Consider the following 72,089-nt stretch of genomic DNA (forward strand, 5'->3'; position numbering starts at 1 on the left):
GTTCAAAGCGAATGTATTGAAGGGAAACACAAAATGCTTTAAAGACTAGCTCATTGATTAATTATGCTATTGAGCACTGAGAAATAAACACAAAAAAATCATCCATGTTTGCCTAATAGATTGTTCGCTGCAGAGCTCAATGGTAGCACTTAAGCAGTTACTTTATGTTGACTGAAAGCTGACTAGTCATGAAAGGCTGTGGGACATTAATCACATTTTGACTCAAGATTCATAAAACTTAAAAAAAAAAAAAAAAAAAAAAAGAATTATCATTAACTGGAGATAACTGAAGTAGAGCCGCAACAATCATTTTCATTATCGATTACTTATTTGGTCCATAAAATGTTATAGATGTACATTTTCTTACTCTTGTGATGTCCTCGGGTCAATTTTGACCCCGGAGGAATTCCATTATTCAGCTCCTTTTAGTTCTGTTTTGGCCCTGAGAGAAATATCTGTTGCTTTAGTCTCTAAATGCTTCACTGTCTTTACAAGCTAGTCATTAACTTTTCCTGTATTCAGTCTGCTGCCCGGTTAGTGTCCTACAGTCTGATTTAGAGATGTTACGCTAGACATAGCTGCAGCCGAAAACAACACTATGAGAGTGATGAGAGTGAACCGAAACAGAAAAGTGGACCAGGAAACTGAAACATTGAGCTTAAAGACACTACAATGGGGGACTGCAGAGTTGGTGATAATCCTCTGTAGGTTCATTACCACCAGCCTTTATAAGTAGTCCTGTGATCCAATCTTAATAGAAAAACATTGGCAATGCTGCTTTAAATTATTTTGCTATATCAGATCACATTCTGTGTTAGATTTTATACACATCTTAAAAATCTCCATTAAAAAAGACAAGACTTGATTTAGCTTTAGAACTGCAACTTGTTCTCATCTTCTCTCTAATTTGCTCTCAGCACTATCTCACTATCTTTAACACAGGACCTGCCCCGGGGCACGGGTTCTACCAGGGATGTAGGAAGATTTTGATGTCTACAATCAAGACATGTTGAACATCAAGAGACACATTTTTCTTTGGAGGGAAATCTTATGCAAATCTCATAACATAAAAAAGATAAATGACAGCTTATTGAAATGATTAAATCTATTCTCTAAAGTCTTCTGAGACTAAAGGTCACCCAGCAAAGGCCAGTATATTATTAACATTTTACATCCTCAGATATCATGCGGTTACTCAACATTCCGTAAAAACAAACTAGTACCCTCACCTGACCCTTTAGTGACGGTAACTCTACCCATAAAGGTTACCCATGCATTTTGACACTTTACATGGATCGCATCCATACACATCCAGTTCCTTCTTCTTTTTTTTCACTTCGTACACTTTCAGCAAGTAAATCCACTAGACATCTTAGTGTTAACCGGTATGATGCTGTGTTGCTCTAATCTTTGCATTTCCTTGCATCCGTCCCCCTGAGCACATGCTGCAGATGCTGCATGGTAGAGCTACGCAGAGGCCGCGACACTGTCAGCTCAGATTCGTCTTCGTTTGGGAGGGCGCTTGTTCATTAAGCCCAACATGGCTCAACAGGAGGCAGGCTTCCATAACACGCTCACGTACAGCATCATAAATCCACATTAGAGAAGAGGAGGCATCTCCTGTGGAGGTATATTGCCGAGGTGGTGAGGTGGGGTGATAATAAGTAACCGAGCCCGTCAATGCCCCAATAACATTCAGATAAAGAACTTACAAGCTCATGGGCAATGCTGGCAAATGAGGCAGATTCTGTTACTTTGTTAAACTCTTTATCGTAATTTCAGTCTGCGCCCCATATGACTGCAATTTACATAGCCTGATTTTTTTCCAAGGGAAAGGTCAGTAGTTGGGGCAACTTGCCAGGTGTTTGTGGAGCAGCAGACCAGTGCGGTGTGGTGAATGTAATTACAGCACTCTGGCAATCTGATAACCTGCCAGTCTGTCTCTCAACGCTAGGAAAGTGCACTGGCATATTAAATACGGCTCAACAAACATGGCCGTGAGCAGAGGAAGGTTGTCTTTGTGTGCACCCATATGGGTAAGGGGCAGTGGGTGGGGCCCAATTTGGCTCAAGTTTTGAAAGCCAGTATGCTTTTCAGCTGCAGCTGCGCTATTATTCTCTACCCTTAAATTTGACAATTTCAGACCGCCAAATGTCTCCATTAAAAGGATTCAGTCCATCTTAATATCCATACACACGACATGACTCCAATATAAAACACCACAGTCATCATTCTGCTGGAGCCACTGAAGTCTTGGTAGATGCGTGTACGCTTTTCAACCTGGCTTCAACCTAGCTTGTAGCTGTCAGTGTCATCATTGTCAGTACTGTCTGTTAAATAATGCGGTTTAGCAAGATGAGTTTCAACTATACTCATCCATTTCATAACCCTCCACACAGCTTGTTGGTTATGAAACGACAGCAACGGAAGAGACTTTTGTTCATTTAGTTTATCCTGAAGGGTCTCCCCAGGGGTGGTACACTATGATTGTCTGCAGACATCCTCTCCAAGCTGGACAGTGATATGTATCTGGCCGGAGCTAATATGAGGCTTCATCAGTCTGCGTTAGCCGAATCAAAGATCTTTTTTAGTACTGATTTCCCTCTTTGTGTTTCCCTGCTGAGCTGTGCTAGAGAGATTACAACACAAATAGGACATTTCGTAATTTTGGAAGATAACTACCTGACTCAGACAGCTGAAGTGTCATATTAGCTTTGGCTGAACCTAAAAAATGCATTTTTTCTCTCAACAAGGGCTGTGGATTTTGTGGCTCACATTTCAATTGTGTTCTTTTTATGGCCAGTGTGAACAGGAGGAATGAATGTAGGCATATGGGTGAAACATGCCACACAATTGAGTAATAGTAATAACGCACATTTATGCATATTGTGTACAATCACATTTTTAAAGTCACCTTCGATTATTACGGCCATATTTGCCTTGTAACGTCATATCCATCTTCCCAGAAGTAAATGACACCAATTAAACTGTATCCGTATAAATCTGAACATATCTGCAAAGGCATGCTTCTACAGAGCTGAGGGACTGCTCAGACAAAGGCAACAGCAGTGGAATAAGAACAATGTTTGTGGCAATAATCATCTAATAGTCAGTAGGTCAAATAAAACAACAGTGCGGAGGAGACAGAGCAGTGTTGACTCTCTGATTCCCAGAGCTCCCAGTATGTGCAGCAAAGCCGCTGTTTAGTGACGAGAACAAACATCAGTTCTGCTCCTGTCTGGAAATGAGCTTGAGGCGACGGCCAACACAGACAGCTGAGAGAGTCCAGGGAGCTGCCCGAGAAACACTGCCGCTAAGTCAATGACCGCCTATTTAGACGTCGAAGCTGTTTAGAGACCAGTGTTAACAGGCACAAAGGGGCCACTAAGCGAGCCGGAGAAAGGGTCATTGTGCTTACAGAACAGAAAACATTCCCTGCCCTCATCTGTTTCACTCTTCTTCAGCCGTTCATGCTCTCTCGCTTGCCTTTTTCTTTTTCTTTTTTCGCTGTAATTACACCTGCTCTGTCAAGCGAAACTTGAGGCGTGGCTGGGCAAAATCACTCGTTAATATGAATCTCCACAGTGTGTGTGTGTGTGTGTGTGTGTGTGTGAAGAGGAGGACTACTCACTGGCTGGTCTCTGTGGAAACACTAGGTTATAAGCAGCCTGCACCTGTATGTTCCTCCTGGGACAAACAAGGTGAGGAAGCCTTAGTTTGGGGAATTGTGAGTGCGAGTGTGATATGAGAGCGTCTATTTTCAAGATGAACCTGCAACAATTACAAATCCATAGCGAGGAAACAAGTGCTTAACCATGCTGAACTGAACCCATAAAACAATTGTTCAAAAGCGCCGGAGCTGATCATGAGAAACCTGAGCAACACACCTTCAAACCGATGAGAATATATTTAAAAAATATGCAGACAAGTTCCTTCTTATCGCCGAGATTGGCAATGCTGCTTGTGAACAAACATTTCCCAAAGAGATTTCCAGAAAGGGAAGTGAGAAACCAAAGGTGCGACAACACGTCTACAGCCAACAGAAGCAGTGAGTGGCTGCTGTGTTTGTCAGGAGACATACAGAGCATCAACACCAGCCAGAGCACCAGACCAGACAGAAAGTGTTACACATCGCTTCTCTTCCTCATGTCAAACGACCGTATCAGACACATCCAGAGAGACGATCGCACTTACGGCAGCCGCTGGAGTTAACTTGACAGAAATTAATTAAAGGCTTTTTTCACACCCGAATACAAAGATATGCCATAAAAGACAGAGCGTGCTCCTGCTAGATACAGGCCTGGCAAACTGTGAGGGAAATCTGTGCTTGAGCCATGCTGCTGTACTACAAATTACACGTAGCTGCAGGCAATGCGAGGCCAGTTGTGAGAGATCTTGTATATTTGAGTGTGTGTGTGTGTGTGTATGTGTGTATGTGTGTATGTGTGTGTGTGTGTGCGGGCGACTGAGAGATGGAGGCAGAGGGAAGTTATTATCTCTGGGTTGCTCTTGAAGAAAGGCCAAGGAAGTTCACAGTCATCCCTGTGTGCAGACATAAACATCTTCATTAATTTAGACTGCTACACGGCAACATGCGTGGTATACTATCTTCAAAGGAAAAGCCACCACATTCATTATTAAATCCATACCACAGTGGACGTGTGGGGAAATAGCAATTGACAGTTTCGGAATAAACACTGATGAGATGGGAAACCCTCTTTCTAGGGATGTTGGCTCCTCTAGAAACAGGGTCGCATGAAAAGCCGCTTGAGCTCATTTCCATAATACCTCTGTGTGCCCCATGAGGATCTTGGGTTCAGTATGCCTTCATTTGCATGTGCCACCACAACTGCATACATCTTTTCCCGTTTTTTTTGCAGCTGTTGGGAGAGTATTAGAATATTAGAGTGTATCGGTATGGGGTTGTTGGATGTGAAACCTGCCCACTGGCTGCAGCTCAAAGATATTATTTTGGGGAATTCACAGCAGAGCCAAGGATTTTTTTTATTTTATTTTTTTTATATCAGATTCACAGCAGGAAGCAAATTGGAGAGGAGATAACCGTTGGCTACACTTATCACCTACAGACCCACAGATAGCTCATTTGAATTCAGACAGCATGTCCTCTATTCAACTTTACTTTCTCAGTTTGACTTTATTTCTTCCTCACTTGTTAACTGAGAGAGCAGAGGAGATACTATAAATGTCTGCATCATGGTAAACGTTTCACACATTGTTGAACTCTTAAGAGTCAGTGTAAGCCATATGGTGCATGCCAGCTTTTTGGCACTGCCTCAGGAATGAGTGTGCACCTATAGTGTGTGATTGTGTGATTGTGTGATTGTGTGTGTGGCCCTGAAATCCTTTGGATCACATTCCTCAGTCTTATGATTAAAGGGCCTTATTCCAGACAGATACAAGCATTCAGGAGGCATTTTATTTAGCTGAATGTCTTCACAGGAGAAAAAAGGAGAGAGAGAAAATACATCCACCTACTAAGTCCAAAAACTATGCAATGTGCACTATAATCATTTAAAGAAGTTATACTGTATATCACAAAAAAAAACACATTTTAAAAAGAACAACCTCACAGACAAGCAAGTACAGCATTTCTCTGCAGCAGAGGCATAATGAGGAAGGATGCAATTTTCTTTTCTTTTTTAAGGGATTCTTTCACGTCTTACTTAAATGTCACTGTCCTCCATCCATGTATCCTCTAGGAAAAGTAAAAATAGAACATATCACTCTTTCCAACCCTTTGCCACGATTCATTGTCCATGCAATGTTACACAGGAAGAAAATAAAAAAAACAGTTGACATCACAGCTGCCAGGTATTTGTACAGGACATGCGGCAGTGATTGAATGGAGGTGGTGAGAGGGGGTTAATTAGGGAGCCATGACAGATGTAAAAATCTGGATGGCATCATGGAGGGGGGAACGGGAGAATGGGAGGAAGACTGTCATGCAAATCTTAATAGTATAAAGTCATTTTTGATATCTCACTGTGGGGGTCCAAGACAGTGTTCCATCCTCGCTCAAACATCCGAATTGATGCTCAGGTTGGCCAAACGTGGGTCAGAGTTGATCTCATACCTATAATGGTAGCCCTCCATGTGGTCCCTACAAGCATCCCGGATGTTGTACATCCACCGCTTGATACCCTTTCTGTTCAGGTAGAGCACCAGCAGGAATATAACACCGATCAGGGCCAGAACCAGCCCCAGGAAAACATATGAAGTCTCCAGCACACCCTCCATGTCGCCCATACACTTCATCTGCGATGGCTCCACTTGCACCAGCGGCTGGCGTCTCAGGCCTTTGGGGCTCTCGCAGGTCAGGTTCTGCACGTCAACGACCTGAGTGGAGTTCTTCATCCACAGCAGCGTATCCTCGATCAAGCAGTCGCAGTGCCAGGGGTTCCCCGCCAAGCGAATGTGGAGCTCGGGCTTGAGGCTGAACTCTACCATGGTGATGGCGGGGAGATTCCTGAAGGTGTTGTCCCTCAGGTCCAGGTCCTGCAGAGGCGGCACCTTCAGCGTCCCATTCCGGAGGGAGACGATGGAGCTGTTTTGCAGGCTGAGGTTGACGAGGTTGGAGAGGCTGGTGAGGATGTTGTCTGGAAGAGTCACAAGGTCGTTGTTGGATAGGTCCAAGGTTTTAAGCTGGAGGAGGTTACCACTTCCCAGGAAATTCAGGACTTCATCCGAGTAGGAAAAATTGTGAACAGACCTGCTGAGGTTCAGGAACTGCAATTTGTTTTCATCAGGGAAAGCTTCTTCGCTGAAAGTCTGGAAGTTGTTGTTACTAAGATCCAACCGCACAAGGTTTGGCAAGTTGTCAAATACCTTTGCATCTACAAACTCCATCTCATTCCCACTGAGATAGAGATCTGTTAACTGTTCCAGTCTGGTTGGGAAAGAGTTCACACTGATTTGGGAAATGTTGTTTCCTGTGACGAATAGGACTTTGGTGTTGTTCGGTAAAGAATGCGGAATCGCGTCCAATTCCTGGTTTTGGCATTTTACAGTTTGCATGGAGCACATGCATTTTACCGGACAGCTCTGGCAGGACATCTGGCCAACCACTGCAAGGAGCAAAAGTAAATGAATCACACCGGATTTCTGTGTTCTCCCCCGCATTTCTACAAGTTTACACAAACACGATGTGCTCAACAGGCGCATCTTGGATTTATACTCTCTGTGTGCGCAGACCGTGCGTAAAAATCGCTTTACAACAATCCAACACGATCACCGCCTTGTTCTTCTGCGGGGAACAAGGGAAAGTTTTTCTCTTGCGTTTCCCACCTTTATCCGTTCAAAAACTGCTCCCAGTTCCAACTCAAACTCCATATAACTACCCCCACACCATCCTTGTGTAGGAGAAGTTTACACTTCCTTGAGGAGAAAAGTGGCGAAGAAAAACTTCTTGGCAACACTCTTAGTCTTCCAAACAAAAGCTGCGAGATTTTTTTCCTCTCCCGGCTAAACAAGACGTCCGATGTTGAATCTGAAGCTCGGCAAAGAACTTCCACCGACTAGACTGCTGGCTCCGAAACAGACAAAGCTCCCTCTCTGCCGGCGGTGCCAGATATCTTACACGCACTTCCAGTCTGCTGCTCTCCAAACCGATGGGAGACTGGAGGGAAAAACCGAAGACAGCAGACCATTGGAGGGAGGGAGCATACCATTATTCATCAAAAGGAGGGGTGAACAGAAAACTCTTTCAAGTTTTTTTCAGGCATCAATTTCCATGTTTCCGCTTATTATAACAGTAATGTTTGAGATGATTATATTTAATCTGATTTATCCCAACATCTAAATTTGTGATCCAAATGTGAAAAAAATGTATATCGCTGATATGAAACCCGGGGTCCAGGGACCTCTAGGGGTCCGTGGGTGAGTTCAGTGACGTCCCAAGCAAAGTGCAGAATAATACAGCCTCACTCATCTATTATGATCTATAAAGCAGTTCCCCATCACTTGAATGTGTCGTTTCAAGATGAGATTAAAGATTACCAGTGGTGTTTGGGAGACACCACCAAATTAAAACGTTTGTCCAGAAGAAGTAATTACAATTGTACAATAATTTATTAAATAGTAGCTATTTTTGAATGGATGCTTTAATTTCTCCACTGTCATCCAAATAAAATGTTTGTTTTATACATGAATGCAAACCAGTTTGTTCCATAGGCTTATTATAAGATTTGAAATACATCACAGTGGGGAAAAAACATAAAGGAGCTGAGAAACCATAAGAAAACTGATAAAGGATACACATTAATCATGTAATCACTGATGTCACATAACTGATGGATGCAAAGCCTTAGAAGAACCCCTAAAACTCTCCAAATCCTTGAAGATTATCAGGCCTCTATGTGGCATATATAAATAAATAGAGAATAGCCACAATTTACTCTGTCAATACAACACACAACCACACAGGCAAAAACCTCAGAATAATAGAGAAGAAATTATGATTTATTATCATTTGGATGAAGCTTTGAGGAAGCTTTAACGAAACACGTGTTATCCTCTCATGCAGAGTCACTTGAAATAGTTAGAAGGTATAACCTGTTTATTTTCAGAAATATTTTTCACCATGTCTCTCTTCTGTGCTATTTGAAAGTGGGTGGTCAAATATCATCACTTGTCTCTCAAACAAGGGTTTCAAACAGTGAAGGTAAAGGTTAAAAGCCCAGAAAAATCAAGAATATTTTATTGACTTTATCCAGAAGTAATTACAATTGTATAAGAATTTATAAAATAGTATTTTGAATAGATGCTTTAATTTCTCCACTGTCATATCTGCACTTAAAATCTTTTCAGGCCATGGAAAACTGATGTTAATGTTACTATTGCAAAGACAAGTGTTAAAACTCCTGATGTGAGAAGACTGTGGGTTGTAGGTTTTCTATGCTGCAGGATGGAGGGATTTTTATTTTTTGGCACATGTAAATAATTTCCTCAGTTAAATGATAACAATAAAGGACAATTGCAACACCTTACAGTATCAAGAGTTCATCCACATAGTGTAATTTCATAACACACAGACTGGATTAGTAGATTTTGTTTGTCTCTTTACAAGTTCTGTTTTTCCACAGCTCCTTTTAAAAAATGGTTTGAGTGGCGATCTTCCAATGAAAGCATTGTCTGCTGGATTATGCAGGATTATGCCCCTGAGAAGAAAACTGTGGATGCGTTCATGCTTGAATGGTGAGGGAGCGCGTACTCATCAATATGTCATATTTGGAAGCCCCGCTGTGGATCCCAGTGTAACCCTACCTTTACCTTCCCTTGACCCCTCTCCTATTCTTAGCCAGGGTCAATGTGACAATCATCTGAGTATTTCAGCCTGGATTGATGCTGAAAGTGATACTGTTCCCAGAATCTATCTATTGAGTATTATTCTCTTTTAAAGGAGCAGCCCACAATTTTTTCATGCTCATAACAAAGGAGGCATTATAATTCAGATACAGCTATGAGAGCAGTTTAGTTGCAGTTGTGTCATAAGAAGAGCTTAATGAAACATTTGAGTATGGTTTACATGTTCTATTACCCACATTTACAAGTACCTTCATCAGAGTTAAAATACAAATACAAAACAAACAAACAAAAAACCCACACACTTATATTTGTGAGATACTTAAATAAAAAGAGGACTCACATTGTTATTATACAATAATGCTGTGCTATTATCACTGAAATGATGAATGAAATTACACTGTCAAGTCTTACATAGGGTGGAAAATTTACTGTAACACTTAATTAATCAATTACGAAGCTTTATTGATATTTTTTTCAACATTACCTTAATATTTTTTAAATAAATAAATAAATATTTAATAAAGTATATAGTAAAGTTATAATGTGTTTTTTTTCATGTTATTAGGTCTAAAATGATGTCTAATATAAAATGCCAATGACGTCATCTTTACAGCAACAGCAAACTCCGAACACAGCTAACACCCCCAAAAATCCACCAATAGGATCTTGGAATGCAGACGCCCTGACCAATCAGAAGTCTCGATGTTTGTGAGAGGTTTTTTACCTAACCTGCAGGGTTTCAGGCATCCAGTCCTGTCAAAATCTGCTCCAGTGAAGTTAAAACGCTTGCCTATCACAGTTGTAGTAATGACACAGTGTTTGTACACCGCTGATGCAACTTTCTGCTTGTCTACTTTCTTCTTTAACTAGCGGAAGGTAAGAAATGAATCGACGTTGATGTTCTTTAGCAACGCAGCTCGCTAATGCTAACCTTGCGATGATGTGTCTATGAAGCCAAGTGGGAAATGGGAAATATACAGGTTAGGTTAGGTTTATTATAAGAAAGAAATGGTCTTAAATGGCTCAAAACAGCTCCAGTTTCTAAACCAGAACCTACTGGGACTGAACTGGGATGCAGCCAACACACAATGCTAACCGGCTCACAACATTGCGCTAACTTAGCATGTTACATAATGCTGATGCTTAGTCTAAATAACGATACTCCCTTATGAACCGTAGTGCATTTGCTCCACGAAAACATAACTCACATGCAAGCTATGCAAAGTTTAAATGTAAGAGCCTCGGTCTTATTTGCAGAGCGTTATCATATCTGTCAACTCAGCTGATTTGTGCAGTTTATCTTGGTCAGTAAGTAGGCCAAACTTGCTCTGAGCTTTGAGACTGCAGACGTGGACCTCTCAGCTGTATCTTGGAGAAGCTGCACTTAAAGGCTGGATGTGTAAACAGAATTTTAACTTTGGTTACAACTTTCCTTCTTCTTCTTCCTCAGGTGCACCATACAATTATGGAGTTTTGAAAAGCAAAGTGAGAGTTTTGGGGGGAAAGGAGGCCTTTCCCCTCAAATTTGGTGGTTGGACTGCTGGATGAGAAGGTCAGAGGGTTGTTGAAACTGTTGCCTTTTGTAAATTATTTAAATAAAAAAAGAAGAGTACATAGAGGAAAAAAAATATTTTTGCAGACATTGAAATGTTAGATTTTGTATAAAAACACATAGGGCGTTTCGTATTTATTGTATTCTTGATGCCATTGTATGCTGCAAGCACCTTAGGTTGTGTTCAATTTGAGGTCGATATGGTGGACTGAAACAAGTCGCACAAAGGCTCTGGAGTCGCTAGGGTGCGGTGGAACCTCAACACCAGCACAATTCTAGCACTCCAAAACCATCTCGACCTTTTGTTGGTACTTTTTTTTAATTTCGTTTTTTTAAAATCTTATGTACCTTTTTTCTTCTCGGAGGGCAGCTCTGTTACAAGACATATTTTAGTTGATTATAGTTTTGGGTTTGAATTCTTTCTTTGTGTTGTTTTTGAGTTTCTTTGCAATTTGGGTGGTGGGCTGTCAGAGGGACTGTTTAATAACGAACGGGAGGAGGGTTCGCTGTGAGGATTCGGTGGAGGTCAGGATGAGTCTGGCAATGCTGGACTGCACCCCAAAATGCCGCTCACAGCAGCACGCGGACGAGGTGGTAGCAGCACTAACGGGTGGCTCTGAGGGGCAGCTGCGAGCGTTCTTGACCTCACACTGCCACAATGCGGCCACCCTGCGGGACGCCTTCGGTCGTACGGCCCTGCACTTGGTGGCCTCGCTGGGGAAGAAGGCCCTGCTGGAGTGGCTCCTGGAGAGTAAGAGTGCTGACCTAATGGTGAAGGATAAGGAATCTGGTTGGACCGCCGTGCACCGCAGCGCCTTCTACGGACAGATCCACTGTCTCATTTCGTTGGCCAAGGTATGTGTTCAAGGTGGATCACCTAAAAATGTGCTGTGCATTTTTATAAAGCATCAGAAATATCAACAATTAAAGCAAAATCGTGCCGAAAGTGTAAAGGGTAAAAGCCATTTCCAAGAATTTGACCCACATTTGAGATTTTCTTTCTTAACCCTGTTTCAGCATGGTGGACTCCTCTCAACTCAGGACAAAGAGGGTCTCTCTGTCCTGGACTTGATAATGAAGGACCGACCATCACATGTCATGTTTAAAAACAGTGGTAAGAAAAATGGATGCTTTTCTGCACTTGAGTTGACATTGTACACCTATATGAAAAAGTAGTAACTCCTTCAGTGTAGGGCTTGTCAAGAGGCATATGGTCGTCATGGTGACTCATTCCATTTAATGACGCATTTCACACTTGGGATTGAAATCTGTGCCTGTGTTATATCACATCTCTTTGTAGCCATTAGGATGTGTTTTCACAATATATATTGCAAGAGGACTTCCTGGAAGACTTGTATGTCACCCACTGTGGCTTAGAAGGACGTCCTCTTTTTAAAGGCAAATAAGACCGGTGGTTTAAGTTAAACTAGAGGTGGAGACGGTGTTGTGGCTCTGCTTGTGATCATGTTTTCTTTCTCATTAACAGACCCAACTGAAGTATACACCTGGGGAAACAATACTAATTTCAGTCTTGGGCATGGTAATCAGGAGAGCCGACACCACCCGGAGCTGGTGGATGTGTTTGCCAGGACTGGAGTTTACATCAAGCAGGTAGGCTAACAACACTCTGTTGTTGTCCCACATCTCCAGGGACTAAGAATGTGTTTTCCAACATTCTATTGAGATTACAGCAGAGGGCTTTCCCACCCTGAAAAACCCCACTTGCATTTGCCTCCGTCACACCCGTCATGGCCTCTTCAACCCTGTGCCAACATGTGTTTTTAAAAAGCCACATGGGCTCTCCAGATAAGGCGCACCACCTGGGTAAGCCAGCAAAACACTCCCTCCCGCGAGTCCTGTATTACATAACCACCTCCTCAGGGTAGATGAGCATATGAAAAAAAAATGTTTTTCCTCTAAGTATGGCTGTTATTTTCTTTTGAAACCACAGCAATACTTTATTTTATTAATGAAGTAATTTGTGACACAGCCACAGTACATGTAATACTTAAGGCTTAGTTGTATTTGGACTGGAGGTGGGATCTTAGAAGAAAATAAAACGATGCATCAGTTGCCATAAGAGTCAAATAAAGGGCAGAGTTGTCAAGTATGGACCGGACTGGTTCTTCTTCTCTCTCTTATACTTAATTTGTGACTTGGTGTGAGCTGGTGTGTGCGTGGTTAAAACCATGCTGCCAGGCTGTGCCAACCTGGCTCCAATTTCATGCAATAGTCATGTGGATGCTCTTAGTGTGATTAATACAGCTGCTGGCACCAGTTCAACTCCCTACAGTGGCGTGTGTGTGTACACACCAGATGCTAGTTATACTAGATTAAGCAGTGCAACATGACCTGCTCTTAAGACTTTGCATTTGTAAGCAAATATGTGGTTTGTGCATTTGGTATAGAAATGACATGTCACTATTTGTTTATACTGTTTACAGAATAAACTCAGTGAGTTTTTTTTTTTTTTCTCTGACCAGCAGCAATTGTCATGCAGAGTCATTTCATGAAGCTTGGTAGGGGACAGATGGATCTGATTTCATGACCACACAATGACCTGGTGGCATAGCATTTAGTCTTTGTCCTCCTAGCCCAATCCAGCAGGTGCCAGAGGTTAAATATTAATTCCACAATGACATGGTTTTAATTAAATGAACCACTACGGTGTGTATGCATGTGTGTGAATGTCCACATCAGTGTGATACTTCGGGAGACATCTCTGCGCTCTATTGAAGGCTTGAGGGGGAGCGATGTATTAGTAATGATGTTTGCTTTTCCACTTGTGCCCTGGCCTTTTATTGGCATAGTGTTTTACTATCACTACTATAGGACAAGAGGGCCTGGCTGAGGGACATGGAAAGAGATGCACCGCAGCCTCTGCTATGAGGTCAAAATTATAATAACAAAAGTCTTAATAAAAACAAAACAGTACCTCAGACAATCCCCCCCATCCCAACACACACACAAATTTAAGACATTACAATAATGTTCATGTTGACTCTCTCCTTCTCCCTTTAGGTGGTTCTGTGTAAGTTCCACTCTGTGTTCCTGTCTCAGAAAGGCCAGGTGTTCACCTGTGGGCATGGACAGGGAGGACGACTGGGCCATGGAGATGAGCAGACTTATCTGGTGAGGCTTGTTGTGTGGCATCATTTTTGTTCCAACCTTTATAACCGTAAATGAGCACCATTGTATTCAGTGGTGGTTCAGAGTGTTGAATGTATCATTCACAGGCGCTACTATTTACTAGGATCAATTCATTGATGGAAAACTACAGAGCTCCAGCTGTGACAATGCCATTTCAGTGACCACTAATTACAAATAAGGCAACATTATACACAGAGGATTGCTCTCTGTCATGAGTAAAAATAGTGGAAACTCTGCTATTTTCAATATAATAAGAGTCCCCAATAAACCCTTAAGCTGTTAGCTGTTTGTTTTTTTTCTCATCTCTTTCATTATCTCATGTCTCAGGTTCCTCGGATGGTGGAGGGTCTGATGTCCCACCACTGCTCCCAGGTGGCAGCAGCTAAAGACCACACGGTAGTGCTGACGGAGGAAGGTTACGTTTATACTTTCGGCCTCAACACCTTCCACCAGCTCGGCTTGGCTCCTCCTCCAGCCTCTGCATATGTTCCTAAACAGGTAGGAGTTACCAGGGAGAGCGATGAAGACGGCCAGCACGTAACGAGCATCATTTATTAGCTAAATGAGATTCAGTCACTTCGGCGTATGAAATGACAAACGTGAAAACATCTTAAATCAAGTTTCTGTTTAATAGGATGTACGTGTCTTTTTGAGATTTAATAGTATTTTTCCTACCACCATGGAAACTACTGTCTTCTATGTGGAGTCTAGAAACTCATTTCTCTATACTATAGTTTGAGTGTCTCTGTGCTTTGTGTGTAGGTGTTCTCCAAGACGCTGAAAGGGAGGACAGTGATTGGAGTTGCAGCAGGAAGGTTCCACACAGTGCTGTGGACCAGGGAGGCCGTCTATACAATGGGGCTCAATGGAGGGCAGCTGGGTACGTCTCAACATTGAAAACATCACAACAAATTGAGAGATGTTGACACAGTTCTTGTGACCGATGTGACACAAAAGCTGAGGTCAATTTGAGCAGAAGAAGATGAAACTACCCTGTGGCATACTACAGTGTTACTATTACAGAATATACATTTTACAAGTATTTCTTACATGTTCAGTGATGATCTTGTCGTCATGGTGGAACTGAACACATTTTTATTTACATCTATACTAGAGAGGTTTAGAAGCAATAAAAACCTCCATCCTGTCTGAGGTGAATGGCGTAATAGGCTAATAATCGTTATTTATTTATAAAAATACTACTATTGAATACATATTTGGACATCTGGATATAGTATTAATGCATAGTATCTGTACTTAATTGTGATTTGAATATTTCAGGTTACCTGCTGGACCCCAATGGTGAGAAATGTGTGACGGCTCCTCGGCAGGTTTCAGCCCTGTACCACAAGGACGTTACCATAGCGATGGCTGCTGCTAGCGATGGAGCAACTGTAGTTGTGACCGAGAAGGGGGACGTCTACCTTTTGGCTGACTACCAGTGCAAGAAAATGGCTTCAAGGTGAATAAAACAGTCGGATGTAAACACACTCCTCATAACACAAATCAACTGGTTGAGTCAGTGAATCTTATTTTATTGAAGTGAGTAAAGTTTTGATAAAAGGGTGACTTTTATTTTTTTGTAAGTATAGTTAAACAAGTTTTCATTGTCTCTATCTATATAGGAGATATAACAGTGATTCCTGCCTTGTCTGGCATATTAAAATACATCACAGGCACTGATTTATTCATAATTAACAAAAGACTGCAGCTTAAGATGTCAGACGCAGACTAATGAAGCAGGTAGTTGTCAACTATATGTAAAAAATGTGTAATTTTACAATAGAACCTTCCTCATAGATGAAGTGATATGTGCAGCCTTATCAAACCAACATTCTGTCTCACACTCATACTGAACTGCATGTGTAGACAGTTTTCCATTTGGGAGCGCTTGTCATATTCTAATAAGACCTAATCTGAGTGACAGTGGATAGTAAATCATGTAGTATCATCCATTAAACTGACAACATTTGTGCTCTCATCATCTTCTCTGATTTGCATTGTGTACTTCTGTGAATATGTGCAGAGGTAAGTAGGGCCAGGAGTGTGCCTTTCTACACACACCTTTTGAATGTGACACTTAATATTCTTTCTCGCTGATTAATATCTTTGCTTTGTCCTTTTCAGGCAGCTCAATATCAAGAAGGTCCTGGTCAGCGGCGGCAGTCTGGACCATCGTGTTGATCCACAGCTTCTCAATGACGGAGGAGGGCAAAAGGTGGCCATTTTGGCTCTAGATGAAGCTGGCAGGGTAAGTGCATTCAAGTAGTATAAGTCGGAAAAGCTTCTCATTTTAGTGGGGAGAACATTGCTAAAGAGTTTGGCTCAAACCAGTTATGGAACAATAAAAACTGTGGGTGAATCTCTCTCCTGCCTCAGTTTCTAAATGTCGACATAGTTATTTTTAACATGGCTTTGTTACCCTGATGGTTATCTAACCTATGGTGTATAGTAGACAGTTATACAATCCCCAAAATCAGTACTTCCTGTACAGGGTGCTATGGATGAAAATGGTGACTAATTCTTGTCTATAACTTTTCATGAATTTTCTCCCTCCTGTTTTTTTTCCACTTCTGTCAGGTGTTTTGCTGGCGCTCCTCCGGCTGCTCGGTGAGACAGTGCCGGTGGGCATACGGGCGTCAGGTTTTCATGTCGGACATAGCTCTCAGTAAAACCAGCATGATGTTTGTGACTCAGGAGGGTGAGGGCTTCAGTGGCGTGTGGGCTGGAGAGTATAAGAAGTACGGAGAGAAAAAAGGTGAGGGATACAGGAACATGGTATACTGAATCACTAAGCTTTCAAAATGTTGTGCTATACTTAATTCTAAATCTGATCTGTATGCTTCTTTTAATCTCACAGAGGTCAGTGTTGAGGTGTGTGGCCACTCCGATGCTGGCACGGTGTACGAGCGAATTCGTCTAGAGAAGCACCCCTACGTCCATAGAGCTGTGAGCATCACCATGGACTCTAAAGGTCGAAATTTTGGAGTGCTTCAGGCCGACCCCAAAACAAGGTACAACATCTCCCTCCGTGCAGAGAAATGCTGCACACAGTCAAACATATCATTTACAAAAAAGAAAAAGAACACAGAACCAATTTGCATTATCAAAAATGCTCAAGACATGAGGTGATATTTATTTATTTGTTTGGGGGTTTTTAACCACTTGAGGACTGCCTTTTTTCCTGATAAAAAAATAACAAGATAAGCTATTTTTTAGTATACATTTCTTCTTTATCATCCAGTTAGATGAGGATGAGCTATGATCTTATGCTGTGCTATAATTTGGGTTATCATTTTCAAATTACCCATGTAGTTATTGTGGGCATTTTGTTAACATTATTTAAATTCCATGCCTACATGCTTTTGATCATCCACACTGGGATAAAACACTTTGAATGTTATCACTGTTTGAATTGCTCTTTACAAGCTTTGGTATTCTTGTGGCTAAGCATGTGTAGGCACACCATCTAAAGTTAAAAATTACTAAGTAGTAAAAGGGGAACAGAGTATTCAGAGGAATGAAAGAGTATCTAGAAATCTATCGAGCATGATCAGTATTGAACAGGAAACTCTGCCATCTAGAGGTGGAAACATGGACCTTCCTATTAAGAGGATATTTTCTTTAAAAGCCTTATCTCTCCTCAGTGATGACTTAACACCAAATGTTATGTTGTCAAATTAGTTGTCTTATCTTGCTTGGGTCTAATTGTTTATTTTTAGATGATTTCGCTGCTTCTTACCCCTTTTTGTATTATACCACTAATCACGTGACCTGATGTTTCCACCCAGCTTGTACGAGATTCCCAGCATTTCTCCATCCTCCTTCTCCCAACACTTCCGGAGCCTCTTGGACGAAGCGGACGAAATGGACAGCATACACGATGTGACGCTTCAAGCTGGCGATCGCACCTTCTCAGCCCACAAATACATCCTGTCCATGAGGTCCGAGTTCTTCCGGAAACTGTTCATGGCCGAGAGTTGTGAGGTTGACGAGGAGCTCAACGGAGAAGTGAGGAAGAGCGAAGACGCCGTGGGCTGTGATTTACTCATTTTGGAAAAGATCCCACCGGACATGCTGGAATACGCTCTCCACTTCATCTATACAGACTCCTGTGAGCTGCTGGTGCACGGGACCCGACCGAGAGTCTCAGGAGCCCTGACAGGACAACACCAGGTGAGGAGAGAAATGAAATGTTAAGCATTGTATTAATATGTATGCCTAACCCTTAAAGAACTTTAAAAGGACTGAAATGATCAATATTCCTTAACAGCTGTATGCCAGCTCCTCATCTACAGTAGGTCTCTGTTTAGAGAGAGATTGGCAGAGAAGCAGAGGTCTTGATTCCTCCCTACTGATGGGAATTTCAGTTCTTTGTAGTGAGCCAGGTCATTTGGCTCAGCTAAGCAATAAGAGCTGCCTCATTCAGCTCCCTAACAGCTCTTCATTTAGGACCACTTCTAGCTTTTATAATTGAGCCAAATTTAGCAATGACTATGATTAGTATGTGATCCGATTATAGATGGGCATTTGAATCAATCATCTTGATCGATCGTCAGGAAAATTAACGATCAATTATTGATTAATCATAATTTTTTTTATCTTAAAAATGCCATTATACAAAATACAGTGTGTTTCTCCTCAATGAAATCTTTATTCCAATAACTTATAATCCAACAACAATCCTCTTAGACAAGGCAGTTAAAGTTCAACTGTTTAACTTAAACAAAAAAGAAATGCAGAGCTTGTAAAAGCAGCTGAGCCCGAGGCTCCGAGCCAAACCTCTTCACATATCAATCGCTACAGCTCGCTTAAACACAATTGAGCCTCTTTTAGAAACACTTCCAAAAACAGTCAAATCTAATAAAAAAAATAAAAAAGAATATTACTCAGGACTGACAGTTTTCTACAAAATATAATGTTAAACAACTCCAAAATGCACCCAGCCGAGCCGAGAGAGAAAGAGGAGTGAGTGAGAGAGATAGTGTTACTTCACAATTATGCTTATTTAACCAGAGCCTCATAAAACAACAAGAGTAACTCGCCTAAATGCTGCTGTAGTGGTGACTGTCCACTCCTAACAAAGTAAAGCAATACCAGCCTACTGATTCTTGTTGAGGAAGATTAGCATGTTAGCATTTTAGCATGCTCAGGGATCAGTGAGCGCAGCCTGGTGACAGTCAGTCCAGCAGCTGAAACGCTCTGACGGGACCGAAATAGCTGGGATGCAGAGGCATTTTCGCGCTAGCATGGGTAACCTGGCCAAGGTGCAGTGTTTACAATGAACTTATGAAACAACTAGTTTGAAAAGGTCCCACGACCTCTTCATGTTTATGTTTGATATCTACAGCAGCTCGTGGGTAGTTGAGCCATTTTCTCTGTCAAATATCACCCCTGTTGGTAAGATGTCTCATTGCTGCCACATGGTGAAATTCATTGCAATTCTTCAAGACTCACACTACGCAACACAACCTCTATTTGATACCAGTGTTTGATCGATAACAATTTCATGTGATCGACAAAATTCTTAACGATCAATTCATCTATTATTCATGCCCATCCCTAGTGCACATATATCAATTTAATTATTCAATATAATTATACTAAACATTATAATTTCCAGAATGTCATATTTGTGTGTGTGTGTGTGTGTGTGTGTGTGTGTGTGTGTGTGTGTGTGTGTGTGTGTGCGTGTGCGTGTGCGTGTGCGTGTGCGTGTGCGTGTGCGTGTGCGTGTGCGTGTGCGTGTGCGTGTGCGCGGATTGTCAGACCAGTGTTAGAAACGCTGGTCATCCAGTCACCATATCAAAAACTGTAGAGTACATTACATAACATTAGCTAATGGGCTCAGAGTAGTTAGGGTATTATCACAGTTTAGTGAATCTATTATTGGTAGTCGGTTACTAACCTCAATTACATATGCTTAACAAGCTCCAGTGCGTAGTAAATCTAGCATAAGTGGCATACAAAATGTACCTTGAAAGCACATGATAGATTAGTGTGGCAACAACATATGTTCATGTGCTACACTGTGATGTAATGACCCTCCCTTCTTTTAAAGTTTCTATGGGATGGTGATGAATGTTCTGTGAAGACCCGCCTGGCATGATGAGTCAGATGGTTAGGGTTAGAATATCAGGGTCAGAACCAATCAGAGGCAGAGTAGGGGTGGGTATTTGCAGTCACCATTCTAATAAACAAAAACTTGTATCCTGAGTCGAATTACTAGCTGGGCTATGTGTGAGCCATAGATGTATTATAAGAGCTGGATACTGGACCAAAGATGGCACACATTCAGTCCAGAAAGAATTGCTCAGCTGGTGCATACGCCATGAGTTGCTGCTCGGCCCATAGACTTTACATTATGATAATGTTACAGGTTTCTAAATTACTCTTCTCTGCAAGTTTTGCAATTATAAAACCTCCATGGATCAAAAGTTCATGAGTGAAAGAGTAATAATTGGCCGGGTTTGCAGTTTGAGGTGTTCTGTCATATTTTGCTGCAATACCGCTAGTGCCCACTAGAAAATATTGGCTGCAAGGTTTAGCAGTGGCACCCTATTCAGCTCTTACTATACATCCATGGTGTGAGCAGTGCTAAAGGACCCCATTCCTTTCTGAGTTGTCCTGCCTAATGCCTGTCAATTTCCCCCCATTAACCTGGCTAATACTGTCACCTTGTGGGACTTCAGTACAGTCCCCCCTTATTCAGCTGTGTTTCTTAAAGAGCGTGTTTCACTCATTGTCTCTGTTGCCTTGGCCAGGATTCAGAGCAAGAGAGGCTTATCAGCAGCTTGCAGGACTTGGGCCTGAGAGATCGCTCAGCCTTCGAGGTGTACCGCTCCCTTCCCCCTGCAACCAAAGGAGATGGCGACAAGGCTAAGAGTAAGGGCTCCAAGCCTGGCAAGAAGGGGAAAGGAGGCAAAGGTGACAAGGCCAACGAGGGAGGGGTCAACCCTGTGAAGACCTTACAGGGCATTGCAAAGAAGCTGGGACTGGGCAGCCTGTCTGCACGGTGAGAAGACAGGGTGTGATCTAAACTCTGAGGCACTATCAGATAATGTGTCATTTCTTCTTAATCATGCTTTCTTACATCTCAACAGACTGGATGGAGTCAAATATGAAAGTGGAAAGATCAACGTTATAAACAAAAAAACTGGCAACAAACCCAAATTCAACCAGAAGAAGTGGTAAGTATACAAGCTTGTATTAACAGTTATTGCTACAGGACAGATTCATTATAATATATTTAACATGAAAATGTCAACATTGTGATCCATCTGTCTTTTTGTGTCTCCACAGCTCCTACCTTTGTGACGTCACTCTGAAATCTGAGGATGGAAAAGAGTTTCCTTGTCACAAGAGTGTGCTCTGTGCAAGACTGGGTAAGACTGGTCACACCTCATCATCAACAAAGACACAAATACACAGTTTTTAATCATGCACATTAATAGAAACCACAAGTGTCAGCTTTTATTTTGTGTTAATGTTTATAATAAGCTCTATATTAAACACATGCCTGGAAGATATAATCTAAAAGTAGCAGCGTATTTATTTTTATGTCCATCTTTTCTGCAGAATACTTCCACAGTATGCTCGGAAACCCCTGGATTGAGGTATGTTGTTATGTCATTCTTCTTTATTCTTCAATCACTGTGTGTCTGTTTTAAAAGCCCTTTGTGATATCATTTCTTATTGATTGATATATCCACACCGTCTCATGTCCCCTTAGGCCACATCCTGCTCTGCACTGGAGATGCCCACGAACTCTGAGATTCTGCAGGCCATTCTCGAGTATATTTATACAGATGAGTCTCCCACCATTAAAGGTAGCTTCTCAACTTTTATTTTTACTAGCAGCACATTTTGAACATGTATTTCTATGATAAACACTGAATTCACAGTAGAGAGAGAAGTATATTAACAGAACTCGTTGTCCTCCTCCTTTCCCCCGACAGAGTCTTTGAATGTTGAGTTTGTCTGCAATGTTCTGGTCGTCGCTGACCAGCTGCTCATCACACGACTGAAGGAGATGTGTGAGGTCATCATCACAGAGAACTGTACGTCTTGTTTGTCTTATTCCTTTAATTCCTCCTGATAACCTCATTGACTTGTAGTAGTTTGAAACCATTGATAGGGGTTCCTGGTTTCCTAAAACATGCATTTGATCTGGTTTGAAATGTGCTTTGATTACACACTGATTAAAATGAGCAAATTAGTTAATTTCAGTTCATATTGATATATGAAACTAGGGCACAAAGAAGCGACAGTGTTTGAAACAGTGATCGCTACTTCGGGCTGGGCGATATGGACAATAATGTAGGGATGACTGTTGGTGCTTTCACAAAATATTTACACAATGCGATTTTTAAACAATCAGCAGTTATGTGGATATAATGACAAAGTGGGTAAAATGCAAATAATAGAACAGCTAGAACAGTCTGAAGTTCAAAAAATGACCTTTTTAAAACCAGGAAAAGACGACTCTTATGCCACATCACGATATTACAATATGCCAAATTAACCAGTCAGTTAAAACTAGGGAAGGTAGAATAATGACAAAGTGGGTAAAAGGCTAATAATAGAACTAGAACACCACGAAAGATGCCATAGCTATATCACAATATCCAAATTCTAAGACGATATCTAGTCTCATATCACGATATCGATATATGTGTTGTTCTTCTCAGTGACTCTGAAGAATGCTACTGAGCTGCTGGAGTTTGCCACCATGTACAACGCAGAGCAGCTGAAACTCTCCTGCCTCCAGTTCATTGTGATCAACATGGCCGCCCTGCTGGAGTCCAAGTGAGAAACAGATTTATAAGCTAGCATGACTTTTGAAAGATATTTTAATAAGGTTGCTATAGAACATTTCCCAAGTTTATTTATTTATGCAGCACTGCAGTAAAATGGAAATTTTGATATATTCAGCAGGACAAATACTTGCTCCAACAGGAAAAAAATATGCTTATTTGTGTGTGTGTATGTGTGTTCTTTGTTTTGTTTTTTTATTCATTTATTTTTTATTTTTTTGCTGCCCTCAGAGCGCTGGATATTCTTAGTGATGAAGTGCTCGTGGAGCTTTCTGCAGCCTACCGGAGGATGGTGAGTCACCTTACCCCCTCCCCTATAACAATCCCAGTCTGCATCACACTTTCCATGATTTCAATGTTTGCTTATTTGTCTTGTTTTCAATAAAATGGCACACGAACGTAATGCTGTTAAACTGTGTCTAAGAATCTAACAAATGTAACACATCAGTAGACACTGTCAGGTTTTGGTCTCCCAATCAAAAAGACAAAAGACTTATTTTCCTCTTTCAATAGTCATCCTGGGAGAAATCCTTCCTAGAGAGCAGAGGAATCCATTTCTCTCTCAGTAGTAGCCTCAGGAGACAGTAGCTACAATATACTTTTTGTCTTGCATAAAAGGAATGACTCTCAGGGAAAAACTCTGTTTTTGTTCCCATGACTCATAGCTGATTGTAGCAACTTCTAACACTCTCCAGAACTGTGGGAAATGTTCAAGAATAGAAAAGCATCATGAAAGTAAATCAAACTATGCAACGACTACACAACTCTTAAAATGTAGATTAATGTGACGACAGCATTAGAGGAACTGAGGGTGAAAAAGTTTATTTTTAAGGCTGCCGATGATACCGACAGTTTGTCTTAATATCTTTATTTTGAGCACGTTGTTGACATCGGAATATTTGGTCTATGTTTTTATTTGTATTTTTGTATTTTATGTGTACAGTTGTTGTTAAAGGTCTCTTCTCCTTTAAGTCAGTACAGATGTGGTTATTAATGACAGGCACCTCGTACTGACAACTCTTCACTGGATGAACGACGATGCATTGTCTATGGCAATGTTTTTAATAGTTTTTCTGATTTATGACAGATCCCAGCCATGCAAAAGAGGATTATCACACCGTACCCAGGTGCTCCAGACCTCAGTGTGTTTGAGGAGGAGGATTTGGACTCAGCGTTCAGCCCCAAACCAGAACCAGAACTGGATCACTCCTGCAGGTACACAAGCAGAAGTTTTCTTTGGGCTTTTACAATGCTCTACAAATATTGTTTATTCTAACGGGGGTACAGACCAATAAACCACAAAGTTGTGTTTTACTGAAGATCTATAGTTTTTGAAAGGAGGAGCGAATGTAATGTCTAATGTCTGCAAATCCTTTAAAAGCTAGTTTACCATTAAAACTGTCCTCCCTCAGGGAAATACTCTTAAAGAAGGCCAAAATGAAGGCGAAAAAGAAACCTAGGCGACGCTCTGACAGCTCAGGGGGCTACACTCTCTCTGATATCATCCAGAGCCCTCCTGCTGCAGGTATGCTATACAAACACAGACACACAGAGACAAAATTGTGATGCAATACAATAAAATACATAAATAAATAAATAAAAATACCAGCACATTACATGCAACACATGATACATCATGATGAACCACACCAAAATCTTCCCGTTTAATGCATTTGGTTATTTTTAGGTCAATATGTAATAATTTTACTAACACACTCTGTCTCCTCTCTCAGTGGTTTCTCCGTGCCTGGTGAAGTCAGGAAAGGCCAACTCAACCGAGTCCCTGCAGGAGCTGCTCACATCAGACTCAGAGGGCAGCTGCATGGGAGTGGGCAGTCCCAGAGACATACAGTCACCTGTCTTCCATGACAGGGGGGAGGTTAGTGTCTGACCACTGCAACAATCATATACAATTACTTCATTTCAAACTCATATGTTACATTGTTCAAGTACAAGTCAGCTAAGACATGCGTGCCACCTTTTGTAATCATCACAAAATGATTACAAAAAGTAAAATTCCACTTATGCTGTTTGTTTTTATAGTAGGAGAGGTTTAATAAAACAGTGTTATAGTGTTCTTTAGAGCTGGTCTGTTTCTCATCAACAGGATGAGAAGGCTTTCAGTCAGAAGCTGAAGACTCCACCCAGCACTCCGACCTTCCTGAGGAACGGCTTCCCGACTCCCCCCAACTCTGCTCCACAAAACATCCCCAAGCTCCTTCCCAGGTGAGATAGACTGGACTAAATCTCACTGTTTTACTCTTCTTTTCGCTGGAAGCAAAAACCTTCACAAGGCAGAAATGAGCGATTTTACATGCTTTGAGAAACAGGTTTGAGATTTAAAACAAAGAACTCTGACTTAAACAACAGACCTGATATCCTCCCACTTCATTATTAAGAGGAAATTTGGAGAAAGAAGCAAAAAGTTTTAAACCCTGGTTAATAAAAATCTTGTAAATTGAGCTGTAAGTCCTACGTAGAATGTGTGACTGTTTTATTACAATCTGCAGCCCTGCCCGTCCACCTCTGGTCATGGATCTGAGAACCATCATGGACATGGAAGCCAACTCTGTGCAGCCTCTGGGAGCAACTCCTAAAAGCCCTGGAAGGTACGAGACACGAGGAGATGATTTACAAACTACCGCAACGCATGGCTGACCAATATTTCTTCATTGTTGTTCACTTCATATTTTTTTCCACCTGTCTTCAGTGTCAGCACCATCAGCAAGCACTCCCCTGTTCCCACTAAACTGTCCCAGAAGCAGAGGAAGATGTTGGCCATGGTTAGCAAGGAGGCCACTGCGGAGTCCACAACATCCAAACCCGCCCCCGTAGTCACCCCATCCAAAAGCAGCAGTGGGAAGGCCTGGTGAGTGAGTCCGAATATGAAGACCACCGACAGAATACATCATGAAGTAACTTCCTGGCTCCTATAGATGGGTGCTTAACAGAAAAGGGGTCGTACAAAAGTCATGTCATAGTTCCAATATTTAAAGGTGATTCTTTTTAGTTAAAAAGGCTGTCAGCAAGTCAGCCTGCCAAATAGGAGCTAAAGTGGTAAAAGTGCCACCACCTTTTTATTTTGATCCATCTTTCAAGCTTTTCCTTCCCCCATCTCCATCTGCAGGGCAACAGCAGTCCAGTCCCCGCCCTCCTCATGCTCGTTCCGGGCTCTGCTGGAGGAGGAGGAGAACCGCTTGATCAGATTAGGACAAACGGGAGTCCAGAGGGGCCAAAATGCCCAGGGGTCCCCTGTCAGCGCTACTGCTCCCGCCAGTAGAAGGGTCACGTTCAAATGTGCCGAAAGCAGCGAGCCAGAGAGACCCACTGGGTGAGTAGGGTGCCTTTACATTAAAAAAACACATGACCACATGTAGACTGTACTGCTGTTCACCACTTGGAGGCGCTGTTGATGTCTTCATAAAACTTCTGTTAGGGTTTATTTAAGAGCACCAGCCCCACACACACACACACACACACACACACACACACACACACACACACACACACACACACACACACACACACACACACACACACACACACACACACTACATATAAGATACAAGATACCACATTTAACATAACACTAATCTTATTATGCTTAAAAAACTTTTTAAATCTTGAGTGGCTATTTTGAGATTAAAAACAGGAAATTAAGATCTGACACAAACACACTGGTGTTAAAATTAAGAAATAAACATGGAAGTAAGAACGAGTGGGTTAGGGTTAGGGTGAGAATTGCTGTTAGATTTTTTTTTTTTTTTAACAGTACTGGCCAACACACACACACACACACACACACACACACACACACACACACACACACACACACTCTATACATACACAAAATACAGGATATCACCCTTTACATAACCTTATTATAATACCTTTTTATTTGAGAAAACAACTTAATTTATATTATTCTTAATTGTTTTCTCATCTCTTTCGATCCAAAAAAACACCCACATATGAAGCTTTTATTTTATCTTGTTGGGCAACTGGGAAATTAAAAACAGGAATAAAGATCTGACACGAACACACTGGGTTTTGAAATGAAGACATAAAAGCAGAAGTAACAAGGGGCGCTTATCTCTGACTCATTCTCAAGCAGCAGGGCAAAAAAGATGTTGTAAGTGTGTCTGGACAGGTTGGTTGAATGTAAGTGTCGACTGACAGGATCTCCTCTCGTGAGACGGAAAGAGAGAGAGGCGTGATGCTCCGGTCTGAGTGAGGCAAACAGCTCGAAATGACCCGGTACAGCTGTGTTGACCTGCCCGCAGACGCTGAGTCACCCCGACCTTTACAGCGTCTCCACACAGCTGGACAAACACGGCACACACACACACACACACACACACACACACACAGAGAACTGTGAACTCAAGTCCATAAAGATGTATTCTTAGCTGAATTATTCTACAAGAAGGCAGAAAATCTTGAGAAAAAATGTCAGCCCGCGTGAAAAAAGATCATTTTATTTGTGGAAGTGATATCCACAGTCAGTCATTTAATGTGATAATATAACGTCTTAGCGGTTTTTTGTTGGTGTGTCTGATATTTTATCTGATACAATACTTCCTCCGCTGTATGTTTTGCCTACGCTTCATGCTGCAATCTCTCAAGAGAATCACTAGATATTAAACAGCTGTGTGAGTCACTCTAGTGAAGGCGGTGATGTTAATCAGAATTGATAAGGGCAGCCCTCATGTCACACCGGATCATACAGAACGGAGCAGGTTTCAGGTTACTTTTGGTATTTGGATGAGCAAAGAGAGACAGACGACTTCAAGGCTCAGGATGAAGGAAGAAGTAGCAAGTAGCAGCAGCGGCGGCCTTGTACTTTCTCATGTCTGCCTTCTGGGACCCCGTTTCCATATCCCAAAGTCAAAATTAATACACATGCTTTTACAATAATTTTGCTTTGATTGAACGTCGGACTTCTTTTCATCGCTCACGTCTTCTCTGAACGTTTCCAGAGGTGTCTTTTTGGCCAGATTAACAAGCACATATACAGACTCCGCTTTCCATTCAACTTGAAATTCATTATAGTGAGCGATGAGGAACGTTTGTAACTGTGAAGAAAACAAATCTCCTTAAGTGCGCACAAGTCAGACTGCAGGGAGCTCGTGTCATGTATGTGACACGTCTCATTTAAGGTGTTGAATAGATGTCAATGATTTAAATATTCATAGAGGAAAACGTGCTCTGCTGTCTGGTTTTTGAGAGAGAACTATTTTGTGGGTGTGAAGGCCGAGGTATTTTGTGGCACTATCCGTACACAAGGCAGTTTCAAACATTTGAAGTGTTAAAAGATGTAGAAAACAAACTTTAAAAGAGGTAGTCCTCTTATAAAAATGAAACTAACGGCATAAAAGCGACAAATGCCACATCAGAAAGCAGCAGAGAAGAGGGTTCTGAGGGCGTTCAGAGTTGAGTCATACCTTTTAATCTTTGTTCCACAAGTATGGTGTGTAGTGACCGAATGACGCTTATTTCTGCAGAACCTCTCAGATACTGGTGACTCACATTGTACAAGCAGGTCCGAAATATATACTGGGGCCAAGCCATGTAGTGGTTTGAAGAACCGGTGGGATCTGGTCTTTGTGCTTGCCCTGTTTTGTTTTTATAAAAAAATGGAAATAAGATGAGCTCTAGTTATTCAGATGGAAGCCATCAGAAAAAAGTAACATGGAAAGTTGAGTATTGTCTGCATAATGATGATAGCAATTACTGTTATTATTGTGAATAATGTGACTTCATGGGAGAATGTAGAGATGAAATAAAAAGGGACCAAGAATTGAACCCTGAGGAACTCTTGATGAAGTGTCTTATTGTTCAGACTTGAAAAAACGAATCTTGTTCTTGTAAATATGATTTAAGACCATGTAGAGATGCTCCTATTAGTCCTACCCATTTTTTTCTGTTCTGTCAACAATGTTTTATAATGCCCTGTATCAAATGGAGCACTGCAGGAGAAAAAGGATTGAAGTCTAAGCCTATTTAAAACAAAAGAGTTGTCTCAGTAATACCCATCCCCTCTCTCTCTCTTTCTGCATCACCCATCTCTTCCCTTCCCTCAGGCCCTGGGTGCTGGGAGCAATGGGCAGCCCTCCCCTCTCCTCCCTGGTGACCTTTGCTTCCATCGTAGAGGAAGAGAAGCAGCAGGAAGCCGCTCTGATCCGCAGCCGAGAGAAGCCGCTGGCCCTCATCCAGGTAACGCGTCTTGTCATCCACGTGCACACACACACACACACACACACACACACACACACACACACACACACACACACACACACACACACACACACACACACACACACACAGTCCTGCCATGACTGAATGTATAGCGAGCGTGTGTGTGTGTGTGCATTCTTCGGGGTGATATTCCCACCACACACACAGAAACACATCTCCTCTTGTTCCCTATCTGCCAGATGTTTATCTAATGAACATCATACTCAGTGCAGCGCTGGTTAGAATGAAAGGTGCCTTCAGATGTGTCTTTTGACAGACCTCTGCACCGTCCTCCAGCTGCCGCCAGGCTTCTGTCAACGCCTTCATAAATCACTTTCTTTGCCCTTGCGGCTTTCTGGTTGCTATTATGTAAAACACGCTCTTAGTGTCAGCATTTTCTCCTTTCAGCCTCAAATAAAAAGTGGGTTTTTTCTCGGCCACAATAACACCCCCAATTTTGTCTCCTTTTCTTGTCTATTTCTGTCTTTTTTAGATTGAGGAGCGGGCCATCCAAGACCTCCTGTTCAATTACAAGGCGCGCGACAACCCAGACGAACTGATAGTGGTAGAGAGGTCCTCCCGAGGTCCCATGGCAGTCCCGACCTGGAACAAACACTGATGTTAAACAGCACAGCCGCTACATACCATCAAAGTGAGAACATCCCCCATTGCAGTTGTTACTCAAATAATTGTTGGCAGCTTCCCCCCCGAAATATCGTCAGCTTCATCACGTCGGCGTTGAGACGTATCTAAGAGCTCGTCCAGCCCAGCGCGGGATGGGGTGTAATGCAAATCTTGTTTCTGCAGTGTTACTTCAAGTTTTATTTGAATGCTGCTCAACATTTTGTTTGTGTGTGTGTCTGTGTGAAAGAGAGAGAGCGAGAGAGAGAGTGTGTGTGTGTTCATAATAACTGAATGTCGTCCTGATGAGATGTTTTGGACATGGTTACTTTACTAATTACTTTATTTTATGTTGTTGAGGTTATGTCTTGCTTGGCAAACTAATAATACAAAATGTTAACAACCTTCTCAAATAATATATATATATATATATATATATATATATTGTTACAGTAGTAATGTGAAGTTGAAATTGCCAAAGAAACGACAAAGAAATGGAGATGTTCAAGCCACTAAATGGGTCCAAACTCCATCACCTGGAGGGCTTTTGTATCTGTGTTCAATCAGTGGAAGCTCTTGGTGTGATTAAGACAGTAAGAGTGCCAATTATCAACTGTGGCAGAGCATCAGCTTGAGTACTTGAGAAGCACAGTGACGCTGTTTACCAAGGCAGTACGTTTAGTTTCTTTTTATGGTCTTTTTCTCTTAAAACTTACATGGCTTTGACTGCTTCAGCTGGTTTGCAGTGACGCGTTAATCTCGCTGGAATCAGTAAAACGTGTATTTAATGAGTATCATATTTAAAAATGCTTTATTCGATGCAGTTGAACGCTCAGTCTGGCTGGCTGTGTGGAACTGGCTTTTTGAAGTTATCACAAGTGTTTCAAAGAAGGATGTGTGCCTTTTTTTTATCAAAGAATGACCATATATAGCAGCTAAAACATCATTTTCCTCCTTTATTTTCTTTCTTCAGCATTCAGTTACTCTTTTTTTTGGGAGCCAACGTAAGCTGTGTAGTTACCTCAGTTTTGGACCATGTAATCTCATCTTTAGATGATTGTGTGTGTGTGTGTGTGTGTGTGAGAGAGAGAGAAACTAAAGGATGTGAAGAGAAAATGGCATGCAATAAAATATCTCACCTGTGCAATGACCCCCGTCTCCTGTCAGTGTTTCAGTGCGATTATATTGCAGTGGACAGAATGAAAAGGGAGACGATTTAAATTTTCTCAATTATTCTCTTGCTTTATCTTGCTGTCTTTTTTTTATTGCAGAGGCTCAGTCCTTTACTGGAAAATGTGGCTCTCACTGCATCTAATAAAGATAACATTTAATCTGCCTGCCTCCTGACACGTTGGCCACCCTGCATGAGCAAACGACCATTATCAAGTCTCAGCCTCTGATTAACTGTGATGACCCTGATCTGAATGGAGAGTGTGGCGATTTAGGGACTTTATTGGCTGTAATTACAGGTAGAGCATCACATCGGAAGTCAGGGAGAGAAAGCTCGTGAGGTAAATAGTAATTACATATTAGGATCTATTAGCCGGTGCAGAGATAACACATGAATTAAAGCCTTGGAGAGAAAGTCTGCCTCTTTATGTCACAACGCCATGAACCACATTGATAACGCAAGTCTGGAAACTAATGTGGGATTTTACAAAAGGTTTGATCCTCCTGAGTGTTTGTGCTCTGAATATAAATACAGGTTGCGTCAGTGCCACCTGACATGACACTTTCCAGCATAAAAAAGCAGCCTACATAATCTATTTGAGCATTATGTTCTCTTTTCATGTTTGATTTTAATCAGTGTGGTAGCTGCTGAGCTGTGTTTCCAAACTTTTATTTGTTTTGTCAGATGAACTCAAATCCACATTTTCCAAATGAGTTCATTTAAATTGATTTTAAACTGGATGTTATTTAAATTCCTCCTCCACTCAAAAAATGTGTTTTTCTCCTTGTTCCGTCAGCTGGATTATTGAGCTCCACTGTGCAGAATGATAAATGTGCAATGAGTTTGACAAGAAGGCTTTTTTTCACATTCATCCTGCTGAAAGTGGAAAGTTTATAGGGAGGGACCCATGAGCAGGATTTGTGACATCACAATTATTTCGGAGGCCAGTTTTGGTCCAGTATTTTTTTAATTGAAAGAGAAAGAGAAAAAATTTACCACACACATTATTGTTCCAAGCAGGGTATTTTTATATGTATTAATACATATATTGAGGGTACCTACCTTTAATTATGAATCATATAAATGGGCATATTCTTACAGTACTTTTTCATAGGATTGAACTGCCAATGTTTAGGTCACTTTGGTATGTTTTTGTCATCTTACTACCGCTTTGAATAGCTGGATGTTTTAACCATTTAATAATATTCATTAATTATAGGTAATATTTTTGCATTACTTTAAGCTGTCTTTAGTTAGCTATTTGAACCACTGATCCATTCATTTTAGCTTACCTATCCATTACCAATTTTAATTAATTATCTATTTTAACCATTATCCATAACTTTAACCTATAACCAGTTCTTTTAAGCAGCTATTTCAACCGTAATTTAAAGTGGCTCCTGGTTGGGAATCACTACTGTCATCTTCAACAACTCCCTTTTGTCTCAGATAAATGTCACCAGACAAAACAAAAATTCACAAAATCGAATTTAACTTTTATTTACTTCAGTTATACTGACTGTGAATATTATTACCAAATATGAAGATAAATTATATATTCTGTGAAAACCACGAATTTCCAGTGTCTGCTTTCCATGAGCTGGAATAAACATCCCCATATTCATCTTTGTGACAATGTACTTTAACATAATCCAGAGGGGGTTTTTTTATGGATTGTTTAGTCTAAGGAACAGGATATTTAATAAATGAATGCATATGAATACGTGTATAAGATTTATTTCATTAGAAAAGATTATCAGAGAAAATGTAAAACACCACATTTGGAGACATATGGTTTTCACAGATAATGCACACTGCCGGGAATACAATTCTGGTGGGGATATAATGAATGCTTTGTTGATTTATTGACCTAATAGTGGTCAAAATTGAGTCTAAATGTCAAAATAAGTCTAAAAAATAGCCTATAAAATATCCATTAAAGTAGGATGCAACCCAGGCTCACCCCTCTTCCAAAAAAAACAGATGATATGACCTCAGTGTCCTCCGGTCCTGGTAGAATTTGCAGTAAAGGGTGTGATGGAGCAATGGAGAATATTTGAGGAAGGTGCACTCTTCCAGTGGAGAGATGGTGGAGGACAGGTCCTGTCCATCCAGTCCTCTTGCCAGGCAGATGGGAAAGTCATAGGGCTGTCCTCCAAACAGTGAGGATAACTTCAGGATTAATTTGTTTATGGAGAGAAAGGGACGTTATAGAGACTCCAAAGAATCCCTTTGACATTCCCAACCAGCTCTGACTGGATACAGCAAAAGGAGCAAGGTCAAACCTCTCCTTTATCCAGCCTAATTTCATCACTTATCAAACCGATTGTCAATGTCATTTGTCAGAGTCTAATGACTAAATGTCTGTAAAGTAGTTCTCCAACTTATTTCATGCTAAGTGTTCCACTCCAATAGCCATGGAAACAACTGAATATGGAAACACTGCTTTTTCAAATTAAATATTAAACTGATTTTCAAGGTAATATTTTTTAAAAGCTCTCTATACTGATGTTGTATTCAGCTTCTGGGTATTTCTGCATGTTGAATGGGTTCATTATGTTGATAACTGCTGTGTTTTGTTTTGGGCGTTTTAGCACCATAATCATCAAGTTTCTAGTTCACTCTTTTGCAAAAGTGCAGTGTCAGTTTTTGTGTGTGTAGGAAGCATGACCCGGAGGTCCTGGTCAACTTAGAATGAGAGGAAGTGGATGATGAAATGATAACACTCACCATGACAGCAGTGTGAATGTTACTGTCATGGTGCTACTGCTCTTGCAAAAGCCTACACAGTTTCAGATCAGTGAATACAGCTCTTACCATTAGTGTTTTATATTGCAGGTAGGTTTAAAGTATTGATATAAGGTAAATAATGTGTCAGTTTATTTTTAGGTACTAATTTGTAGATACACTGTATGTTTACAATATAAATATTAATTTTGTATTTGAGCTGTTTACTTCAGTTTACAGTAAAAAATAAAGTACTACTACTCTTAACTTACTCTTATACAATACTGCTGTTCTCTACTGTGCACATACTGTGCTCTTTGCTCTCTAGCTCAGCCTGTGGTGCCCACTGTTAAAGACCTTGTATTTATTTTAGATAAAAACCTCACTCTTCAGTCCCCTGTTAAAAAGCTACAAACTCAGTCGAGTTTCTATCGCCTCTACAATTAGACCTTTTGTTTCTCTTATGACTTTCAAAGAGTAATTCATACTTTCATCACTTCTCTTCTGGATTATTGTAATGCTGTGTTTACATGCCTCGGCCATAAAAACCCGATTACACGGCATCAGGGGGTCCAAAACGCAGCCGCCAGACTTTTAACTAAATCACGAAAGAACGATCATATCTCCTCTACGTTAGCTTCCCTTCACTGGCTGCCTGCCTGTTTTAGAATTGATTTAAACATTTAACTCTTGATTTTTAAAACCCTGCATGGTATGGCACTGAGCTACATGGTGAGTTTCTAAATCATTTACAGCCTGTAGCTTGAGATCCTGTGATAAGCCTCTGTTAACTGTTCTCCTCTATTAGATATTCTTTAACTCTCTTGGATCCAACCTTTTGGAGTAGTTTACCTGAGGAACTTAGACTAGAAAATGAACTGACTTCTCTCAAAGCTGACTTCTAACATATAGCTTTTGTTTAATTCTCATCTAATACTACAACATTAAAAAAACGATCACATTTAATACAGAATAACCACAGATATCTTTTATTTCATCCACACATTCCTCTTCTTTGTCAAAAACCCACCGCCTACGTTACCCACAACGCAACTCGACTCCATTCACTAGACGGCCGAGATTCGGGTGTGTGATGCTTGTAAATGCTAATGTAGCCTCGAGGTCTGGTAACTTTTCTTCTTTCTAACCCCACAACGCCAGATGTTTTTCATTTTCAAACCCAACTGATGCTGGCTGAAGTGATGTCATCTGAGGCTATTTATCAAATGCTTTCCACATTGTTCTCACATTTGCAGTAGTTCTCCATAAGACCTGTAAACAGACGTCAATGCTTAAAATCAGTTGGAGTTACCCTTTAAAGACCAACAATTATTCTTTTTGGATTTTTTTTTACCAAACTTGCCTTGCTATAGGGTGACCTATGGATAAAAACTATCAATGGTAGTAAGAATGACTCTGTAGAGTTTGAGCAGTTGGTCATTTAGCATTAGTGACGGCAAATGCCTCTCACCAGTAACACCTAAAGAGTTACTTACTTAAGAGTTATTCATACTCTTCTTTGGCTCGAATGCTGACCTAAGGCTCAAAGAGTCTTCCGGCTGCTTAGTTTCTCTTCATAGGCTCAGTCGGTGAGGGGTAAAGGTTCGACTAGCCTTCTCAATCCTATTCAGTGGTCATGGAGCTAGTTAGCCCCAGATTACCTGACCTTTCCATGGCCGTCACTCAGCTGGCTGCTTTACAAAGAACATTAGGAACTCAGGAAATGTTTCACTCCAAGAGTGTGACCAGAACGTGACTGCCTTCCTGCTGTCTTGGCTGTGGCTCTGTGACGTATTCTTGGCTTCTTGTTGCTGTCAGTTTGACAAGCTAAGAGCCATGTGTCTCCTGGCAAAGACCTGCTGCTCTTGTGACATTTCCAAAGCTTTGTCACAAAGTATGTGCCAAACCTATGGACGTGATGACATATGATATAAATGTGTTCTGTTTTTTTGCAGATCTTCAAATGCTTAACTGTCATGATCATAATTCAATTCTTTTTCTTATGTCTTCTTTTGACAAAAGAAGACATAAGGAAAAGACAGAATTTTGGACTAATGCACACACATCCCTTCTTATTTTAATTGATAAATCATGAAAAATATCTTTGCTCATATGACTGGGTTTATGAAACAGTTATTTCTGTCAGGACTGTGAGTTTGGTGCGAATTTTGCCAAACCAGCATTTTAACTTTAGTTCCTCTTTCGCTCTATATTCTTCACCCTCTCTTTTTTCCTCTTTATTACAAGTTAGGTTTTCAAACTTAAAGCCCCCTTCCACTCAAAAATCTGTTTTTCTTCTTCTTCTTCTTAAGTTAGTCGGTTAAATGTCTGAGCTTCATTGTGCAGGATGATGTATGTGCAGAGTTTGACACTCAAAGGCTGTTTTCACATTCATCTGCTGAAAATGGAAAATTTCTCAGAGCTCGCTTTAAATCTTGAGTTAAAGGTGTGTGTTTACGAGCATGATTTGTGTAATCACAACTAGTTTGGAGCTGGTCATGGTCCAGTATGAAACTTACACAAGTGTGGATGTGGAAACTTGAAGCATCCAGTGCAGTAACACATTGCACATGCATTAATATTATCCAAAGTAGAGTATTTTGTGCACATCCTGAGGGATCTTGTCTGGAGGGGCTCTTTAAAGGAATAGTATGACATTTGAAATACGCTACGAAATGTGCTGTCTTAGCAGGAGATACATGAGAAGATCCATATTGCTCTCGCTTCTTTCCATTCATTATGAGGCTTCAGTGAGCAGCTGGTTAGCCTGGCATAAACACTGGACAAGAAATCAGAAATTCATTGCATCATTCACAGATTCACAGTTCTGCACATAACCCCTCGTAAAGCCACAGATGGTCAGTTTTACACTTTGTTTTAATGTTTGAATTAAACATGAAATAAGACTTGTTAATTTGGGAGCTTAGTGAAGCTGGTGGGCAGATTGTGTTACTGTTGCACAGAACCAGGCCAACTGTTGACCCCTGCTACCGGATGCTAAGATGCTAAGCTATACTAATCGTTTCCTGGCTTTTATTTTCATATTTATTGCATAAATATGAGAGTGATATTAATCTCCTTATCAAACTCGGAAGGAAAGCAAATAAGCCTTTTGTCAAACTATTTTGATAAGCAGTTGTTCCAAGGCCCCGCTAATGACTGCTAATGCTATTACCGTCAATGGGCGCACCCATATAAGATGCAGGGTGTGATTAGCTGTGCAGTTACAATGGCAAAGATTTTAAAACCATTCCTAAAAACCATTGAGTTAAAGGTGTGGCTGTTTGATGTGGACGTTTTCCAGCCGCCTTCAGCATGGTTGACGTCCAGGTGGGGGTTAGGCTGTCTTACCATGAAGTGGGATCCAATGAGTGCGAGTTAGCCAGAGACAGCACATACAGTACCAAGATCACAGTGTGCCTGTAGCATCTATTAGTCTCTCAAGTGCTTTAGCAGCATTCAAATCCTTTACTGGCTCTGGAAGTGCAGGCTGTGAGTTTACAAAGACCCTATAATAAGGCAGATTAGGTGAGATGGGACTCTCTATCTCTCTGTGAAACGGGAACCCCCCCTTTAACCTCCAGCATTAATCTGCCAAGAGTAAATCGAAACCGAACACACACCACACACCATCCCGCTGGGATCAAACAGAACTGAAATTAAGGGGTCCTGTGTATTGAAGTGATTGCCACTGCTTCATCTCTCCACACACCCCACATAACCCCACGCTAGTTTTTCTCTGACGGTGGAACGATTCTCCAGCTTTTTGTCACTGGGGGTCAGAAGCATTTTGACTGAAAAGGAATGGAAATCCCATTTCTATCCTCGTGCCTCTGATCCACAACCAAAACTAACTCTGCCGTCAGCAGTGGGAATATCTCTCCAACAGCCGGGACAAACTACTGTGACCCACCTGTAAATCCAGTTATCTCTAAAGGAAGGGAGCAGGGAGAGAGGAGAGGTTCACAGAGGAGTGAAGAGACAGAGAGGGAATCACAACGAGTGCATTTTTGTTTTCTAGTTATGTCATCGCTCATATTTTCTACATCAACTTCGGCTTTGGTGACGCCTCACAGACCGCACTATCATGAGTGAGGCCATCTCGGTTAGAAGCAGAGTTTCTGAGGTCAAGTGTTTCTGATCAAATTTGACACCAGCTTCCTTACTTTTCCGGGTCTGGATCACTACTAGCTGAAAAAAGGATTTACATTTCTATTGACAGAGTATTAAAATAAATGTCTATCATCTGTCTCTACATTTAAATGATCCCAGTAGACTCCTTACTTGCCAACAAAGCTTCTTTTTTTTTTTTTGTTCCTTTGGGGTTTTTCTTCTTAGCAAGCATTGTTTTATAACTTATTTCAGCTCATTGGCTCTTTCTCCCATTTTGGAACAAGATAATAAGAAACATCATCTTCTGCCTCTGCTGAAAGTGGAATTGGAGAAAAAGGTTTGCTGAGTTGCTCCTAATAAGACAGAACTTCAAATAATTACATACAACAAAGAAACCTAACATGCCTTATGCTGTGACAAAATTCATTCCTTGGAAATGCTAGGACGAATATGAAAATGTATCACTGGTGATGTTTTTAACAGGCTTTTCTAATCGTGGGATGATTCCAGGTAATCTAGGTAATGCTGAAACGTAATCCAAATGAACTACCAAAGACTCATGCTTGGTTTTCAATGGCTTATATCAACTTTATTATTTCAATAAGCTAAAAGTAATAATTACGTATATGATTTAGCCATATTAGGTTTGTCAAAATATGCAGGAATGCAGTATTTTCTCTAAAATGTTACGATTATAAATGAGGTAACAAGACCTGGACTAAAAGTCTCCACACAACATTTTAAAGAGCAAAAATGAGTCACAGTAAGAAGCAGCAGTTATTTCCTCGTAGGGATGATAACATTTAATGGAGGCCCAAAGTGTACAATATTAATATATAAATGAAACAGTATAACATTTAATGATGATACAAATAAATTGAGTATACTATATCAAAGAATGAGCAAATGATAAAATAAGTTAATATTCATTAAAACTCAATGATTGTGAATGTCATTATTCTTATAGTTGGAGCCTTGTTAAGCTAAATAAAAGGAGAGGTTAGTTATTGTACTGTAAGTGTACATTTATTTACAAGAGCACATTTTGGTTATTTCAAAGTTTTTAATAAAGTTTTAATGAATGTTTTAATTGAAGTTGGTTAATTCAGAATTACTTTAGTATTGTTATTGCTCTAAATGATAAGGGTTAAGCTAATTGGTTACATTTTGGTAATAGTTGGTACTCCTGCTGAATGAGAGAGGCTGATTGGCAAAAAGTGAGAAAACAGGCAGTGGTGACATCTCAACTCTCATGAAAAGTTTCATTATTCAATAAAATAAATATGTAATTAAATGAAAATGAATAGCAGGCTTTACTGCTGATTTCAGGCCTTCAAAATAAAAATGCACAGCTACACAAGATATGTATATGAAAGAAGTCTTTATTGCATGTTTTTCAGTAGTTGTAACTGACAATAAAACATTCATATTGAACCTTAAATCATCATTAAAGTGGGTATAGTGCTGACTAGCCTATATGTTGAACCGGAATAAAAGTAAAACGTCCGTGCTGTTGTTATGAGATACTGGATCATGTGTGATCAAAGCTACAAGAGAAGATTTGATGGTCCGTCGCAGTCCTGACCTGAAGAAAAGCTCAAAGGCGGCGGAGATGTTACACTTCATGGTACATAAATCCAACTCATGCAGTCAGATAAATGGCACTGAAATCCAAAACAGGTCTCTTTCTTTTTCCAGAAAAATGTTTCATGGACCCCAGAGGCAAGTTCTGTGTGATTGTAAAAGATAGCTTTATGAGGTATAGAAGAAGAAGAAGAGATCTCCTCAGAGAGAGGAATCTGTTTCCTATTTTGGAAAGATTTTTTTCCATATTTTAAGCTGCTGGAGGGTTTTGACTAAATGAATACAAACCCATCTGCTGACAGGGAAAGGCATCAACATCACCACAGGAGAAATTTGTGCATTGTTTTCTTTTCATTCTTGCTTCCATTTTATTTCTTTTTTTGACAAGATAATTTCATCCATGTCTTTCACTGACCTCCAACCAACATATAATCCATTTTCCTGTGAATAATGAGGCGCCAAGTATTAACACAATACAGCTCATCAGCAGGGCACTCTTTTGGATATGCTGAATGTGTATGACTACCTGCTGTTTGTCTTTGACAACTGCTTTGATTTAGATTTGCAGCAGCGTCTGCAACGTGCATTGTGGAGGAACTCGGTCCAATCCATAGCAAACCGTCCCTCCGCACCTGGGAAACACATTGACGTGGCTGCTACCGGTCCATTGTAACTGACTAATAGTTCCATGTACGTTTCCAGATGTGGGATTCAATTTCAGAGACCTGTGATCAACCTGTCTGACACATGCCAAAGCGAAGTATGAACACAGGACTACAGTTATATTTTTAAAAATGAACTGTAGGTCCAATCTTTAAAAGTATATCATAGAATGATAAAAGCTCCATCTTCCCTTTCTCAGCTATTCATTTTAATTGTATGTGATTTTGGGTGATTTAGCCCATTTTGCAGCTGTATTCACCATGAAATCTGCACCATGCACTTAAATGTAAGTGACTGTGTGTGCCATCCCACAGAGGGAGTGACACTGTGCAGAGACACAGCTCCTGTGTGGGCCACGGAGTTAAGACAGTGCAAATGGGATAATCAGGGTTTACAGATCTGGGTGGCTGTAGTGACGCAGGGCTTTACGCTGCCTAATGGAGCGTCCGTGACAGCTACCCCGCCCTGTTATGGCCGCTGCGTTACCTCTTACCCCTGCTGAGTCTAGCCCACGATCCCTTGTGACCCTTGACCCCCTCAAAAGCTGCCTGGACCAGGGACTGTCTTGGGGTAGGAAATTAAAAGGACTTTCTAAAAAGGTTTCCCATTGAAACTTTCAATATAAACTGAACCGTCATGAGAAAATAATCAATATTATACATTGAAATCTTTTAAAGGAACTTCATAGCTGAAAATACAAAAAAAAAGCTACCTGTAGTAGCCTATCACTTACCCCTTAATGAGACAGTGTATTTTAAGCAGTATCTTCTTAAAACTCAGAGGCCAGAGTCATAGAAGCTGAAGGTGTCTGGGGGCAACAGGCTTATGAGATTATGTAGAAAAATATTTTCTGTTTAGTTTTAAGCCCCTCCTATCCTTAATCACTAAATCCTTTGGTACAACTTCAAGGTACATCGTGTTTTAATGTGACACTTCAGAGAAAATAGTCACTGAATTATTTTATTTCAACAGCTCACTCAGCCCACAGGGGGCGACATGGCAACACTAAACTCAGTGAATGTGCAGATCAGCACCAGTTGAATCCCACTGTGATCAGAAAATGCTTTTATATTTAATGTTATTTTGTCTTTTTCTTTTCTTTTCTTTTTTTAAACTTATAAAAATAACTGTTACTGTTATAGGAGAGTCATAAATGTAAAATATCCTGTAATCCATCTCTAAATTCAGGGGATTTAAGTCGAATTTTAAGCAGAATGTATTTCATGGAGTGATATGTTGTTGAATATAAATGTGCACTTCAAGGTGTTCAAGATGAAAAGTATTGTATAATGAGCTTGGAGCTGGTTCATAAAGCACAGTCTTACAGTGTGAACATGTTGAGAAGGGTTATAGCGAGCAGCAGACTGTCAGAGGGGGGCGGGGTGAAGTACAGCTGATAGCTTCAGACTACAGACCCGACTCTTGCAGAAGGACGCAGCATGTCAAGCGGGCATGTAACAGTTAACTTCTCCACAAGTGTGAAAAATGTGTTGAACTAAACAGACTCGTGGAAAGCAGGTTGGATTCACGGGATCATTTGTTGGCAACGCAAGAAGAAATTAAAAGTATGTAGGAGCTGTGCGTAAAAGTCCACAAGATTCCTTTGAGGGGTTGATCGTCGGTGGGAGGATTGTGCCAAAGTGCGACTTGAGGAGCAGCTTATTCATGCAAATTCATAAAATCATAGGCGTGCCTTTGGTCGATGGAGTCACAGCCGGAAAAGCAAACCCCCTCCTGGATCATCAGCAACCTTCAAAGACTGTGATGCACAGCTCTCGGACGCATTGACAGCAGCATCGGGGCAAATGTTTTAAAAGCGCAGAGAAAGAGAAGAGAAAGTTAAAGACACGTTTTCTAAACGCCTCCGTTGACTGACTGCACTTCTTCCTCAGCACAACCACCAGCTCGACATCTGCGCCACTGGTCCGCTGGATCTCCAACCGCAGAATTACTGCGCAACTGTAACGCACTGCCGCTTACTATTTGCCTTGGGCATTTACAATTTTTAAATCATTTTTGTTTAATTCAGTTCAGACGACTTCATATACTGAGAATCCTGATGTGGATACAGTTACAGTCGCTCTACTGTTTATATTGTGTGCGTAAAGACGCAACCACTGATTTATTCCTGTTTTGAGAAATAAATATTTAATTTTAATTTTAATTAAATCGCGGAGGACGTTTCTCGCACCACCATGTCAGAGGACGACAGTAGCTCCACCACCAGCTATATGTCTGAAACAGAAGGCAGCAACGTCAGCGTCCTCAACTGGGAGCAAGTGCAGCGGCTGGACGCCATACTGACGGAGACCATCCCAATCCACGGCCGAGGAAACTTCCCCACGCTGGAGATGCAGCCCCGGGAGATCGTTAAAGTGGTGCGGAGTCGGATGGAGGAGAAACAGATCCATGTCCGGGACGTTCGGTTAAACGGCTCCGCAGCCAGCCACATTCTGCACGAGGATAGTGGACTGGGCTATAAGGACCTAGATCTCATATTTTGCGCAGATATGAAAGGTGAAAGCGATTTCCAGACTGTGAAGGACATAGTTTTGGACTGTCTCCTGGATTTTTTACCCGACTGTGTGAATAAAGAGAAAATAACGCCGTTAACGTTAAAGGTACGTTCAATCGGATAACTTTGCATTGTTGTTGTTGTTTTTTCTCTGTTTGATTTGTTTACTTTTAGATATGTGATAAGATTGAGTTCCACTTGTGCCGATTCGGTTTAACGACGATTACGCGCAGCATAATGTGCAATTAGATTAGTTCAGTGATAGTAAAATGTTGGTTTTCTGTGCCTAAGAGGATTGAGTTAAACCAATTTGGAAGCGATCCTCAGTCACCTAGATCTCATATCCAAGTACATTCCATAGTCTTTATAATTAGGGTCAATAGCATTAATATAAACCATATAGCACAGAAACGTCACTCTTCCATACATGTGCTGAAATGATCAAATTGACTGAAATAATATTATAGAACTAATAGAACTAACTGCAGAATAATGCATAAATGCATGCAAATACAGCTGAAAATGAATAATCTACTTAATTAAATGTTTATGCTCTTTCTGTCCCTTTCTCTCTGCCTCACACACATATAGGAAGCCTATGTGCAGAAGATGGTGAAGGTGTGTAACGACTCAGACCGCTGGAGCCTCATCTCCCTCTCCAATAACAGGGGAAAGAATGTGGAGCTGAAGTTTGTGGACTCTCTTCGGCGGCAGTTTGAGTTCAGTGTGGATTCCTTTCAGATCAAACTGGACTCCCTGCTCCTGTTCTACGAGTGCTCAGAGAACCCCATGGCCGAGACCTTCCACCCAACCATCGTGGGTGAGAGTGTGTACGGGGATTTCATCGAGGCCCTGGACCACCTACGTCACAAAGTCATCTGCACCCGGAATCCAGAGGAGATCCGAGGCGGCGGTCTGCTGAAATACTGTCACTTGCTGGTGAGAGGTTTCCGGGCCGCCTCAGAGACTGAGATGAAGTCTCTGCAGCGCTACATGTGCTCACGTTTCTTCATTGACTTCCCTGATATTGGTGAGCAGCAGCGCAAGCTGGAGTCTTACCTTCAAAACCACTTTGTGGGCCTGGAGGACCGCAAGTATGACTACCTGATGACCCTCCACGGGGTGGTCAACGAGAGCACGGTGTGTCTGATGGGACACGAGAGGCGGCAGACCTTAGGGCTCATCGCCATGCTGGCAGTGCGTGTGCTTGCAGAGCAGAACGTCATCCCCAACGTGGCTAATGTTACTTGTTACTACCAACCTGCTCCTTATGTGGCAGACGGCAACTTCAGTAACTACTACATAGCACAGGTACAGCCGGTGTTTGCTTGCCAGCAGCCTGCATACTCCACCTGGCTGCCCTGTAACTGAGTCAGCCCCGAGGAGAGTAGGAGGGAGAGAGTGTGATTTGTTTAAACGGGAGAGAGCGGCATAGTCGCCCTCTCCAACCTGCCCAGTGTTTGACAGCTGACAGAAAAAAGGAGTCTTCTTTTTAATGTTTTGCATCAAAGCTTGTGTTTTTGTTCATACGTTGAGTATGAATGATAAATAGCGAACAGTTGGCTTTCAGTACGTATTTCAATGTGAATATCTCACTTTTTTTTGAAATGCCAACCCCACCTGATCCTGCCCAGGCCAACCAGGTTTGGAAAAGACTAATTTATGACTCGGTGCAGATGTGTGACGTCCACGAATGCAAGTGGCAGAGCTGTCACCGAAACTGCACGAGACTGATTGAATCTGTCAAGAAATGATTAGCCAGCACGTTCCAACAGCAGAGCGAACGGCTGCATCAGTTCCCTGAAGTTGACAGCTACTCCAGCACAACTTTTAGGGGGGCCCACACACACACACACACACACACACACACACACACACACACACACACACACACACACACATACACACACACACACACTGTAGACTCTGCTTTATGTCAGCTGAACTGAGGTGGGATGCTGTTTAACTAGCTTGGATAACAAACCGGCATCTCCACCTTGCATTTGGATATAATTCTGGTTGTTTACAGACCAAAGATTTTTGATTGTTTCTAACGTTACAACCCAGTTTTCATGGGGAAAAATAAACAAAATATGAAGCTCTATCTATTTGTATATGTAAACATGTGTTTAAGTGCCTATTGCCTCCTAGCAGGCAGAGAAAAGAATAAGCAGGCCATATGATTTTGTGAATTTGCCCCACTCTGTTAAATAGTCAGGCACACAAGACAATAGCATCCCAGAGGCTTGTGAATGTATAGGTGAAATCATGCACAGTCAGTGTTTGTGTACATTTGGATGAAAAGAGCAGCATTTGTTTGTGTGCTGATTAAAGTGGAAGCTGTGGATTCTTTTGCAGTAAAGTAGCAGTCACATGACAGGTTGTCGTGAGAGTTTCCTCCAGGATACACAGAAGCTCTGCTCATCTGAGTGATGCTTGTCAAACCGCACATGCTGTATCTCATGTCCCAAATTAATACTGGTTGACTAGCGTTTTCATATGATTTCCTGTATATTTTGTACAGTGGTGCTTCTCTTTTTCTCATCTGAGAGAAAAAGAAAAAAACAAGTTCACTAGAAATAGATAAGAGACAGAGAGAGGAAAGACTGCATTCTGAGAGAGTCTTACAGAGAGCTGGTGTGTGTGTGTGTGTGTGTGTGTGTGTGTGTGTGTGTGTGTGTGTGTGTGTGTGTGTGTGTGTGTGTGTGTGTGTCCCTATGCTTCCTCCTTGAAGGATATTTGCAGAGACACCTCAGATGATGAGACACTATTTGCTGTAGCACCCTGGCAGGGAATTCCTCAGTTGCTGCTGAAGAGCTTGAACTCAGCTGGGGTTGGGTCTGCAGTCACTCTGTTCAGGGTTCAGAAAATGTTGTGCCAAACATTTTAGTGGCCCGTCGATAGCTCTTAAGTTTAATGGGGCCATTTGGTGTTGTAAGGAAAAGATGCTGTGTTGATGTAGACAGCAGAAAAAGGAGACAGAGGAGAGTAAAAAAAAAAAAAAAAAAAAGAGGTGGGGGAGGAAAGGAAATGTAGTGGTTAAAAAGGCAGAAGGGAGAGGGAGTCAGTCTGGAGAGATGGGTGCAGCTGGTGATGGGGTTTATCTCTGTAGGGCTACCATGTATTACTGTACAAACTGTCTTTGTTAAGGTCAAATTACAACTTAATGAACAGTGCTGCAGCTCTTCTCTTTTTCTTTTAGGAAGACCAAAACATTCTGTTACCAGGTCTTTCGTTTTAATCACCTGGTTGTTGTTAAAATACACATTTTTAAAGCAAGGAAAAAAGAAAAATCACATGCATTCACACCAGCTTCAGGAGACTTTAAGTTGCAAGAGATGTTTCATTTGTGAGGTTTCTTTATTGATGCTCATTGATGTGTTTTGTATGCTTCATTCCACACTGTTTTTGAAGAACTGTGTACATATATGATTACACGCTTTCAGCTTTGCCAATTCACTTAATCCTTGCAAACTATACTGCAGCCTTTCCTGATGGTAGATAGAGAAATGGAAATGGCAGTTTTATACAAGGTTATGCCCAGGAGACCAGCATCAACTGCGTTTAAAAAAAAAAAAAAAAAAAGCATTTCTTTTTCGTCCTCTGTCTCAGATAATTCTGATAATTCACGACTGCTCTACTCAGTTGTTTCTCCTTCTCAGTGACTGTCCATGTCGATAGTATCCTTTGGACTGTGCAGGCAATGTATTGTCATTTATACTCAGTGAAGTCCTAACAGCTGACTAGCTAGCTAACTCCAGTCTGCCTGTCAATTAGTGAATGTGCCTATCAGTTAGAGATTGTGGTTTCCTGCATTGTCTTGTATGCATTGTTTCAAATATCTGTTTCTGTTCATGCAGTCTTTTACAAATCACACTTTGAAAAAGAAAGAAAAAGATCCTTGTCTTGTATGTATATTTTTTATGATTGTTATTTTTATAAATGTATTAGACACTGCAGTTGTTGCAGTGCTTTTGAATCTGTGATCGGGCTTCAAAGGATATGTTCTCAATAGCTTTTTTGCTATGTTATGTTTATGTGTCCAATGGGTCAAAAGGTTAAAGATGTTTTTCAACAATAAAAATATCTGAAAACCAGATTTCTAATGCCTCTTGCTTTTTATTGGTCTCAAACTAAATCAAATTTACTGGACTGAAAATGTACTCAGGTCCAGACAGAAACATTTGTGCCAAGCATGAAAAAAATGCTCATTTGTCCACAAGCAATCCGCCCATCAAGTCTATTAACTTCAGATTTCTTTTTGCAAAGTAGAGTCATGGTGTCTCTTTTCACTGACGTTAGCCATTCAGTGGCTTTCAGAAGGGTTCCCCGCTCAGAGAGGCAAATCCCTGCCATGGCCTGCCGGGCCCAACAGGCCCAGCCAGAAACCCGTCCAGAACTGGCCCGCTGCTGCCAGAAAGAGCTGTTGTTGAATGTGAGGGGATTTGCATCCACCCAAAAAAGAGACTTTAACGCTTTTGTAGAGTGAATATCTTTGCTTGCTCATCAAATTCTCTCTGTTAACAGCCCCCCCCCCACCCATACACCGACAGCAATGCAGTGACGATCAGCGCTAAGGCTCGCAGAGACCAGGGTCCAACTGTCTCATGGTTGTCAGACTGAAATAAAACTCAACAACAGAGCTCACTGTCACACAGGTCACATGACAAACTGTCCTAGATAAAGAGGGATATAGAGAAGAAAACTCAGAATGAGTAAGAGATTCAGTGTATGACCCATTGCTAAATATAGCAGACATGATAAGGACATTATCGCTTTCACTTAATCGCATTTACAGCTCATTAATCTGAGCCATGAAAGGAATGATTGACAGGTTGAGGCTAAACAGCTACTCACATACAGGCACCTACGCAAAAAACTAATTGTGCACATTCTATTTGTTAGGCAATTAGCATCTTTTATGTTTTATTTGCAGATAGGTTCTCGTTTTTCAAGTCCGTCTTAAAACAATATTAGCACACCCACATTGAAAGCAAGAGAGTTTTGTATGAAAAAGAATGTAACATTGGAAGATAGCCATTTGGTTTGCCTAACTTGGACTTCTGAAGTCATATATTAGCTTCAGCTGGTCTTTGCAGATTTTATCCCCCATCACTTCACTTTCATTGTAATGGTTTTGAGAAGAGCTCTCTTGGCAGCCAATAAGAACAGGAGGGACTATTGTAGCAATCACTAGCAATTTAAATGCACAGTACTTGATGGCTTTTGAGTGATGTTTTAAGACACACTTGAAAAGATTCACTTTACTTGGTGAAGTTGTATGTTCAATATAACCCTGATGCAGAAATGTGATACTATTGGACGGCCACCTGAGTGAGGCCCCCAGCATGTCTACCATTGAAAGATATATTTGCTTTTCCTTTATTGTGGGAACATTTTCTAATTTCTCATCTTTTATATAGCAGCATACATACAAGTATATATCTGCATCATCATATTTGCAAGCGAGCCATTAGGGGCAGCACTGAGCATAATACCCCTGCTATAGCTATAAGGAAAGACGTTATGTGCCGTGTTGGATTTTGCATGAACCCTTACACCATCAGTGCAAGTCCTGCTTTAGTTAAACTACAGTGAATATGTTAATATTTTCTCTTATGTGAATGCTTTAATCAACATTTTTATATTAAAATACGATCATATTACTATGTTTAATGTGAAGGATGTCGCTTGCACTGATGAATTCACAGTGAATTATTAACCGACCAAACGTTTTAGTGTCTTTCAGCTACTTGTTTTGGTTTTAACAGCTCACAACTTTACTGTTTTGGTTCAGTCTCACTGCTCTCATCAACTTGTGTCAAAAAATCCCGAAAACCCCTTGTAGGCTAGCTGAACAGCACCAAGACACACATGGTTAGTAGCCAAACCAGACCTGAAAGAAGAGTAAATATTGGACATGCTCCCTAGTTCAACTTTATAAGGTAATGATATGTCAATGTTTTGTTTACAGCTGACCCCAAGCGGCAGATTTAAATGCTACAAGGGTGGGAGGGGGTTTGTCTTGAGTATCCATCTAAGACCATAATATATTTAGTACAGCTGTAATCAGGGATAGACCTTGGCATTTGTGTATGTTAGGCAATGAGCATTGAGTATAGCCCACAAGTATCAGACATTAAGATGTGTAAAAGTATACAAGATGACTGCACCATCTTGACCTTTGACCTCCAACAGTAGCAAGTAGCAACATTTATTTGCTTACTATCAATGTGTCATACCTGCCAGTGCTTCTAGTCTTCTAGTTTTAATTTCAAGCATGACTTTACTTAATCTCCTCTTAAGAACCTTTCTTGTGGTTTGCTCTGAAGAAGTCAGATTGATGTTCAAACGGCGCCAAAGGGCCTAAATCTCAGTTCTTTAATTGGAGATCCAGCATCAAACAAAATATCCCTCTTAATTTGAGGGAGCTGTGATTTTAAAGCTGTGAAAGACTCTTACCACACTGAGATGCATGTGAGAGCTCGCTGGCAAATGAGGAGAGCTAAAGCAGACCACAAAGTGAATACACACTGCTATGTGCTGGTGAATTACCTTTTAATTACCTGTTTACCTTTGAATAAAAGGGATAGTTGCATAGCTCAGACAATTGTCATTTATGCTCCAGCTCCCCGTCGCTCCTGGTCATCTGAGGGCTTGCCTGCTCTCTAATGGCTTTTCCACTGCAAGGATTGGAGAGGGGCCGGCATCATGGGATTTCTCTCTTCGTTTTTCCTCTCGATTGCTGTGAAGAATTTTTTCCAGTTGAAAGTTTTTATGGAATAAGAGGGAACCGTTTGGAGGGTGGCTTAACCAAACTGACTGGCGGTGTCGGTCCGGTTCAGAGTCAAGTCCGCTGGTGAGGAGTGGCGACGGCGCCCAAGCTAATGCACCGATTCAATTTACAATGTGGCTCAGTCATTGAAAATCCCAGTAATAAGAACATTTCAGCATCCTATTTTTTCACCCTTTTAAGGAGTGTGGGATAACAGTGAGCAGAGAGCATACAGAGAGCATGAGAGCAGAACTCCCCCCCACATCAAGCTGGGCTTGTAAACAAATTCCAGAGGGGTGAGTTTGTACAAACAGTAAGGAAACATTCATCCTGCATGTTAACAGCCATAGGAGATAAAGAGTTACAGTGAAAGTCAGCTGCAGGTCACAGACAGTTACTGTTAATAAAACAACAAAGTCTGAACTGGCCTGGGCCTCTGCTGTCACCACACCCCAGCCCAACAACCTGCCTCAAATATTTCCCCAACAACTCACTTACATCAGCACATACATCACATTTCTATTAGACTCTTGAAGCTAAAGACTGATACAGCTGTCTTTCAGAGGCGGCTGGAATTTGTCATGAGCTTCAGAACCCTTCAGAATTGATTTAGCATGAAAATCGCTGGATGTAAAGAGAGCATGTTGGCATAAGATATTAGCTGTCATTCAGTCAATGCTGGCCTTGTTTCAACCTTAAATTCCCATGCTGTTGCTGTCATCTGCTTCACCATATGAACATTTCCCTTCAGGTTGTGAAATCAAATAGCAACAGACACAATTAGGAAAAAGGGCTGTCATGCCCTGTTGGAGTTAAAGCTGCACCAATCCATTTAAAAAAAAATTAACAATGGGTCTAATGACTATAAGTAATGTGAAAGATAGTTACTTGTAGTTATAATTATCACCAGACACTGCAGTTCTCCTCAGCCCCATAGAGTGTGTTAGCCTCTTTGAGCTAATTGTTTCCCTCTTTATGGCTAGCAACATTACCGTTTTAACTTTCACCAACCTCATTTACTGTTTTTAGTGAAAAAGCACAAATACAAAAACACACTGAATGGCAGACAATTGGTATTAGCAACTAGCTAGCAGTTAGCAGTTAGCTAGCTGGTGAACATCACGTAAAATTTAGCAGCTAAAGACCAAGGTATTTTCTTCTGGAGTTGGCGGAGACCAAGACAGAGCTAAAAGGAGATTCATATTCATATTACATTCATATGATGGCCAAGAAACACAGCTCCAAATAAATGTTCTGTGGATGTGAAAATAGGCAACTGCCAACACATTTAATGTCGTTTTTACAGTTTGTGATGCCGCAATTAACGCAATTTTAATTTTACTACGTTAGCTGTCACCTGCTTGACCATAATGACCGTTCGTCGTCATGCTGTGAAAATACATCCAACATTCACTGGTAGGAAAAGTAATAATACGTCTTGTAAAATAAATGTTATTTGAGTGACATTTTACTGAAGCAGGAAAACACTATTACATAAAACTGCTCAACCAATTACTAAATGTATTTGGAAATTTACTCAGAATTGAAGTCACTGAGTTACTCATACGTGATCTCTACCATGTCTTGTATTTTTTTAATAAGGAAAACTCAAAATTATAAAATAGTGGTATTTGACTTGATTAACATAATATGAAGACCTTTTTTCTTTTCTTTTAAAAGTAGGCCACACTATTGAGAAACTCCACTACAGTTCCAAGAGTAATTGTTAAGCTTCCACATTTGAAAACAATTTGCTTAAAAACGATTTCAATTATCCTATTTCCTATTTGTTCTGCTGTATGATTCCATATTTGTTATGATGACAAATTGTAACAAAATCATGTTGTCCAGCAGATTTTGAGCAGATATGAATGAGCCCAGCTGGGAAAATTGTGTAGTCAAAGGTGAGTCAAACAAAAGGTAATGCAACTCCAGTTATTACACCTGTTTAGTCGTGACCTGTAGTCAGCTGTTTACAGGAAACACAAAAGAAACTAGACACTGGAAGAGAGGGTCAACAGCAGGTGTCAGTGGGAGTGATGGGGAGCTGGTGGCTAGTGTTGCTGATGTCTGAGGATTTATCGACTCCTGTCGATAAATCCGCTGACCGTATCAACTGGGAGGAAATAAAAAGCTGAAATGACTGAATGGAGCTGAGTGATTCACGGCTCCTGGATGAGGTTATAGGTGGAGAATGAGGTGGAAAAAGGGAAAAAGATTGGAAGGAGTATACACAAAGACTAAGGATGTGTGTGTGTGTGTGTGTGTGTGTGTGTGTGTGTGTGTGTGTGTGTGTGTGTGTGTGTGTGTGTGTGTGTGTGTGTGTGTGTGTCGCAAAGGTGAGGGAGGGCAGGGAGGGAAGGTGATCCTCTCGTCTCAGAGATTAGTGTCATTGAGGTTAGCAGGTTTATCTTATATAAGTCTCAGAACCTGCAGGACAGATGAGCGTCCTCTCTCCCTCAGCAAGAGAGAGATGGAGAGAGAGAAAGAAGTGTTTTGTCAGTCTTAATAAACAGTGTGTGATAAATATTTGCTAAGCAAGATTTTTTTTTTTTTTTTACAGAACAAACTAAAAGTTGCATCATTGAGAAATGAATACATTTACTGTGAATTTTCATACCTCAGCTGCAATTCTTTCCTCTCTAAATCTTGTTTGTACGGAAATGTGACCTGATGATGAGATATGTCTGGGGAACTGGAGATCTGATATACCACAGAAACTAATTCCTACGTGGCCATGAACATTATCAGCTGCTATATGATTACAATAAGATTAGTGGTAGAACCCAGTTTCTGAATTGTTGTATTCTCTAAAAGATCAGAGCCAACTGGAAACTCTAAAGCCTGTAGCACAGTTTGTATTGTAATAAATGGAAGTAAAGCTGAGGTTTGAAATTTTATTTGTATATTATGAGTGTTTTAATAATATGTTAAGCCTCACACTATTAATTTGACTTGCTGAGAGGTTCTGCATGTAACCATCCAATATTACTACATTATTATATACTGTATTGTATAAACATTATTGTTATATTTTTAATTATTGTCTGTGTAGACCAACTATATATTTTGATGTATAGCAAATATTTTGTTAAATTGATAATAACTGTATTAAATACATTGATATGTAATAATAATAATAATAATGATAAGTTATATAAAGTAATATGTTAAATAATTGAATTCAAAAACTCATTTAAAGAAAGCTTTTCATTATGTGTCAAAACTTATTAGCTATAACAGACGTTTTACAAACATATTGCAAGACTACATGATTGATTAATTGATTGATTTTGTGTCAGTGCACAGCCCATCTCTTCTCCTTGGCCTTTGACACCTTGTGAGACATTGATTTTATTTATTTGATTATATTTGGTTGTTTTTGTTGTATGGCTGTTGTTTTTACTTATGTTTTATGTCTTTTGATTTATTATATTTTATTTTATTTGTTTTATTATATTTGTTTTTATATGCAATTCTATGCCTCATGTGAGCTATGTATTTTCTTCTGTACAGCACTTTGGTCCACTGTGGTTGTTTTAAAGTGCTTAACAAATAAAGTTGGATTGGATTCGAGCCCAAACGGGCTTACAAGACACCACAAAAAAGAAACAAAAAAGAACAGACCAGATACTTCTTGAATAGACATAGATAGATGGAGGTATTCATTCTAGATGTAAAATAATTATATTTTGCTGTGATGCAACTACTGATGCTGCAGGCAAATTTGCTCAATTCTGCTGTATTCACAACAGAGGAGGCAGCGGCTATTACATGAACTAAATTGCATTGCCATAATTATGTCTGGGTTCTCTACAGAATTTGCACACACATAAAGCAAATGAAAAATCTTACCTGTTTGGTGTAATATCAAGTAAGTTCAATGTCTTGAGTAAATAAATGTAACATGAAGATAATTTAATATCACAAAAATACATTAAAAATCTAAACATTTATGGAGCAAATAGAATATTAAGTTGAACAGCAGAGTTGGTTGTGTGGAGTGTTACTGTACAATATGTTCACAGTACATGGTGGTTTGCTTTGTGTGTGTTGTGGCTGTGAAGAGGAAGCTGTTGACACTACATGGGTGTCTCATTTGATGTCTACATTTGCACAATGGTTTCCGTTAACCACTGTTGACAAGTGAGAATAAGATATATCACTGTAAACATCATTACAGCTATATACACATACAGCACAATATACTATGGCTATGCATGGACAATGAAGAAATTGGATGTGTGCAACCGAATTTGATTGTACTGTGTGCCTCTAATCATATTCTACGTCTCATATTCCCTGTTTCATATCTGTCGTGCAATAAGTCATCCCTGAGATAAAACAAAACTACATACTGTCACCCATACCATGTGATGTTTGTGAAGAATTGATTGACTGTCTTAGTTTGCAGAAGACCCTCAAATATTATGAAGCTGCTTGAATGGAACTAACATACTGATTAAAAATCCCCCAGACTAATCTTAAAGTTGAAATCAGTGCCTTAAGTTTGAACTGAAATTGCTCTTAAGATCAGGTAATGCTTAGATATTACAGTAAATGCTTATGTTAAGCCTTGTTGGTTCTTGTGGGCATTTGACAACAGACCAAAAAAGCCTCTCTGACTGGACTGACTGTCTTGTATTATCCTGTTTTTTGCTGTGGCTCTTCAACTCCCTTTATAACTGTCTTCCCCATTTAAACAGATGACATCCATGGTCTTGACGTAAGCCACTGCTTCAAATATACCAGGTGCTTTACTTGAATACACATTCTTTGGACCACTTGTAGTAACATCAAACCATGTTGGTGATTTGAAAGATATTGTAGGCTTCTGCTTCTTATCTGGAGCTCCATGATAACATGGAAAACCATAATTTCATTTATCATCCCTTGTATTAACATAGGTCTCAAAATAGCGTTACATTTACAACAGGAGCAAACAAAACTGAATGGGATCCAAGCAATTTGGCTGGCCCCATATAACAAACATAACCTTTGCTGGTAAACTGCAATATTCTTTTCTCATAGACAAATGAAGCCATTTTAGGCTTGCTCATCAGTTGCTGAGGTAATAGGACCCAGATGGTAGGACTGATATAAAAGCCAGGTAATTTCATACAAGGGCATTGTGAAAGGACCAGACACTTCTCTTTTGAATTGGAGCAGACTGGTGCAGACTCTACCTTCACGTAAAACCAACCCGAGATAAGGCTATCCTATGTCTCCCGAAGGAGATGATCCTTGTAAAACGTGTATCATTTCCTTAAAAAGAAATGTCATTACTTTCCAATTAAATCTGATTGGTAGGAGGAGAATCTTACGGGTGAGAAGAAATGCCGAGAACCCCCTGGCAGAAGATATTGATTTTCCTTTGAAAGCTGCACAATGCAACTAGATGAGGTTGGCCGAGATTGACTGCTGATTTGATTATTGCAGTTGAATGCAATGCAGACAGACAGAAATGCAAAACACGCAATAAAGATGGTATATAGCATCCGAAGGCCGGATTAGCTTGTTTACGAGGAGAAAAATTCCTTTTTCTTCAAATTCTTCTGTGATACTTGTAAAAACACACACAAGAAAAGGGATCAATTAATATAGTTGTTAAAGGCCAAGTGATATATTTGAATTAAACTCTGCATTTGTGCGACTATTCTGAACCTCTAAAGCATCAGTTCAAACTTTTGGGAAATAAGCGCCATGGCCATCTTAAAATTTGTCATTTCTTTGTGTTAAGTATGGAGCTGGAGTCATGTAAAACCCAGCTTAACATAGATGCTGTGTCATGCTTATTTAATGTATAGTTATTAGTTTAAAGGGTAAACTAAACACAACTTTTTTATACACTACACTGCACATATTATCATATAATCACTTAACAAGTATATGGTTACATTCTGACCCACAGATGCATACATACTGGAGAGCCTCTCATACTAGAGCTGTCAGTCCAACTACAACACACAAACTTTTACACATTGTCATGGATATGCTTCTGGAGACCGTCAAAGCTCCACCAGACCAGTTTTGTAGCATAGACACAGAGTTTGACAGCAGCAACTCTTTGCGCGTTAGCTGCGCTTTAACTACCAGCTGTACATTGCATGGCTACAGTCAGGACTACTTTAATATGCTGGGAAGGAGGGAGCTTGCAGAATTTGAGTGTCTAGTTACCCTTTAAGGCAGGCTATTTCTCTCTAAACTGAAGGCACTAAAATTCATCCGTCAAAGTAACACTAAACAGGCGCCGCGATCGTCGACATGTCACCAGCTTAATGTGAAAACCATATTAATGTCCCTGTGGTCTGCAGTTAGATTTCACAGCTGCCTTACAGCCACACACTATTAACATGGTGAAAGCACATAAATATACATATAACAAATAATTTAAAATATGTCCTGCGATGAAGTCTGAGCTTGAGACGCCATCCAACTTCTAGGCGAGACAGCTCCTTTGAACAGCATAGACAGGACTCGGTCAGGTGTCGGCGTCACACAAGAAGCAACACCAGGAATGTGGCAACCACTGCACTCTACTACAGCCCTGGCCCCGGCAGCAGACCTTAACTCCAAACACTGAAACAAACTAATTCTCTAGTGTAGCTGTCTTTGTTGCCAGCAGCCCTAAAAAGCTACGAATACACCCTCCTTCTCAAGAGAGCGCTAAGCTGCAGCAACAGGGTGCTCCAACTATGAATGCAGCATGTGCTCTGTCTGACCCAGAGTTTCCTGTATCGCTTGCAGTCATTCACTATTTAATTCAGTTATTGGGGCAGTCCCGTGTTCATGCACATCACTCAATCTATCAATGAGTTCTGCACATCATTCACTTCATAGTTTTTTCCAGAGCTTCACTGTGCAGAATGATGTATGTGAAGAGCTGTTTTCACATTCATCTGCTGAAGGTGGAACGTTTCTCAGCGCTCACTTTAAATGTCAGTTAAAGTATCTACAAACATGATTTTGTTACATTACAACTAGCTTTTGAGGCCATTGTCATCCAAAGTGCAATTTACACAAGTGTGATGTGGAAACCTGAAGCCTCCAGTGCACATATGACAGTAGACTTTTGAAGTCGACGACATATTGTGTCCAGGAGTTAGACCCTTTAAACTACAATCATTTGAATATTCAGAGATTGTGAAATTTTCAGTGAGGGACAAGGATGTCATTTTGAGAATAAGGTGGATGCACATTTTTGAAAAAACATAGAAAATTAACAAATACTATTCCAAGCAATTTTTTTCTTAAAACAAAAGGGGACCTATAAAAAGATTTTGACACATTTGTCAGACAGTGTCTATTGAAACATCAATATTACATAAATTTGCACTGCATTCATTGCATTGTCCAAAATAAAAAAATAGATTAAAAAAATCCTGTGAGGAGTCCATATTATATTATAAAGTTTTACAATGAAATACATAACACTCAAGCTATAAGCTTGAGCTATAACCAGATCTAGCTGACATTTAAAACCATCTTTGGATAATCACAACACACACACACACACACACACACACACACACACACACACACACACACACACACACACACACACACACACACACACACACACACACACACACCCACACACACACACTCCAACCAAGCTCCTCTAAGAGGCTCTTCTGTACCATGAGGCCGTTGAACCTCAGTCACTCAGTCCTGTATGAGACTGAGACTGCATTGAGATCTGCAGGCTCTGGGGTCGTTGTGTGGAGCCGCCGGCTCGGTTCACAGGGGTCAGTCTGAGGATGTGTGCTGTTTGTATTGCAAAGCCATGCTGCTGCCAAAGTGAGCCGTGCAGACCTTTTAGAGACTGCACCAGAAAAAGAACAGCATTTTTGGAAAGTCTAAGATTTCTTTCTTCTCTCGTCAGGATCTTACTGTAGCACTGAACATGTGGATGTTAATATACAGCAAAAGAGTTCTATGAGATTTATTTTATATTGGCTGCGTACAGTGGGAGGTATTTGACAAAATGAAGTATAAAACATTTTCTCAGGTTCAGTCCAGATGAGAAAAGCGGTTCAACTTGTAATTTAGTTTTTCTTATGTGTGTGACCTTAACAAGTAATCAAACAATATGTGTGTATATGGGCACGTGAGAGCGTGTGTATCCATGTGTGTGATTCTTGACACACTCCCAGCTTCCTCATTCACTCCTCAGAAAAGCACTTGTCTGGTCACAGAACAGTAATTCATTGTCTGACAGCTGTTTTCTTTTCTGTGAGCCTGCCCTGCTTGGATCCTGGGGTGTAATTCCACACACAGGGCCAGCTGGAAGTTTTCCTAAAAAAAAAAAAAAAAAAGGCAATGAGCCCAGTGCTGACACATCCGCCAGCAAATAGCACCGATAGACCATCACTGGTCCAGAATTCAACACACGTCTCCTTGAGTTAGTTGTGTCCACCTGTTTCATGTCCAAGATGCATAAAACTAAACTCCAATGGACATATAATTGAATTGGACTTTTAATTCAATTATCGGTCAGTGGATCTTTTTTTTTTTCGTGGTTTTTATAGTTTTTTTTGGTATCTTTACAAACACCTGCTTCATCCCTATAATTCTGAAAACAAACCACGGAGGAATGCAGCGGCAAGCTGGGACACATATATGCATATTGTAAAAACAATTGCATATGCTAAAAAGGGTTTCAATTAATAGACTGGTGATTTTATGTTGATGTCTACAAGTTACATGTAGCGACACATTGAGAGATTTTTTTCCCCTAGATCATAGATTACGTATCAGTGTAAAATATCAGCTATACTATTTCAGTTTACACAGTAATTGGTACTTGCTGTCAAAGTCCTATTTTAATTAGACCCACACATCTGCAACTACATGTTAAGGTAAGGTTATATTTATACATGCAGCAAATGCACACAAAAAAATTAAATTGACCAGGCAGATGGATGAAAAGTCAAGGGATAATCAAAAATTACAAGTCATCCTGTGGGGAACATGAATGTCAGCACCACATTTCATAGTAATCACCGTTTAAAAAAACGTTCTATCTGAACCAAAATTGTCGATCTGCTCGTAGCGCTATAAAGTCACCAGGATTCATCCCCTGGGGACCATGAATGTATAAAAAGTCGTCCAATCCATCTAATATTTGTCATAATATTTAATGTGGTCTAAACTGAAGAAGTGGACCGACCAGCCTTGCAATCCGTACAGCCACACTGCTTGTGAGGCTAAGTAAGCCTAAGAGTTCTGTAAGGTTGAACTCACTGAACTCATATTCACAGCAGTGATTTGACCTAAACACCACCATTCTAATGTACTCACGATGGCAATGCTAACATGCTGATGCTAAGTAGGTATAATGTTAACCATCTTCGTTCAGCATGCTAACATTTGCTAATTAGAACGAAACACATAGTGCAACCGGGGCTGACGGGAACTTGTAATTAGTTTAGCAGGTATTTGGTCAGAAACCCAAAGTACTTATGATGATGGATGAAAATTGAAGGGATCATGAGGTGATTACAAGTCATGCTGAATGGGATATGAATGTCTGTACCGTATATCATGGCAGCTCCAATTGTAAATATTTCACTCAAAACCACAAATGTCAACCTGGAGGAAAAGTCATTAGGAATCGTCCTCTGGGGAGGATGAATGTCTGCACAAATTGTCTTGGCAATCTGGCTCATAGAGATATTTCAGTTTGGACCAAAGTGGTGGACAGACCGACTGACACTGCCATCCTACAGTCACGCTGCTATCATGGCTACAAACTGATGCTGGACATGAAATGAACTTTATCAGTGTTTACGACTGTCTCAATTAATGTCAAAATTAAATGTCATTTTCAATGTGAAGTTGACACTGCTCCAGAGATCTTTGACAGTATGACGACTTGACATTAGCCAAGGTAACACAATAAACATGGGAGACTTTATATAATTTAGAGTTATTACGCTGTCAAATGCTGTTATTATACTGTTATAGATCGTTTAACTCAAGTAAAGAATAAAAAAGACAGAGCTTTTTAAGTCTGGAACCCGCTTCTTTGGGCAGCATGGAAGTGCACATGCTCCTTTTATATTTGTACAGATTTTGAGGACAACATTTATGTTTTTCTCTTTTCCATTTCAAAAGGACATTTGAGAGATGTGCCCATTGGCTTGTCTGCAACTTATGTTTCTTTACAAAGAATAGCAAAGACATTTATGTGTACCTTTAGAGAACTATAATTCTAGCCTGACATTGTTAAATGTAATAAGACTGTTGAAAATGTCTTGTAATAACACATTTTGACAGTGTTATTACTGTTAATACCCTGTGTTGTCACAACTTTAGAATTTTAGCAATTAATATCAATAGGCGCATTGACATTTCACACATTCATCTTGTAACTCATTACTGGATAAAAGTGAAGGAACCAGAAAAAAAAAGTTTAGGTTAAAACATGCTGAGGGACAAGCTGCTCCGCTCTGAATGCCAGGTCTCTTGATGAGTCATGAGCAGAACCCGTTTTACAACCATTTTCCCTTTCATTTCCTGTCTGGATGACCCAAACCTCTCTTGTAACATGGCCCTGGCTAGGTTTGGACACCATCTCTGCCCTTCATTTGTAGACAGGATGTTTAACCGGACTCTCTCAGGAGGGTATTGGAGGGTGGGTGCTTAGGTTGACTTTCCCCGACAACATCGGTGTATTTTCCTGAGTGTTAACGGTGATGAAAGCTACCCATCAAAGCCACACAATGCTTATCTCTGAGGGTGTGTAAATACCTCACAACAAAAAAGGGTGATTTTCATGGTTTCGCTACAGCTGAAGGATTATATGAGCCTCTGTGAGTTGTGCAAACTCTTTGGCCTCTCAGCTTTATGAAACACTGATCTGACCCATGGGAGAAACAAAAAAATCATTAAAAACTGCTGTTTATCTCAGCTGCTGCAAAGCTAAGATTTTGGTGTTACAAGGTTTCTAGCCAGCAATGATGTTAGATAAAAGCTTTGGTGTCTTCGCTCTGATAAACCTTTACTTTTCTCAATTCAGTTAACGCTGGTCTTTCCTTTTCTTTTCTTGTAATCCAATTTTTCAATTCAGCAGTGCTTTACGGGAGGTAAATACTATAAAAGCAAATTGAGTTATATTCAATAAAAGGCAATGACAATCAAACAAAAGCACTGGTTATCTGCACAGTTTCTCAATATTAGGTCTTGCTGCACATTTCCCCTAAAAGCTTGACAACACCTGATACATTTTACAGCCAGACCTTCACCTTTAATTCCTGCTGAACTTTCTGTCTCAGTTATCTACCAGTATTAAACCATTTTTCAGTTTTTCAGCTTAATATCATGTCCTGTAGGTGCTACACAACAGGCATGTTTGGAGGCATTAATGTTCAGCTACAGGACAGCGAGCACTGCCACCCACAATATTGCTCTCTACAGTACATTTGCAGCCACCACAGTGAAGGAATTACACTAAACGCCTACAAGTGGAGCAATGACGGGGACTTTGAAAGATAAGGGATGCCAGGAGCTTCGTTTTAATGTTTTATTGGCACACAGTACCAATTTTCAACATACCTCTCTCCTCAAGTGCTCATTAAAGCTAAAATTACACCAGTTAAAGGCTTATAAAGCGTCGTATTGCTGCAGCTTGACGGTGAAAGCACAGCTCCTGAAAGCAATTCCTGTTTCACTGGACAAGCCTCTGTGCTCAAGCATTGGAGCAACACTCAGATCCAGAACCTCCGAGCCACAGCTATACTTACCTGGGATAAAGATGACAGTAATTATCAGGTTTTCCATCGTCATACCTGTGCTAGCGGAATCCCTGCCACACTGTACACACCTGCCCCAGCACAGGTAAATACAGCCCTCCTGCAGTGCAACAATTCTTCAGCTCAAATGACAGATGCTTCCATTGCATAAACAGGTTTGGAAATAGATGACCACAGGGTAGGGAAATGGTTTTAATTGTTAGGAATGAGTGAGCTTCCAGGAAATATACTGGTCCTTCTCTACATGTAGATTGCAGTACTGTGTAGAGAGCGACCATAAAAGAGCAAATATCCACCTTTCGAGCCTAGAGGGGCCGAGTGTTTTTTACACAAAAGATACATTTTTGGGTAATTTGGGTCATTTTCAGTTCATCAAAAATGGTGCATCACCTGAAAATCTCTCTCCTAAAAGGAAAAGACATTTTGATGAATTCACTTATACGCTTTCTTACCAAAAGTTAGATGTAAAGATGTGATTCTCTTCTCTGTGTGCTAGCTATGGAGTTTTTACATGTCTGTTTGTGCACAGGCTAAACAAATGAGATGCAATGTGTACAATGTGTTAATCTGTGAGCTTTGTGAGAACCAAAGTCCAGATGTCACATCTGAAATGTCTCTGTTCCACTGATATCAGCATTTCTTTCATCAGTCTATATGAAAAACACAAAGTCTGTTCCTAGAGTTTACTGTATATATTCTCAGGTAAATGGCATCTACTATAACAATTACACTAAGAAATGTTTTGTATTTGTGAATTCAACACAGTTAACCACCACTAATTTGTTAGCTTACACAAAAAATGCAGCTCGCATGAGAATGCTGGTATTCTCATCACTGTTACTTTGTTGTGTCTATCCATGATATCCACCAGCGATATCTTCTAATGTCATTTTACCGACCCTTTGGTTATAATCTCTGCCATCTTTTCTGTCCTGCTGTTATTACAGACATGTCTGAACTAGCCGTTTCTCCATATGATCACTTCTTTAATCAACCCATGACATTTAGCTCATGATGGACTATTTTGGGAAATAGTGTTGGTTAGAAGGTTATAGAAATATTAAAGAAGTATTAAACAAACAACAATATTAGATGTTTAAAAAATGTCTAGACATAACAGACAGGCTAATGTAGTGAACCTCTAAATATACTGTTGAGTAAAGCCAGAGCCAAGGTAATCACAAGGAAAAGATTTAATATCTTTGTTTTGTCAGTTTTATATTATATGTTTTTAGTGGCCTTTAACAAACCCCATTTCCCATAAGCCTACAGACCATCGCAGGCTAAATGTTATGGCTTTTATGGCCAGGCACTGATCGAGGGGTGACAGCTAGTTTAAACATAACAGATGACAGCTATAGAGTTGAAAAAAATTACTATTAAATGCAGTTGGTGGATATGGATGAAACCAAGTTACCTTGACATAAGTGCCCATATTTCCACTAAGGTACATTTTGATGGGAGCTGCAGTTTTTTGTATGCTAAAAAAAAGAAAAATGGTTTAACTGTTTCCTGGTTTCAGCTCTATACTTAGCACACAAGATGACAGAGTCAGCATATTTCCCAAAATGAACAAAAAACTATTACTCTAAACCCAGCACGCTGACAGTTGATCTATCGTCACATAAGCCACAATTTTTCAATTATTGAGCATGTTTCTAATACAAAGTGACATATTTTATCCTCAGTGGCTTATCTGGGCAGAATAGAAGATTGATTCGATTGCTATAAAAACAGCATCAAGAAACCAGTGAGTCAAGTATTCCTACAGTGAATGTATTTAAAGCTATTTTCAGATGATGTACTTCTCCAGTTTCTCTAGTGCTTCATGAGGTCATTGTATCTGAGTTACAGTCCCCCTCCAGGTCATGGGCCGGTCCAGTTCATGCTGAGGCCCTCATGTGACTGTTGCTGTTGTTCTGGGATCATGCCGTGCCGGTCCTTGACTGCTTACATGTTGACAGCTCAAGAGAAAAATCTGGAAAGTTAAAAAAGGGGAGTGGGAGGGGGGACAGAGATTAAAAAAGGGAGAGAGCATAATGAGAGAGAGCCAGCGGCGTCTAAATCTTGTCCGGTTGTGGTTGCCATGCCAAAAGCTAAACAAGCGTTTTATCAGTTTCTGAGGTTCAGATTTATTCTGGTGTTGTGAGTTTCTGCCTCGTAAATCAGTGCTCAATCATTTCAGTCTGTGAAGAGGGTTATAGTGTATGGAGCATCTGCCAGCTAACAGGCACATTGATTCCAGTAAGCTCTGAATAAATGCCATTCTCTGAAAATGACTTCAGTGTAAACTCAGATGTTAACAGCACAGAAGAGTACTTCCAGCATTTCAGAAGGACGTATTGGGCAAAAAAAAGCAATGACAAAAGGCAATATTTGGCCTTCGGAGGTACTAGGCTGCACCTTTTTCTTGGAATAGACTTTCTTCATTTTGGCTGCACTTTGCCTTAGGTTCACAGACTCACCCCGTAAGTTTGTATTTTTTAAAATGGCGCTGTTGGACACCTGTCCCTCTGCTCTGACCGCTATGGAGGCGTCAACTGACTGCTTCTTGCGCAGTGATAATACCTGCAATAACCACAGAGACATAAAACTGACAGAGGATGGATGCTACACTGTATTCATCTCTCGTGATGTGAGTAACCACGCATGCAGTCCTCGTCTCTTTTATGATACGATGCTATAATTGTAGACACTTAGCCCCACCGCAGAGCTTTATGTCTTCCTGGCTGCGGACGCTCCTCAGCTGAAACAATAAAGGGATCAATGCCTCACTTTTTTTCTTCCCCTTCATGCCAATATTTGTACTGTCCTGTTTTATTTTACCCACCCCCTCTCCCTCCTCCTTCACCTCGGTTGTATGACTCCCTCATGTGCTCAGTTTCCAGACATATGAGGAATATTATTCTGCTTCTTATTAGGCGTGACCGCTCTGACCCCGCATTGTGATCGAGCCAGCATGTCCTTTCCCACAACAGGAAACACCATCACCTACAATTAGCCAACCAATACAGAATCTCTGGCTCCAATCACAAACCTTCAGCCTCACAGATCGAATTCTGTTAAACATTGAAGTGGATTATTGGATGGGCCCATGGAGACATAACACAAAACACGGGGATTGCCTAATTCTATGGAGTGTCTCAGTTTGTAAGTTTATAACGCTATGTGCCCCAGTGGCCAGGCGGGTCCGACAGCGAGACCCAGCCAAGGGGACACTTCCAAACCAAGGAACATTATTGCTTACAAATAGCCAATCAAGACAGCTTCTTGGTTCTGTGTCAGGTACTTTCAGACTGTAAGATTGTGTTATGTGAGTCCTGGCACCAAAAACAGAAGCTTTTAGAAGGAACTTAGAATATCAGAGTGCTCCAGTATAGCAGAGATTTGGGGTTTTATGGGAAAGCCCACCACTCCTGTGTCCTTTGACTGTCTGACAAATTAAGGATGACACTAAGAATTCAAATCATGTGGTCAATATAGTTTGTTTTTTTAATTATTTTGTTTTTCTGTTGTATCATCATTTTTTTCAACTTTCCTCTTCTTGTCTAAAACTTGTCTATTCAGTTAGTGATTTTTCACAAGTACTGGATCCACAAGCACTATACACCTATCCTGTCATTGAACACTTATGTTTGTGGAGTAAATGATGTTCAATTATGCTAATTAGATACTCTAGAAAGGTCTTATCCTTTAACACCAAAGCCTGATGTTTAATGGTAATGAAACAACGACCATTCAGAAAACCATATATTCTACTGTATGCTCTATTAAAGAAAAGTTTTTTTTTTTAAAGCTGCACTAATCTTTTATTAACAATGCATTAAAGATTATATTGGGAAAGGGGTCGGTCGGAATAAGGAACCCAAAAACCAGGTCACTGTGTTGTCTTTCAGCTCAGTGTTTTGGTTCTTTTTCTTACTTCATTCGGTGTTTCAATATGGGAATCGCTTCTGGCGTGACTACTACAGAAGAGTAGTGGTCATGCCAGAAGTGATTCCCATACTGACACAATTCACTCTGTTATCAAAGAGCCAAGGATTACATGAACTGGCCTACCATGAATTTAGCTGTTTTAGCCTTTATAATTTTATATGTCTACACTTTATTTACAGCGTCTTCCATGTCCATATTCATTTGCAATGATAGAACATGTCTAAACAGACATGCAGCTGTATATATATACTGTATGATATCACATGCCCATGTTCGCATGAATGCATTTCATATACTGTACTTTTGAATACTTTCTCAAGTGGATACCTGTCTGGCTTGGCTGGGTTACAAAAATGTGATACCAGCATGTATACTGAGAATCACACTTATGAGGATCAGAAATCCCAGGAAAGGAATGATGTAATATGTCAAATGTCACAGAAAAATATGAGGATGTTGGCAGAAATTGTGAAAAATTACAGTAACTTTGTTAAGGTGCTTGGCTTATGTAAATATTACAGCTTAGTGGAAAAAGCCACAGAGTTTTCACACCTTCCTTGTCAGATCACATTACTTACATGTTTCTGCACACATTATACCAACTTTTATTTGGATGGCGACAATGGAAAACACGTAGTGTCTACAGTCATACTCCATACTATGTGTGAATTTAAATTCTGTTGGCGATTAAATCTCTCAGTAGCACAGGCAAAAATAAACAAATGTTACAAGAGGAATAGTTTCACTTCTTTCATAGAGGAAGCACACTTAGCCTTCACACTGCTGTGATGATACAGTGGGTGAGGGGAGAAGGATGTTCAAACACATGAGCGCAGCTGCCTGTGGACACCGGCAAAATACTGGAACATGAATGCTGACTTACTAAGGTCACTCCATATGGTTGGTGATGACTATTTGGGCAGAAACAGATGCAAAGATGCCATGTGGTCGCTTCCAGGGAACAAGATGGATGGTGGAGGTTATTCTGGCCAGAGGTGTTTGACTAGCAAAGCTAGACTGGGACTCTGAAGGAAAGACTATGAATGCACTTACTTTATGTGCATCACGAAACATTTTGTCTTCCAAAACACCACTTCAGACACAAAAAAGCATATTTCCAGCTCATAAAACATAAATCTTTGTCAGAGCAGCACCTGATTCTGCTCTTTTTTAAGTTAGAATGATCCAGTTGCAGCTTGTATGGGCCAGCTTTGGAAACCTCTGGAAGTCCCTCAGTGACACTCTGACTCACTGTTTTTAGGTCATGGAGTATGTAGGCTCTTCTATAGGCTGTAGCTTCCTGTAAAAGAAGTAAGGATAGTGGTGTCAATTGTAAGAGGAAGGGTGCTCTCAGGGTGTTAAAAGGCCCATACTTAGACTTGAGCTCAAACCCCCGAGGTGCAGAAGTGCAGCTGCTCGTCTGCATTTTAAGGGGAAATTTGGAAGAAAAAAGAGGGAATAAGATTCTTTTCCATCACATAGTAAATGCAGCAGAGAGTAATTCATAAACAGAACAGCCACATTGATCATACAGAGGTCAGTTTTTCTGCATAGAAACTCTCATTTTCTTTTCCCTGTGTTCTAGTTCATTTTTTTGTACTTAGTCAGCCACCTGTCCCCAGTATGCCATTTGTATTATTGTCAAGAAAGGTCACTACATTTGTTGTGACTTGGCGTTACATAAAAGTTCCCTCTGCTAATTTGCCTGCACACAATAACAAACTAGTCCAGGTTTAAATTGTTTTATTGTTCCTCTTTTTATAGAGTCTTCTGCTGTGTTCTTTCTCCCATAATAAAACAAGACACACTGGCACATTTGCCAAAAATGAAAACTGTGGTAGATTATAGACATATCATTATGAAGATACTTGTTTAAGTGTTTGTCTGCTGAGAGAATATAATACTTGTCCCCAAGCTGAAAAAGTTCAGTTAGGATGATGTAAAACGCACATTCAATATGGCCCCCTTTCAAAGGAGAGAGGCAGACAGCAAAATCAAAGGTTTTTTGTAAGAAGTGAAATTATTTGCTATAGACAAATAGCTGGCGCACAACAACGAGAAAGAGCAGACCTGCTAAGGGAGAGCAGTGGGAATGGAAAAACAAATGGCCGTCCAGGAAAACTTTAATGGGTGTTGGGTGCTAACCAATCCTTCTGCTACCACACTACAAACATTTCTACTACAACAGGATGAAACCTTAAAGATCAATGGTGGGGTGTTTGGGTCAGACTGGCATCATATAGAAAAAGGATGCATCAAAACAAGGAAAGGTGATCTATATGGTTTAAAATAACAGAGAAATAAAAATTAAAGTGTTTTGATACACACAGTAAATACAAAGAATAAGCGATACTCATCTTGATACGATACAAGACTGAAAATCTGCAAGAAGCCATAAATATGTATGCAAGATGCATATTGGCATTGTGTCAGTTTTTTGGATGCTAGCTAAATAAGGCACTATAAGCATATGATTATTATAACAGAACTTTTTTTCTCTTTCTTTATTTTCATGCAGATTACCATCTTATTGACATTTATGTATTTATTACATGAATATAAAGTAATGAAACTCGCTGCTTCACCATTTACTGCATTTTATTGGTTGTTTTTAAATACGGTACAGCTGTTTTAAACGCTTGTTGTTTCGCTGCTGCATCTCATTGGCTCCTTTTTGGCAGTTTGTCATCAGCTTCATGGCGACTTCGTTTTTCATTCAGAGAATTTTTTTTTCTCTTTTTTCCCCGACACGATTTCAATGTGCACGCAGCACAAGCCTGAGGTAACCAGTCGGCAGCAGGCAGGTTACTATGAGGTAATAATGGTGTCGTGATCAGCAAGTACAGTAAAAAAAAGAAAAAAAGAATGACCTTAGTTACTATTTTCATCAATTGTTATGTATAAAAACACCCAAAATGCAAACTGCAAGTACTATTTGATTACTATGAGCAAATTATTTAAACAGCATTTGCACAGGAACGATTCTGTCCCAAGCTTTTTGATTTTTAAGCGATTGATCACTGCAACTATGATCACTATAAACAGTTCAGGCTTTTATATTTATATTCCACTGTAATATTTAAATTATAGTGGAATATAAATATAAAAAGCCTGATACATCTTAACTGTGTCAACAAACGTTTTGGTCTTTTCATGGTATTTATTGACAATGACAAAAATATAGAATATAAGGTTTAAGGGAATAGCTTGACAGTTTGGGAAATGCACATAGTAGCTTTTCTTAAGAGGAGAAGATCCCACTCTCATGTAATATGAATATGTAAGATAGCTAAAGGCTAGCTGTTTCCAGTTTGTGCTAACCAGTGGTGACTTCATAGTTTGGCATTGACTGGTTGCAAGAAAGTAACTATGTTCAAAAAATGCACTTAACTTAAACTTAAAACCTGCATGATCTGCACAGGGAGAGTGAAAGGATAAAATGAAACAGAGTGAGATATAAATGAGGATCTATCTCTCATATATGCAGTATTTTTAATCCAAATTTTACACAAAATTATGAAACAAATATCAATTTTTAATCATTTTGAACTCATTCAGTAGTAGTAATGAAACTAGATGCAGATGCAGTGGTGGATGGAGAAGGTACAACCTGCTGCATTAACAGGTTGTAAAAACACAAAGCAGAAGTCAGTAGCAGCAGAATGTAAATGACAGTGTGCATTGTGGAAATGGCAGAGGATAAAATATTTGCAGGGATTTCACTTGACCTTCTTTCCCAGAAGCTGACTGATGAGGTGATGGTAAAAGTGCGGACGCATTAGCGGCTCAGCAGAATGGCTCTCAGGGCTCTGAAGACCAGGCATTAAGAGTCCAGCTGAGGACTGCTCGATTGACAGATCTGCCTCTGCGGAGCTGTGGCAGGCCAACGTTGAGTCCAAAGAGCCAAAGCCCTAGCAACAAACCTGGGAGTCATCACCCACCAGATAAATATTGTTATTCAAACCATTTGGTTGCAGTTGCACAATAGATGCGCATGATTTATTCTTGAAGCTGAAAAAATGAATTGTTCCAGTGACCGCTTTTATAAAAGCCTGAATCCTGAAATACTTGGCGAAATGATTTGATAAATTAGATTTACTCATTCGATTGGATTTGAATCAACTCTTAGGAGGTCTAGTAACGCTGATCTAAGTAAATTTGAACAAACTAAAGTCATTCTCATAGAAACAGTGAACCAGTGTCTACAGTTTGTCACAGGATCAGAGGAACAATTTCTTCTCATAAATGTGAAATGACACCTGTGGTTCCTACATTGGCCAGAAATACAATCACTTTTATGCTACCTGGAACATTAGCCACTGTGCTGCCTCTAAGGCATTCTTTTATTTCTTACAAATTTCTCCTTTGAATAATTATTTGTGCTTGTTTCAGTTAAAATGATGTATTGACATCTTCTCTTAAGTTAACTTGTCTTTAAGAAAGACTTATTTTGATATTTGATTACTGATGGCTCCGCATCCTGTCAAGTCACTTCCTCTTAGCTCATTTCCTGTTCATGTTCACTCCCTGGTTGTTCAGAAAAGCAAGGCATCATAGAAGCAATGCCGAAAGTTCATTTATTTAACGTGAAGGATGTTAAAAAGAGATAAATAGTAATGTTTTGATAAAAAAATATATATTGGATAAGTGGTTAAAAAATGAGTTTATTTACATTTATTTCCAAGCTAGGAAACATGCTAGTAGACATTTGAACTTTTACTTAAAGTGCATACAGTGATGTAAATCTATGTTTATGGTCATGCAATGTCATATTTAGTTAAAAACATGGATGCTCAATATTTTGTATGGTTTGTTCACAGTTTTCCCCAGCATGTTAATGAAGACAGTAAATGGTTGACCTTACTACGACTCTGTCTTCATTGGCGATGGTTTAACTTGGTGTTTAGTCAGAGTTTCGACACACTGCACGAGAACACTACAGCCACACTAGCCTGTAGAAAAGTCAGTGGATGTAAAGGCCGCTAAATTATACAGAAATATCCAGGTGTGGAACATACTGTCCTCATATGTGTCTACACAAAGTTGTTCTCCAGCCATCACAGAAACATGGAAACCCCTCTGGGCACAACGCCAGTCAGCAGAAGAAAGAGTTTCCCAGGGTTTCTCATGCCCTTCAAGCTCTCTGTTTGTGCGTGTGTTTAGTCTGGGTGATGTGTGGAGTGTGAAGTTGGAATCACTTACGAGTCATAGGTGAAGTTTAACAGTTACCTAGTCTGATTTGTGACAGTGTATCCACTCTGAGGGTTTGATTCATCGGTCTCTGTGGACAGAGAGGCAGCAGACGTAACTGAGTTCTTAATGAGTGATTGATGGTAAACAGTAAAGGACATGCCATACTACTGGCAGACAGAGGAAGGTGGGGTGTGTACACAGAGCTGAAATAAAAAAACAGAAGGGAGGAAAGAATGAAGGAGAGGGTAGGAAGAGGACTGTAGTTGAAGATGTGGAGAGGAGATGTAGAAAAATGAAAGATGATAGAGGATAACGAGTAATAAGATAGGAAGAGAGGTAGAGTGTGAAAAGGGAAGAGAGGTAGAAAGAAAGAAAGAAAGAGGCAGTGTTCAAGACTGGAGAAAAGGAGGGAAGACAGAAGAAAGAGAGAGAGAGGCTGATAAACCTACAGCGTCTTTCCTTGTGGGAGAGTCTCTCTGTTAGAGTTACAAACATACCCGTTAGTGAATGTCTCACCTTCTGGTCCATCAGTCATAACACAGTAAGGTCATTTAATGTGACATAACTCAAAATGTATGAAATATATGTTGAACAGTGGCCACACACACCAACTGAAAGACATTCAATGACCAGGCGGTTAGGCACAGCATACCACTCATTGTTTGATTGATTTTCCATCTTCTTAAAAACCATTTCCATTAATTTTATGTGAAAATCAGACTTAATACCTTGTCCTTTTTCTTCAGTGGAAACTACCTACTAAAGTATGTCATTAAAAAAAAGTGTCACCGATAACTAGAAAATGACATGGAAGGTTGATGAAAACAGCAGGAATGTAGGAAACTTATATTCATAGTGATATTTTTTAATGTCTTTACATGAATATATTTTATTTATAGTGTGGTTCTTGATAGATAGTGACATCTATATTACATATTGAAAACCCTACTGTAGATTTTTACAAGGGTGGAATTTTCCTGTAAAGATATTCAGTGTCAAAAACCAAACTGTTACATTCTTATGGCTTGTTGCAGACTCCCAAAACTGAACAAACAACCATAAAAAGACTGTAGTAAGACAAAAAGCCAAGACCTGGCCTCAGAGGACTGAGGAGTGTCAGTTTAGCCATGCACGAATTACAGAGTTTCTCACATGGACAAGCTTTTGCCAGTGATGCACGCAATGCATGCCAGCAGAAAAATGTATAAAATTAGAAAGGCTAGAGAGTTCAGCATCCACAGACTTTCAGCTCTATATGGATTCAGTAAAACCACTTTCATTTGACCAGAAACTGCCACAGCAAACCCCAAACCTCCTTTTAAATGACTCCAGAGTCTCTCGGAACTGCAGGGAGTATGGGAAACTTTCTTATTGTGTAGTTACTGTGATTTCACTCAATCAGCGTTTCTATGATAGCAAAAGAAGAGTTGGATGAACTCACGGGGATATGATATGTGTGTGTAAGCGATAAAGTAAAGACAAAAATATTGAAAATTAAGATATCAGATGGAACAAATGAGTCACACAGGATACCTCATGTTGCCATGACAAACTTCTCTATTATATTCCACTAAAAATTTACTCTGAAGCTGACTATGAGATTCAAGATTCAAAAGGCTTTAATGTTCCTGAGGGTCAATTTGCTTTACAGACAGTCGTCCAACACAAATACATACAATACATCATACACAACACAGCACAAGATCCAAATCTCCTACACTGTCACAATGAATCATGGGAAAAAGAAAGAAAAATGCAATGACATCCGGAATATATTGTTTATGTATGTTGTTGTATAATGTACTGTAAAGGACTGTTCACTGAACCTCTTCCAAGAAAAGCAATTTGATCAAATGTTTCGTGTCAACAATAACAAGGCACAGCAGGCCTGCTCCATACATGTATTAAGAAGGGCATCAGGCTTATTAAAGACGCAGTGTGTAGAATTTAGTGGTA

At 40.3% G+C, this 72,089-nt stretch overlaps 3 protein-coding genes across 3 annotated transcripts; 2 read left to right on the plus strand and 1 right to left on the minus strand.

Moving 5' to 3' along the window:
• Positions 1-5,859: 5,859 nt before the first annotated feature.
• tpbgb (trophoblast glycoprotein b) lies at positions 5,860-7,563 on the minus strand. The gene has a single exon (XM_062423040.1). The coding sequence runs from the start codon at positions 7,180-7,182 to the stop codon at positions 6,037-6,039; it is 1,146 nt and encodes a 381-aa protein (XP_062279024.1). The 5' UTR covers positions 7,183-7,563; the 3' UTR covers positions 5,860-6,036.
• A 2,499-nt stretch (positions 7,564-10,062) lies between these two features.
• ibtk (inhibitor of Bruton agammaglobulinemia tyrosine kinase) lies at positions 10,063-30,850 on the plus strand. Its single transcript, XM_062421993.1, has 29 exons — positions 10,063-10,200; positions 10,775-11,731; positions 11,894-11,990; positions 12,363-12,487; positions 13,898-14,008; positions 14,354-14,524; positions 14,789-14,906; positions 15,308-15,488; positions 16,154-16,277; positions 16,607-16,784; positions 16,887-17,040; positions 17,818-18,202; positions 20,791-21,041; positions 21,130-21,216; positions 21,329-21,411; positions 21,605-21,642; positions 21,759-21,855; positions 21,985-22,086; positions 22,717-22,834; positions 23,074-23,134; positions 23,930-24,057; positions 24,255-24,367; positions 24,576-24,721; positions 24,950-25,068; positions 25,353-25,451; positions 25,553-25,711; positions 25,970-26,173; positions 28,926-29,058; positions 29,573-30,850. Exons 2-29 carry the CDS (start codon positions 11,408-11,410, stop codon positions 29,696-29,698), a joined length of 4,032 nt encoding a protein of 1,343 aa, XP_062277977.1. The 5' UTR covers positions 10,063-10,200; positions 10,775-11,407; the 3' UTR covers positions 29,699-30,850.
• Positions 30,851-41,792: 10,942 nt separating this feature from the next.
• Positions 41,793-45,359, plus strand: tent5aa (terminal nucleotidyltransferase 5Aa). The gene is made up of 2 exons (XM_062422520.1): positions 41,793-42,579; positions 43,065-45,359. Exons 1-2 carry the CDS (start codon positions 42,154-42,156, stop codon positions 43,842-43,844), a joined length of 1,206 nt encoding a protein of 401 aa, XP_062278504.1. The 5' UTR covers positions 41,793-42,153; the 3' UTR covers positions 43,845-45,359.
• Positions 45,360-72,089: the final 26,730 nt, after the last annotated feature.

The sequence above is a fragment of the Scomber scombrus genome, chromosome 7, assembly GCF_963691925.1.
Source record: "Scomber scombrus chromosome 7, fScoSco1.1, whole genome shotgun sequence".
Lineage (NCBI taxonomy): Eukaryota > Metazoa > Chordata > Actinopteri > Scombriformes > Scombridae > Scomber > Scomber scombrus.

Coding starts and splice junctions, on each gene's coding strand:
- tpbgb (XM_062423040.1), bottom strand. CDS start 7,182: ATGCGCCTGTTGAGCACATCGTGTTTGTGTAAACTTGTAGAAATGCGG.
- ibtk (XM_062421993.1), top strand. CDS start 11,408: ATGAGTCTGGCAATGCTGGACTGCACCCCAAAATGCCGCTCACAGCAG. Junction 14,525..14,788: donor CTGCATATGTTCCTAAACAG/GTAGGAGTTACC, acceptor CTTTGTGTGTAG/GTGTTCTCCAAGACGCTGAA. Junction 16,278..16,606: donor CTCTAGATGAAGCTGGCAGG/GTAAGTGCATTC, acceptor CACTTCTGTCAG/GTGTTTTGCTGGCGCTCCTC.
- tent5aa (XM_062422520.1), top strand. CDS start 42,154: ATGTCAGAGGACGACAGTAGCTCCACCACCAGCTATATGTCTGAAACA. Junction 42,580..43,064: donor TAACGCCGTTAACGTTAAAG/GTACGTTCAATC, acceptor ACACACATATAG/GAAGCCTATGTGCAGAAGAT.